Source organism: Poecilia latipinna, unplaced genomic scaffold (assembly GCF_001443285.1).
Source record: "Poecilia latipinna isolate Pla-1442-1.1 unplaced genomic scaffold, P_latipinna-1.0 Scaffold370, whole genome shotgun sequence".
Taxonomy (NCBI): domain Eukaryota; kingdom Metazoa; phylum Chordata; class Actinopteri; order Cyprinodontiformes; family Poeciliidae; genus Poecilia; species Poecilia latipinna.
The window spans coordinates 386,254-457,145 of record NW_015112986.1 but is presented as its reverse complement, the minus strand read 5'-3'; the positions used below and the strand labels follow the sequence as shown (position 1 = coordinate 457,145).

General features: G+C 37.1%; 4 protein-coding genes across 9 annotated transcripts; 3 read left to right on the top strand and 1 right to left on the bottom strand.

The window, feature by feature from the left end:
• Positions 1–18,348: 18,348 nt before the first annotated feature.
• Positions 18,349–23,485, top strand: bdh2 (3-hydroxybutyrate dehydrogenase, type 2). 2 transcript variants are annotated; one of them, XM_015036491.1, is made up of 10 exons: positions 18,349–18,441; positions 19,714–19,793; positions 20,416–20,494; positions 21,445–21,541; positions 21,821–21,929; positions 22,284–22,344; positions 22,466–22,579; positions 22,922–22,980; positions 23,117–23,209; positions 23,356–23,485. In XM_015036491.1, exons 2-10 carry the CDS (start codon positions 19,722–19,724, stop codon positions 23,407–23,409), a joined length of 738 nt encoding a protein of 245 aa, XP_014891977.1. In that variant the 5' UTR covers positions 18,349–18,441; positions 19,714–19,721; the 3' UTR covers positions 23,410–23,485. The 2 variants fall into 2 exon arrangements, with proteins under 2 accessions (XP_014891977.1, XP_014891978.1); XM_015036492.1 differs by lacking the exon at positions 18,349–18,441 and adding an exon at positions 18,508–18,530.
• Positions 23,486–24,696: 1,211 nt separating this feature from the next.
• LOC106949930 (mitochondrial sodium/hydrogen exchanger 9B2) lies at positions 24,697–35,804 on the top strand. 4 transcript variants are annotated; one of them, XM_015036488.1, is made up of 13 exons: positions 24,697–24,963; positions 27,122–27,411; positions 27,728–27,905; positions 28,238–28,408; positions 29,505–29,647; positions 30,022–30,149; positions 30,355–30,530; positions 30,983–31,089; positions 31,987–32,136; positions 32,346–32,454; positions 33,997–34,133; positions 34,314–34,536; positions 34,870–35,804. In XM_015036488.1, exons 2-13 carry the CDS (start codon positions 27,265–27,267, stop codon positions 34,929–34,931), a joined length of 1,731 nt encoding a protein of 576 aa, XP_014891974.1. In that variant the 5' UTR covers positions 24,697–24,963; positions 27,122–27,264; the 3' UTR covers positions 34,932–35,804. The 4 variants fall into 4 exon arrangements, with proteins under 4 accessions (XP_014891974.1, XP_014891975.1, XP_014891972.1 ...); XM_015036489.1 differs by having other exon boundaries at positions 27,704–27,905; positions 34,314–34,497; XM_015036486.1 differs by having other exon boundaries at positions 27,704–27,905.
• A 607-nt stretch (positions 35,805–36,411) lies between these two features.
• cisd2 (CDGSH iron sulfur domain 2) lies at positions 36,412–42,667 on the bottom strand. Its single transcript, XM_015036493.1, has 3 exons — positions 42,481–42,667; positions 37,830–38,044; positions 36,412–37,687 (listed from the first exon to the last, which is right to left on the bottom strand). The coding sequence occupies exons 1-3, from the start codon at positions 42,581–42,583 to the stop codon at positions 37,598–37,600; spliced, it is 408 nt and encodes a 135-aa protein (XP_014891979.1). The 5' UTR covers positions 42,584–42,667; the 3' UTR covers positions 36,412–37,597.
• Positions 42,668–44,743: 2,076 nt separating this feature from the next.
• suclg1 (succinate-CoA ligase GDP/ADP-forming subunit alph) lies at positions 44,744–69,583 on the top strand. Of its 2 annotated transcripts, XM_015036483.1 has the most exons (10): positions 44,744–44,852; positions 47,584–47,684; positions 52,798–52,914; positions 53,101–53,313; positions 53,691–53,748; positions 55,569–55,652; positions 59,215–59,366; positions 62,112–62,300; positions 62,789–62,807; positions 69,179–69,583. In XM_015036483.1, exons 1-10 carry the CDS (start codon positions 44,819–44,821, stop codon positions 69,184–69,186), a joined length of 975 nt encoding a protein of 324 aa, XP_014891969.1. In that variant the 5' UTR covers positions 44,744–44,818; the 3' UTR covers positions 69,187–69,583. The 2 variants fall into 2 exon arrangements, with proteins under 2 accessions (XP_014891969.1, XP_014891970.1); XM_015036484.1 differs by lacking the exon at positions 62,789–62,807.
• The last annotated feature ends 1,309 nt before the right edge of the window (positions 69,584–70,892 follow it).

Below are 70,892 nucleotides of genomic sequence, written 5' to 3'. Positions count from 1 at the left end.
ATTGTCTTTGTTCCAATTGTGATCATTGGCTTTATCACTCTAATGTCGAAGAACATCAGTTCTACCATTTCTGAAAGCAGCTGGCACATCATAATACTTTGTACTTTGTGCCATGGAGTTTATGAAACAGTCTTAATTTTCTTGCATTAGATCCATCCCATAATTTTACATTAATATTTTGCAAAAGGGCCCATGTCTCATTCCACTCAACAACTCCTAAGTTCATCTCTTTCAACACTGTATTTCCTTTTACTTAATTAAAAAAAAAGCATTATTTTATCCAATAAAAAATTGTGCTCACAAACAATAGCTGTGATCACCCATTTTTACCCATCTGATGTTTTTGCTTGTTTTTGGTGGGTGAGGAGATATTCATCATCTTTGCCTGTATTTAGTTCCACAATGCTCACCCTCACTTCCACAGATTACCATTCAAACAAAAAGTGCTAACTCCATTCTTTTTGTAATTTTATAAGTATTGACACACCAATTTGCCATCCGTTGTCTACACCTGCTGTTCTCCAGCAGCCATTGAGCGAGAGGCGGGGTACACCGTGGACAGGTCCATCACAGGGCAACGCACACAGGACAAACAACCATGCACTTTCACACTCACTCACCAGAGGGCAATTTGGAGAGACCATTAAATCTAACAGTCATGTTTTTGGACTGTGGGAGGAAGCTGGAGGACATGGAAAGAATTCACATGTGCACAGGGAGAACATGCAAGCTGCATGCAGAAAAGCTCCAGGATGCGATTCAAATCCTGGACCTTCTTGTAGCAAGGCAGCAATGGTACCAACCTAGGCACTGTGCAAACCTCACTGTCCCCCATTTCTCACAGTTCCCTTAAAAGCTTTTTTTTTTTTTTCTGACCACAGTCATAGAGAGTGACAGACTTCAAGGTGTCTGCTCACATTACAGATCCAACACCACCATCCATACACAATAGTGCCTTTCTGTTTTAGTTGACTCAAAAGGCTCTTTTTAGTTCAGAAGAGTGTTTTTAAAAATAAAAGCCAGTGTGGAAAGGCTGGTGATAATTCATACATGTTTCAAACATTAAATATTTTTAGGTTATCTGGCTCGAAAATATGATGTTAGATGCACTCTAAGGCATTTCAACATCCTTCTTTTTAAATGTGTTTGAATGTACAGTACAATGTGCCTCTATCTGTTGAAGGGTATTTTTTGTTGTTGTTGTTGTTGTTGTTGCACTTTTAAAGGATAATGTGTTGGTTTCAGCCTGAGTTTCATTTGGTTCTCATTTCTTACCATGATGCAATAAATCATGTGATCACATCTGAATAACATTTATGTTGCTTTTGCAAAACTGCAAAATAAATGGAAACTCAGATTGAAAGTAACCGTGGTATCCTTTTAAGCAAATGCTCAGAAATAAAACTAATAATAATAATAATAATATTGTAGAGTGAAGCTTTCCATTAGAATAGTATTAGTATTATGATTATGTGGAATGGTGAATTCATGTTTCTACATAATTTCGATCCTGTATCATACTACTTTTACTGAGCCTGAAATGTTCTGTATTGCTTTGCATCAGATAGCATTAATCTTATCTGATTTATGTAGGTTTATTGCAATGGTCCGCTGCATAGTTTCATGTATACATGTGTCTTGATATGTGTATGATACAACATACCTGTTGTAGGAGCAAAAAAGAAGAAAAAAAGAAAATGTAAAGTAATTTTTATTTGCTGTTGGTTGTCAAAAACGATGGGAGATATTGTAGTAATTCACAACATTTATAAATCTCAGAGCACTATTCAAATTTGGACTTCCACTGAAGAATCAATGAAAGCTAATAGTGTAATGTTGGGTTTAATAAAGAAGAAACCTAAGTTTGCTTTGTAATTTCCAACCTATGGCTCCTTTCAGTTTTTCTGTAAAAAAAAAAAACCAATAGAAACATGTCGTGCATTAATTTGCAGTCCCTTCTACTAGTAAACTGCTGTGACACAACTGTACAATAATGTTGGTTAGATGATCGATTCTGTAAGTACAAATGCATGTCATTGATTCTGCCTGAACAATAAAGTAGTCACAATTGAGATTATACAAATGTTGTGTATTATACAATTTGACCTCACATAAAGTGCCAATATTTCTTGTTTTTTCTGTATTGATGTACGAGATTACCGAATAAATTCAAACTGTAATTGTGTCAGCTTGGAAACAACAGCCTGTAACATGTCCTAGGACAAGCATCTGAAGTTGCTGTGTTCAAATAAACACAAATGGGTGAACAGGACACTCAGCGCTGTCAGCAATGTGACCCAATTGAAGAAAATAACACCATCTAACAATGTTTAAAGGCATATCCCATCAGCCGTAAAGTTTTTTCTTCCCAGTAGTGTTAGCAATAGTAGTTTAGATTCCCACATGTGAGCAAAATCAATATTTTTTGATATATACACATCAATGAATAGCACAATAACCACCCAAGAAAAAAATCATTGTTTAAACAGCGTCCCCCTCTCTTCTGTGCTACAGCTCCTGCACCACAGCATCCAGTAGATTGTTTATCTGCGATTAGCACAGTGCTGGCAAACCAAAAGCTTGAATGCACTATGTAGGGGAGGGTGTGAGCAGCCCGTACACGAGCCTGATTGACAGCACTAAAACCTTCCTCCTGCCTCTGATTGGTTGTTTTGACTGGGAGCGGTGCATTTCCTGTGGGACCACGGAAAAGACAGTGGAGCTTGATTTTTCCACATATTTTACATCTCATAATACACTGTCAAGGCATAGTGACACTTTTAACAAACATGTAACAAACACATTTTTACAAAACTTACAGGTTTTTAATAAGCACCTTCTAAGTAAATCAATAATGAGATGTACACTAAAAAGTTCCCATTGGGGGCATTTTACTCTTTATCGTTTAGATGGAGATTTAAGCCTTTAGACACAGATTTCTCAGTGGATGTCTTAATGTTTTATTTACTATAAAATAATTTCTTTTATCTTACTTTGGGGAATGAATTAATCATTTTCTAAATTCTTTCTCGGCCTAATATTTTGCATTGAGAACACTATTTCCTTCAAGTGACAACGGTGTATTTTATTTTTATTTTTTTTAAGAAGAAATGTTTGGATTTTTTTTACATCGCGATCAGGCATGGATTTGCATCACTAAATAAGGACATTGTTCCACAGAAATCAGCATCTGCTGCATGCATTTTAGGAGTACTGGTCTGTGTCAGTCATTTCTAGAATTGCCCTCAATTTCTCTGACCGCTGCAGCTGGGGAACAATAAACACTTTATGTGCGGTACTTTAAATTGTTTACGTCTTCCATTTTTTTCTTTGAAAAAAAAAAAAACACTTCAGCCATTGATGCTCTTTGGTTTTTGTGCTACTTGAACACTGAGAGCAGTTGTTGCTATCGTTGTAAGAGATGCTTAGAATTGTCCCTGAAGGCAGCAGAAGTTGTGTTTGCTGCTTCACATTTCCTGTGGAATATGACAAATAGCTTCTGTGTGGATCTGCAGTCCTTGTTCTCTTTACAACAATTTTTATCCATTTGCATGCACTGACACAGAAAATTCACTGGTTCTGAAGTGAAAGAACTGCTTTTTTTTCTTTTCTGAGAAATCGCACATCAATCTTATAAAAATATTTTTCTGAAGTTGTCACTTTTAAAATGTAGCCATCCAGAGAGACAAAATGCATGGGAGCAGTTCTTTCATCAATACATTTGAATCCTCTGGGTTGAATCTACAATCAAACTGATTCTTATTATTTGTAGTCAACACTGTGCATATACTGAATACAATTAAAAATGAAGTTGTGTGAGCTGAACTACTTGAAAATACAATCATACATATATATATATATATATATATATATATATATATATATATATATATATATATATATATATATATATATATATATATATATATATATATATATAATAACATATATTATTATTTTTAAGCCAAGTATACAGTTGTCTTATATTTAATCTGGATCATTTTACTTTCCTTCTGTAAAGACACTTTTTGTTTGTTCATATTCAAGAATTGTTGTGGGTCCACTGCTCCGTATCTACCAGACAATGAAGGATCTGACATTTTCCAGTAATTGACCAAATATTAATTTACTGGCAGTCCCTTGTGCCACTGGCTGCAACAGCAACCAACCAGATGATTAACTATCAAACATTTATACGGTATGTTTGGGAAATGAACCTACCGTAATGAAGTCACAACTTCAGGCTCAGAAATGACTCTGTGGAAAATACAAGAGGACTGTTTGGAAATAAAATGACTTCTGACAGTTATTGGTCAGAAGTTATTGGTCTCTTCTCACCTTTTAATTAGGTGAGAAGAGAGGATGAATACGAATGTATACCATGCTTTTCTTGAGAAATATATATAGATATAGATATAGAATATATTTTTAAAAACATATATACTAAAATGCACTATACTGTCAATAGTATCGGTAACACTTTATTTGAAGGGAGTTGAATAAGACTGACATGACACTTTCATAAAGTGTTATGTCATAAACATGACATAACACCTGTCATGAACATAAATAAGTCTTCATGAATATTTATGACTGTTGTCATAAAGCTTCATTCGGTTAATTATGATACTTTTAATACAAAGTTGACATTATTCAAAATGTCTTTGTTATGACAACTTGACATAAACCAGGGAATCATTACTGTTTAAACTTTACCTTTAATAACATAAAGTTACCTAATTTTTAAAGTGCAATCAGTAATACTTTTATAACAAATTTATATCAGTAATGATTTCTTGGTTAATGTCAAGTTGTCATAACAAAGACATTTTGAATAATGTCAACTTTGTAAGAAAAGTGTCATAATTTACCGAATGACACTTTATGACAACAGTTATAAATATTCATGAAGGCTTATTTATGTTCATGACAGGTGTTATGTCATGTTTATGACAGTGTCATGACAGTCTTATTCAACCCCCTTCAAATAAAGTGTTACCATAGTGTCTACTCACATATAAATTGTCATGTCGGTATTTTCTCAAGAAAATAGTGAAGTTTCCTTGTTACCAACTTCAGATTAGTTAAAACCACATTGTAACAAAGTAACAGATCCAAGCGTAATATCACACAGTGTGCTATGCAAAGCGTTGGATACAGTGATTTGTTAGACTACTGCGCTACAGAAGAGTGAAGATGTTTACTCTGGAGTGACAGATCATGTCTCTCTATGTGACAATCCATTTGTGGGGTTGGCAGTTGCCAGGAGCTTAGAGCCTGCGTGATTATGTAGGTTGTAACGTTTGGTTCAGAGGAGATTAAAGTGTTGGGCTGTTTAATTCAGGAAGACCCCTGAATTAAATTCATAATGCTTCAGCATTAGTGTTTTTAATACTTCTCCAATGCAGTTTAGAAAATCTGATTCTCCAGACTTTATAGGAAGACTTCCAACATGATCAGGAAAGGGTGGACTCACTGTGCATCAGTGCTCAATGCAGGGCTGTATCTATTAAGTGGGCATATTGTGCAATAGGCATTTGGAAATGACCCTGGAGTTTAGAAGTTTCTTAGAGTAAGTTACTTCCATCATCATAGTGCAAAAACAGCTTTCTATTTAATTTATGCAGAACTTAAAAAGCCTCTTGAATTTGGTGTTTTGTTAACAAAAAGACCTGTGAAATATCAGTCCAATCACAAAGAACAAGGAAGTCTACCAGTGTGCTCATTAATCAAATCCCTGCAGTGCTTAGCGTCAACCCAGCCTGTATGGAAACTTGGCTGAAGTAGAACTGAACAGATTGTGCCATCTAAACCAGATGACTCCAGATTGAACTGTGCTGCAATTTGTAATGGAAAATGCTCTTGAGCATAAAGACACAAGGTTATTAAAATAATTTGTGGATCTGTTCACCACAGGTACTTAACTCGCTCATGCTTCTCCTAAGAAGCATCGTGCGCATTTGATTTGGCGGAAGATTGTGAAATGAAGCATTTCCTGTAGCTGAGATGAGTCCTGAGCCACAGGACAAAAAGGGAACTGATATTGTTTCATTGGGGCATTACAGATTTAAAGCTAAATCTGCACAGCTGTCACCGTCCAATCCACCCACAGCATTCAACAGGCTCAAATCCATCTTTTAGAATGCTTAGTAAATATCATGCACTTTATTTAGCAACATAAAAAAATAAAATAAAAAAAAACGTCTGAAAGTTTGTTCAGACAGAAGTTATGAGAGGATTTCTGGTTTAATTTGTGCATTTTCTCTGTTTCTGACCATACAATTTGTAATTTGCTTTCCAAGTCACTTATCAACCAGAGACACAGCCACGTGTATCAGAGCATTAAATTCAGTCTGTGTTCTTATCTCTGGTTTACACTGGTGTATATTTAAACAAGCGGTAGACACACATTTATTTAAATAAATCTGTGTTAAAATAAACTCATAACATCAAATGACACATAAAAACACACACACTCTAAATGCTGCAATACATTGCTGTCATTTTTGCCATGTGATTAGTGTTAAGCAATGTTAAGCTGACTAATTTCCACAGTCAGTAGCTACATCTGATTTAGCATCAAATCGTACTTGTTAAAACAGCGATATGATGTGTGTAACATTTACTACCTTTATAACAGTGTATGTCTAAAAAGGAACACTTTGGTAATGCTGAAGACAACAAATAGAAAAGCAAAAAAGTAACACAAAATTTAAAAAAAAAAAAGGTAACAATTCTAAAATGATCATTTACAAAAGCAGTGCAGAATCCACTGAATATGTCCATGATCCACGAAAGAAGCGTCACTGCTTTACATTGAAATCATTTACTATGTTGTACCATTTAATGAAGACTTTTATAAGAAGAAGTACACATGTATTATTCATCAAAAAGATGAAGGAAAAAGCAGAAGAAACAGTAGGCGGTAAATGCTGTGCTCCTCTGTATGTGCCACACTAATGTTAAGCCAGTCGACCTTTACGCTGCAGCCTTCTTGTTCATTAAGCAATCAATGTACCTGTTACAGCAAATTAGATCCTTTCTGTATCAGTGAGCAGATTTATAATAAACCACCTCCCATCTTTTGGATTATCTCCATTTTGTCTTGTCCGGGGAGAGTTGTGCGCTCGCAAAAAGGAAGCAAACACGTAAACATCACATCCTACAAGTGACAGTGTAATGAGATATGAGCACCACAAACTAAATTTCAATTACTTTCAGTGTGTTGACGAGGCATTGCAGAAGAGGCACTCATATGAGACCTATCAAAGTAGAAACGGGACATTTTGCCTGACAACATTGTAAAGTCTCTTTACAGCATATTTCCCTAGAAGAAGCAAATCATGTGTATTAGTAAATAATTGTATTGTTCTGGTGACTAATTCAATCCTCTTTTCATTAAAATTGAGTTAAACCCCCATCAAAATGTAACATTAAGATTAATCTTTGGAGAGAAGTTGTGTTTATCCTGTATTTGTGCGCCAGTGCGCAGATTCACTACGTTATCTATTGTTTTCTGTTGTTCTATAATGCCACACCTCAACACGTAAGTATTTATAAAATAACTGATAGAGACTGAGAGCTGTTTGGTTGTTATTTCCTGATATTCAGGTGATGTTCCGACTGGGTAAGTTTAAATAAAATGGATTTTGTTAAGAATTGCTTCAATACTTATTCATAGCCAAACCAAACCTATTGTTGTCAAACAGGTTTATGGGAGCTTTTACCCATTTGTTCATCAATATAAATCAAAAAATGCAGTTTTGCAAACCTATTCACTATAAGCAAGTTTTCTTACTACCTTTTTTTTTTAAATCATTGTCTTTTTTTTCCTACGGGCAAAAAGAGCCATCAAGCTCTCTTTTTCCATCCCTTATTTTAGCTGTGCCATCATGACCTTTAACATTTAACTTGCGAACTGAGGCATGTCGAGTCTGATATATTGGTCGTAGGTGCGGATTCTCTCAGCATTTTACGTTCTGACCTCTGAGTGAACCTGCAGACCTGTCCACTGCTGGGCGGATTGGTACATGCCCTGACTGTTTTCTGCTCCTGATTGTTTAGAAATGACCTCATAACCCTTCTCATATTGATTTTGTTGTTAAAAATGTATTAGTTTTATTGCAAATGCCACCCCTTTTCTTTTGACACTCTGTGAACACAAACATGGCTGCTGCTGATGATGATCAGGTAATGTAGCACAGTTACAATGTAAAATGTCTCGTTTCATTGTCCAGCTAATCTTGCCGTTACCTTTTGAAAACCAGGCAGGATAGCACCATAGTTGTTGCTCTTGACCACACACTGTTAGATTCTTAATAGTTTAAGTACAAAATGAAGTACTTTCATATTTATGAACAATTACCATAGTTTTTTGAAAGATGAATTCATCAATAGAAGCAGTGATTGCACCATGTTTTGTTCACTTTGTCTCTGAAAAAGCAACTGGGACCAGTTTCCCTCCAAAGCAACAGTAGTTGCCAAGCGTCATAACTCATAGACTGTTTAAAATCTATACCCTTTGTACATTGAAATCCATTAGATTGAGTCATAGGGCTGTAAAGGGCTTCTGTGTAGGAGATCCAACTGTGCTGGCTTAGAAAAGAAAGAAAAATACATACATTTGCGATAGACTTTCTCTAAACAGAACTCACTGTTGTGCTAAAGCTGTGAAAAATGCCATTAAAGGAAATCTCCTCTGTATGTGAGAGGGATAATGACTATAAGCACCATCATTATGAATTACTGCAGAGTAAGAGCAGTGTGGTGCATGAAAAAGAAGTAGGAGTTCAGCTTTGCTAGTTTTACAAGTAAATAGCTTTTTTTGGCCCGACACATAAGAAATAATTGACCAGCAAAAATGCTTAGTTCTTGTCTGACAGCAAAAATCCCTTTAGCAGACACAACTAGGATCAAAACCCGACATAATACCTGGTTAGTTTAAATGGCACACATAATGATTTTTACTGCTAAACAAGTTTGTTATTTTTTTATTATGCTTGTTTATCTTTTCCTACCCCCCTACTTTCCAGATTCCCTTTTTTGTAGTTCCAACCACAGGAATTTTCCGAGCATTTTATGTGACAGGCCAACATAAAGCAGTGGACAATTGTGAAGTGAGGAAAAGTATGCACAGCTCTGAATAGATGTTACAATTATGGATAAGAAACAACAAGTAACTGTAATTATAATCCAGTGCATTTGAGTCAGTTCTTTCTCTTTTCCTGCAATTACCACTGAAAATCTTCTTATTTTTGCACTTCTAAAGTAAAACATTTTTACTCATTTTTCTTCACAAAGTAGTTTAAACCCAGTCAGATTAGAAGGAGAGCGTCACATTTCAAGCTTTACCACAAATTCTTTGCAAGTTTTAAGTTTGGACTTTCTAGAATACATGGAAACATTTTGATCTAAACCACATTACATGTTTGGTTGTTTGTTTAGGTCCATTGTCTTGCAGAAAGATTGACCGCGGACTTAGTCTAAAACCATTTTCTTCCAGGACCTCCCTGTACCTCTCTTGTCCATCGTACAACCAATACTGACCAGAATGCCTTCTTAAACACGTCCTGAAAGACTTTGGACATATTACAATCTCATGTCTTATATCAACAGTGGCTTTTTCATGACTAACAGTTGTCATGTTAACAGATTCTCCCTGCTAAGCAGTGCATCTTTTCAGCTTCTGCAAAGTTACCTCTTGGCTGCTTTTCTTGTTATTGCTCTCCATGGATAGCCAGAACTCCATCGGTTTGTTGTTTCAATTCAATTTAGCCTTACATTTTCCACTTCAGGTGATGGATTAAGCAGTGCTAAGATATTACAAGCTCAAGATGTTCTTTTATAACCTAATCCTTTTATGATCTAACCCTGCTTTACTTCTCTGCGATTTGTCTGCAGTGTTTCTTGGTCTTTGTGATGCTGTTTGTTTACTGACGTTCTCTAACAAACCTCTGATGTCTTTTCAGAAAAGTTGGATTCATATTGAGATTAGATTATACACAGGAGGACTCTGTCTACTACTTATGTGACATACAAGGGCCATAACTCATCCTGGACATTTAGGGGTATTTTATGAAGTATCTTGAAGGTGGTTCAGTGCATATGCAAGTCATACTTTTCACAATTTTATGTGTATGATGTTTTTTTTTTAAATATATCACCCAAAACCCTAATATAATACCTTGAAAATGCGAATGTGACAAATTGTGAAAAGTTTCAAGTGGCATGAATAGATCTGCAAGAAACTGCATATGAGCAGAAGATTCCATTATACAGAGAGCATTTTTTTTCTGTTTATCACTTTGATTGCTGTTCTGTCTTTTTAAATTGAAGCATGTTGAATCAGACTACTGAGTTTTAATTAACTCTGATTCTGAAAGTAAGTTTATCAACTCAGCTCAATTTACATCGTTGCCTGGCAGATGCACTTGACCTCACTGAACCTATCAGTCTTGCTTGTTCAGGCAAAGGAGAGACGCTCTCTTTTTTTGTCATCTTCATTATTAGCCCAGCTTGAGGTGCTTGACATAGCGGGTGGAGGTCAGACATGGGGGTGGACGGTGCAACGGAGGTTCAAAGAGGAGAAGATGAAATGGAAACAAAGATGATGAGATGTTGGTCGAGGTGTTGAACCGACCTAAGCAGAGTGTTCGTAAGACGCAAAGCAATGTCTGAAATCAGATTCATGAGGTAGTAATAAATTACATTGGTATGGAGATTCAGAAATCTGGCCAAATGTTATCTGCACGCAAGCTCCATGGAAGCATTTATTAAATAATTTGCTGTTCTCAGAACCTGCTGTCAGTCAGCAACACAAACATTCCGAGATTGGAAAATAATTATCTGCTTTCTTTGCCAGGCTCACAGACGGGATTGTGAGTCAAAGCAGGTTTCAAGTCGGCATGTCAGAGTCTTTCCAAAACTCATGGATTCAGTTGTTACTCTTCAGAAAGCTGTCATATCACTATGATAGGTTAGTGTCTTTACTCAATATTTTAATGGTGCATGTTAATTCAAATTGTTAAGGAAGCATGAGCCAGCATTTTGGAATATTTTTTCTAAAACAGTTCTGAAACTGAGCCTGTCGATTTTACTCCCTGATGAATAATCACATCTGATTACAGTCTTTAACCTTTTTCCCAGCCATAACCCGCTTCATTTGCCACCAGTTCTTTTTGTAATGTGACACTTAAAACCCTCCTTGATGCTGGCCGTGTGAGTGTAATTTGTTATGACTGAAGGGGACCCTATCACAGCAAATCACAATTAAGACCTCTTGAGCTCATGCTAATTAGGACGCTTCATCTCAGGGCCTTTTCAAGAATAGCTCTGACCTATTCATGCCCACAAGCCCAACAAGTTCTATTGTGTCATTGCCTCGCTGAAACGAAGCCAGGCACTTTTGGCACAAGGTGTACAAACCATTATCACATGCTATTGTGTGTTTTTTGTACCATATTCCCACAACACTGCTTTGAAATGGGATCTGGTCGGCCAAGATTATCCCTTGTGGCAGCAAACTGCATCCTCCGGCAAGGCTTTGTGAAGAAGATCTTTGCTTGAAAATTATATCAGCTTTACAAAATTTTCAACAAAAGCTTGTTTTATTTCTTACAATACATACAATATAGTATAGATGTGGCTATCTTTGCAGAACAATCAGATCAAGAGTAAGCAGGACTGACTTTTAGTATTTTTATTACATTATATCAAGTCATTTCCAATACTAGAGCTCTGAGAAAACAATTGTATTAAATATAATTAATGTCTTTCAAAACATATGTGCCTTGCTTTGGACTTGTCTTCCTGTTAATGCTGTAGGCAGAAGCAGCGCAATAGAATTACCTGGTGTGTTGCCTTAATTTGTAACATGACAAGTAATGTAGCGGATATCATCTTTCTCTGGGTCCAAATTCAATGAAAATGTCAGCGTCTGCACTACATCTAGTGTAATAGTTTCTTTAATGTCTTTTCCCCTACACAAACATCCTCACCTACTGACAGCTAAAAGATTTTAAATAACGCTTTGCTTGTCAAGCTCCGTTGCCAACCTCTTGAAAGCTTATTTCCAAGATCTCTTGGTTTTCTTTCTTGCTGGGAGCACTTAGATTGCACAAACTGAAGTAAATCAGCGTGTGCCCATTGTGAGTTCTCATCACACAGTTGAAAACAAGCCCCGGTCAGGGCACAATAAGAGAAAAGATTACAATTCCCTGTTTTATCTTAGCTACACTTTTTGTGCCTCAACAATACAGCTCTACAACGGGTTTGACTGCCTTCAGCTCCCTTTTAATAGCATCTTTTCTTGAATTTTCAGGGATTTTCAGGGAGTAGCTTCACTTAATCTGCAGACCAGACATTTTGTAAATAACCATATCAAGCTACAGAGTGATAGCGACAAAGGAACTTGACATATCTCTGAAGTTAGTTGCTGCTGGTGTTCCTTCTTTGAAGTTTCATTATTGTTTCAAGGACTTTGTTAAAACAGCTGTCAGGCTGAGAGAAAGTTAGTTGGGCAAAGCATTTACTACTGAGGGATGTAATTGGCCGCTTTTTATTTTCCATTTGTCAGTTTCATTCACTGCTTTACACAAACGCAATTAAAAGTTTTCCATTTAATCCTGCTTTTTCTATTGGTTATCATATATACAGAAGGCTAAAAAGTCTTCCTTAAGGGCTTCTTTAAGATTTCCCAAAGGAGTTTCTTTTTATTTTAATGAGATTATTTTTTATTACAAAGTTTTGCACAAAAAGTAAGGAAGTTTATGTTATGTGGATTTTTTTTTCTTTCATTCAGAAAGACTCTGTGCTGTGACTGCTGTTGGCAGTAACGTTTAATTCTCTTTACAAAGTGCAAAGCATTGGTGGGTTGAGATGAGTATGTGGGTTGCACTGATGGAAAACCTTCCAGTTCTTTGTACAGCTCCAAATGATCTCATCGTACAAAGGTACAATAAAACCTTGTAAAACTGCACATCAAAAAGATCTTAACAAATATGCATTACGAATTTTTGACCCTGGCACAAAAACACAAAAACTGTTTTTTATTATTTGTTCCTCAACAAAACCATGCAAGGCTGCTGTAGATGCGTTTGAAAATACGCTATTTATGAACCTCTGAAAGAAGAGCTGAAAAGGAGTTTTGTGATGAATATCTAAAAAAAAAAAAAAGTATGAAGGTTTTGGGATCTTCCAAAACCTTCATACTTTAAAGTCTTTAAAAGACTTTAAAGTTTTCATTGACACTTTTTTTTTTATCTGCATAGAAACTTTTATTCAACCTGCAAATAGACGTAATAATTTCTGATATATTAAAGACTCCCATGCAGTACATTCCAAGAGCTCAGAAGAAAGTTTAAGATGTTCACTTTACAAGACATTGAGATCTCTGAATAACTGTCCACTGTTGTTTCTTTCTGAGCAGAAAAAAAAACTGAATTAGAATGGCTGAACAAACCACACTTGCTGAATTCAAGGGAAACCCGATGCTGATTCCGGAGGAGCCGGTCCAAGTAGGTTTTTATTCTGAATGAAGATATAAAATGCTGATTTACAAACACATGTTGTAAGGCAGGTAGGCTGAAGAATGAGCTCAGGAGGAGCTGCCAGGGTGTAGTTGTGGGTTATGGTAACAGTTTGTTGGTTGCACCCCTCAGGGAAGTTTCCAGGTAGGTAAATGTATTTTGTGATTTGTTAGTCATAGAGAAACTTTCCCAAACAGATCCCTGACGAGAGCACAGGAAGAAGTCTCTCGGTAGCACAGAGAAATGTTACAGGTAAGTCACAGGGATACAAAAAATGCTCAGAAAGAATTAATATTTGACTGGGTATTAATACTGAAGGACCATCTGGTCGCTTTTTAAATCCAGGCTGGCTGACGAGACAACAGTGTGGCGACAGCAGAAGGCTTGAAACGTATCCTTTAGGGGGATCAGAAGCTAAAGATGAGAAAAAACAACACATTAAATCCCAGAATTACTACATCACTAAAGGGGTTCAAAGTGAATAGCTTAAATAAAAAAAAATAAAACGTTTGTATATCCACTGTAAATACAGGCAACAAAAACATTTTGTTTTCTTTATTAATATGAATTTTTGAGCTTGTGTTATTTGGGAAGATTTATGTCAAACACCACACACATGTGGACTTTTTAAAAAAAAAAAAAATCAGGATCCCAAACCCACTTCTCGGGAATGCAACTGGAATTTAGAGACAAACTAACACTAGATAGTTTTCGAAAGCTTTCAGTAAATTGTCCCAGTCAAGTGTGTCAAAAATTCAGAATAAGAATACAATTAAAAAGGTAGCACACAGGTGGACCAAGAACAAATGAAAAGTTACAAATATGGGCTAAGTATACATTATTATGGTTTATTTTTCAGCTTTTTTCCATTTTTTTTTCCTTTTGCTCTGTTAAAACACTTGACTTGTTAATTGTTATTAGAGTTTCTTTACATCTTTTTAAGTAGTTATTGCATTTTTATCAGCAGTTCAACAAATATACATATGTGGCCTGAATCACAATGAGCCTAAAATGGCCTTCAGTGATATGTGGCAACAAAACATCTCCAGCCTTTTGAATGACTGGAGAATTTCTTTTTTTTAATCAGATGCATACGTTATTTCTGTTGTATTGTGAATTAGGTTGGATTTAATGCCAGATTACTGTTTTATTTATAAACAGTATTTATATGTATTTATGTACATATAAATACTGTAATACATGTAATTTTATGTATTTATAAAATTACACTGAACAATTTTAAATCCTGAAGTAAATAATAATCACAATTGAGATTTTTTTTTGTTTTTCTGTTCAAATGTTCACAGAATAACAAGTCGCATGTCAAAGAGGAAGACATTTTTGAAATGCAGTGCTTTGTTGGTCTGTTAAACCAGACTTTGCCTTGTTGGTTTTAGTCTTGAGGTGTTAAATTCACCCAATGTATCCTATAAGTGGTCAATTGTACTGATGGACAATCATGGCTCCTTTGCTTTGCTCTCTTCTTTCAGCTGCTATAAATGAGAAAATGACTGGTGGGTTCAAGATATTTGAGATGGTAGTGTGACAGACCCTACAAAGAAAGATCCAACTACAAGGGTGATTATTTATGCAAGCTGGTGAGAGATTTATGTTTGGTCATTAAACAGCGAAACACATTCTCCCCCAGCAGAGCCTTAGTTCTTATGTAAGCATGAACCATTTGTTTGGTTTTAATAGAGAACCAAACACACAATCTGTCCACAGCGTTTCTGTTTTCCTTTTATGACTATTTCAACACTGCCTGACAAGAAATATTTTCAGATAGAACTGTGACAATAAGATTTAAATCTTCCTGAATTTAAATGTAAATTTACAGTTGCAAGTAAAACAGAACAATTTCTCCAGTCATATATCTTTGTACTTTGTGAAAGCGGATTAAAATTCACAGCTTCTGCAGATACAGGTGTTAAACTGTGAATGAAAATGTATGTTTAGGATATTTACATTGAATATAATGTAACTTTTTCCCAGATATATTAGCCCATTTGAGATAAAATCAGTACTCAGTACCGTTTTGGAATGTGGTACTGAGTGTGTGTGTGTGTGTGTGTGTGTGTGTGTGTGTGTGTGTGTGTGAGAGAGATTTCTTCCTAAACAGAGTATCTCTGCTGGCCTGCTGCAGATCACGCACCTGTCCACAATCAACCCATTTAAGTCTGGAGATCTAAGCAGCTGTTGGAGAACCAGTCTTCACCATACAATCAGCCTTTGTGGTAGATTCAACCCCCCTTTTCTTTCTTTTTGTGTGTTTATATCTTTCTTTGAAAAATGTTTTCATTTCACTTCCCATTTCTGCACTACTATTGTTACGATGCCACAAAAATGTCTGTAATACAACAAAAAGCGAGAGAGTTCAAGAGTTTGATTTTATTTATTTATTTTGCAAAGCCCTCTATTATTCACTTCATAAAAATACATTTTATTTCTGAGTTTACTTTGGTAAATTGTTGTAACGAATGCAATCTTTGCTATGAAATGAACTATTTCGATGCTGGTAATGCACTATATATTTGTTCAACACCCATTAACTGGACACATTGAAACAAACATAGTTAGCCATATAGACTACCTTGACAGATCACCTTGGATTTAATGCATATGCTGCCTCCAGGAGGGGAGTTCTTTCATTTTCTCCTTTGACTCAATCCAGTCAATAAACCATTAAAGAGCTGCAACAAGTCACATAAATGTAGTTTTTATTTTTGCCTCATTCTTGAAAGTGTTCCTTAATAATTTAGCTTTGCATTTGTGAATTAAACAACGACTGGTCTAAATTAACTTTACAAAGGCTAATAGTCAAATCTTCATGAACATCAAATTATTTTCCATCAATACCTACGCCACAGCTTAGGTAGAATCCCTTATATTTTCTTCTCTTTGGATTCTCAGAGTCCGTTATGCAGCAGCAGCAGCAGCTGTGTGCTGCTTATAAAGTATTCAGCGTTCATTTGAATTCAGCCCCTGAGATGCAATTTGTCTCACAAAGCTTGTGCAGAGAAGATATATTTATCTGTTTTCACAGAAATCCTTCATTATCTCCCATAACAAAATACATGCATTTTATGTTTTATATTTAGGATTCGGTATGAGGTTTGTCATGTGTAATTAAAGATCAAAAATTAAAAAAAATAAAAAAATGTAACACATCTCCCATTTACAAAAGTTTAACATTAATCATGAATTTTCTTTAAAATTGCTCAGCGTAATTTTAAAAACAAAGATGATTTTTGTCTCTTTAATCTAAACTGTAAACACATTCACCAAGAAAGATCCCTGTGGATTCCTCCACTCTTCCTGTAGAAATTTTGAGGCTCTATCAACTCTCCAGTCTGTGAAAAGTGCTTTAAATTTAACCAAAATTAAAAAAAAAAAAAAAATTGAAAATAATTTTATTAAAATAATATCTCCTTCCATTTTGCATCCAAATTCCTGGCATAGCTTAGCTGGAGGCTTTTCAAAGCTTTTGGAACATACTGTGATCTGGTGTTCTTTTATCACAACGATGTTTCTCAATTTGGATATAGTAGCCAAGAGATTTGTGTTGTGCAGGAGCTAAAAAAAAACCCATCTCGGTCCAAAATATCTCTGGGGCTTCTAACAGGAGAGCTGGAAGACAAAGTTGTAAGACTCTTGGAAGTTTAAAAACAATTTATTACAGTGAGAATCATGTTGATGAATTGTACTGACAAAATGTTTTGCATGTTTATATATTCTTGAGGGTCACAAGCGCCGAGACAAAGAGCTGAATTATCATGGGATAAAAGAAGAGCATGCCAAAAAAAGACATATTTTTTAATTACGCTTAACAATTTTAGAAAAGTACTAACTAGAATTAATGTATCGTTTTTAATCAAAGAATGATACAAGTTGATTGAGATGTTGATACAAGTACAGGTATATGTCCTTTTTATATATAATCATGTTGATTAAATATGGATAGATACATTAAATAACACAAAGTTGGTTATGTTTTAGCCTTTGCTATATGTTTCAGTGTCTAACAAATATTATGGCAAGTGGCTGATCATACAGTCAGGTTCTGGCGGAGGTTTCCTCTTGATGAGATATTTTTTTACTATTGCAACTACAAACTGCTTGTTATGAGACTAGCTTCCCTTGGTGCACATTTTTAGCCATTTCCTGATACTTTATACATTTATTGCTGACCTAAAGGTATTTTCTTTGCTTTTAGATTTTCAGGGCCTTTATTGTCAGGGCCTTTATCCTCATGCACAGCCTCATGCAGAACTTTGAGCAGATATCAAAGTTCAGTCTTGACAAGTGCCTTACCGAGGCCAATGATAAACTCTACAGCAAATGAATGTTATTATTGTATTTTAGTGCCTCTGAAAGCAAATTACACACATGTACAAAGAGGTCACTGATTGAGATTATGTTTAATTAGGCTAGAGAATATTGGAATACAGATGTTTTTTCTGTAATAATGATAATCACAAAAAAGAAAAAAAAACCCTGAAAAACATAAATGATCTCCTCCAGAAAGAAGAATAAATGATGTGGCTCTCAGTAACATAAAAAAGTAGCATTATTCCTTCATGTCATCCAATTTTTTAAACAATATTTTTTTTCTTAGCTTTTCAGCCTCCAAACTAAAAGAACAGCACTGACTCCTGCTGGTTACAGTTTGCAAACATTGTTAAAGAGTCAATTTAGCATACTAACAGCCTCGGTAGCTGTAAATAATTTGTAACAATTTTTACTGTGGAACACCTCCAGACCATGCAGTAGGTCTTTCACAAGAGGACTTCGGAGTTACTTTTTTTTTTTTCCACCTTTACAGAGCCACTTCCGGCTTTCCAACCAATCACTGCGCAAGAAGGGAGTCACGTGTGGCTTTGCTTAGTGCAGCTGCGTTTCAGTCGAAAAGACGACGGTGAGTTTGCACCTAAAGTTCACGTTTCTTCGAAGCATTTGCTTTCTTGTTTCTTCCAGTAAAAGTTATTACATATCTGCTGACTGCTGGTAAATTTCTGCTTCCGTTTTTTTTTTGTTTTTTTTTGTTTTGCGACGCTGTCTAAATGTCTAGACGAAATCTACATGCAACAGGTTTCATGCTGTTCAGATATGCTGTTAATGCTTTCCTCTCTGTTTAAGTATTAAAATGTTACATTTATGCATGTAAAATTGCGATACTAGCTCATTTTCCATATTTAAATGAGAATGTTTATTCGGTTAGCTACTTTCTTTGTAGCCTATAATCTAAATGAATCCAAAGCCAAACGTCTTCAGAAAGAGTAAAAGTCTGCTTTGTAAAGCTTTCTTAATGTTCTCTATCATGTCCATCAATGTGGTGACCACTAAGAGTGTTGGTATCATTTACAAGTGCACATCCAAATGTCATGAAAAACTTCAATATTTTTCTCACACATTTAGCAAGTGAATTCATATATTAATTTCACATAGTTGTTCAATACCTTTATTTCTCTTGGGACTTTAGTGATGATTGTTGCTTAAACACGAGGAAAACCTTACATTTGGTGTCTGAGAACCAACCACTTGACCATAACATTTCTGTTTTTAAAAACCATGTGATGTAATTTTTTTCCCCCAAAAATTAATTTTCAGTTTCTCATTACCTGTAAGCAACAATCTTTGCAACTAGTAGAAATAACTGACTAAAAAATATAGATTTATGTCTAATAAATCTATCTGATTTTTACTTTGGGACATTTTTGTGCAACATTTACAAAGTGACAGGCAAATGGATTCACACAAAGATAGAAACATGCAATGCATAAAAACAGAATAAAGAACATATCGAGTTTACTTTTCAGTGGTATACTAATTTAAAATTCACAATAAAAAGAAAACCTCACTGTCTGCCAAGAGCTTATGAAATTGGTGATCAAACCCTTTTAAATGGGCGCTAACCTGTGAGGAATTTAAATTACTCTTTATTTTGCTTTTTGTTCAAGTGTCTTAAGATTTTCAAACTTAAGTGTTTAAAAAGAAACAGAGTGTCAGTCATTACTTCTTGGTCAGCAGGTATTATCTTCACAGTTAACTGCAGGCTCAGGTATTATAGAAGACCTGACAGTGTAATGAATCCCACAGATGCTTGACTTTTTTGTGAAGAATAACAAATATCAAACTGAGCTCATATCTGATCAATGCTCCTCATTTGTTTGGTTTCTCTTCTTCACAGTGAAAACTATGGGCCGTCTGGATGGTAAAGTGATTGTATTGTCTGCTGCCGCACAGGGGATTGGACGTGCTGCAGCAATAGTAAAGTGCTTTTCTAAAAAAATAATAATGTCTCCTTTTTTTTTTCTTTTTCTGAAAATTTGTTCGAAAAGTGAAGCCTTTCCTTTGAAAAGACTAAAGCTCCTGAAAGCAAAATCACCTCTTTTCAGCCCATTTAATGTCGGTGGGCTGTAAATGACTGCTCTAACAGCATTCCCAGAGATGGGGTAAACATATGTTCAGACCAATCTTCTTGCAAAACCCAGATGTCATTCTCTCCCCAAAGTGGTAATAAAACACTTGAATCCTCAGCTCAGTGGTCCCTGAAGATGTGTCGAAGTCTTCTGGATATAATGGTTGTTTTCTGGATATAATGGAACATTGAAGCCATAAGTTTCAACTCATTTCAATCACCTCTACAGATTCAAATATCTAGTGTGCAGATTGCTAACAGTTTCAATGTGCACTATAAAAGGCATTTAGTAATGCAAATTTAAACGAGTTCAGGTTAGAAATCAGTTACGTCTTCTTTTCATTGCAGATTTAATTGTAGATAATATCTTTTTTCATATAGTTTTACTGATTTGGAAATCGGCATGCTCTAATAATGTCGCATTAGTGATGCAGGTTTTATTTATTTCTTTTTTTCTTTTTTTAATTACAGGCATTTGCAAAAGAGGGAGCTCGAGTCACCGCCACGGACATAAATGGAGAGAAGCTGAAGGAGCTGGACGCCTTTGAAGGCAAGAGGGTTTTCTGTTGGTTGTGATTGCCACCTGCTGGAAAACGGGGGTAAAGCAGACTGGAGGCATTGCAGTAACTCTTTTTTTCAATGTTTTTTTTAAAGTCATTTAAAAGGTTTACTAACTACCCCAAAAACTGGCAGCATAACAAGATATTTTGTTCTTGATCATTTTAGATATGCAAACAACACGACATGAACTGATTAATTGGTTACAGACTTGAACTCAGAATTGCTTATTACATAGGGGTTGTAAGTCACATAAGCTGAAGAGTGAAGGATTCCTCTGAATCCAAATCAGAGACGCTTGCATGTTGTTCTTCCAAAGATAATTTACTAAAAATTTAAACAAACCCATAAGGGTATCCCACAGAATTAAAGTCTGAACAACAAGCAGATAAGATAAAGGGATAAAGGTAAAATCAAATTATTATATAACGCAAAGTACAATTACACAACACACATTTTTTCCAAGTGGTTTTTCTAAAAGGCTGAAGTTGTATAACAACTGCTTTTTGTTGCCCCACCTTTATTTTTTCCTCCTGGCAGAAATATTATGTTTTCTCTTTAGGGGGTAGTTTTATTCCACCCGTATTTTTGATTTTGGTCTTCATGACCGCTTCTTTAACTCACAAACAGCTTTACAGTTCCAGGAAGATATTTTGGTTGGTAGAACTGTTGTTTTGACTTTGAAGTATTTTTCTCTGCTTAGATTGACAATACAGCAAGTTTCTCCTAAAATTTTACTATGTTAATGCATTTGCTAATTTCCTCTTTGACCTCTGAGTTTTTAGCAAATTTGAACTCGTCTCTTCATCATATATGGAGGAAATACAGTTAGTTTCCGTGGTATATAATAAATAGACATTTTCTTTGCACAAATCTAAATCTGGGCACTAATGTATGTATAAATCCATTTTAAAGATTTAACTAATATATTTTTCTGACCAGGAATCCGGACTAAAGTGGTGGATGTGACTAAGAAGGACCAAGTGGAAGCTCTGGCGAAGGAACATGATCACGTTGATGTGCTGTTCAACGTTGCAGGGTACTCTACCTTTCTTGTGATGTTAACCAGTGAATACAACCCGTTAGACATGAAGAACAAATTAGCATTTGAAAGCATGTGTACTCTTCTTTTGAGCTACACTTTTAACAGCATTCTACGATGTTTATTACCAAATATTCAATGTTACTTTTAAGAGGAAGCCCCTTTTTTAATCTAGTTTGTTCATTTGAGTTGGATGTTATGCTCACAGCTTCAGCTACGACACCAAAAGAACATTCTCTATTGCGGCCCGGGTCCATTGTGGCTTCTTGCTTACAGGTTCGTGCACCACGGCACCGTCCTGGACTGTGAAGAAGCAGACTGGGACTTCACCATGAATGTGAACGTGCGAAGCATGTATCTCATGTGCAAGGCTTTCCTGCCTCAGGTAATTCTTTGTCATGTTGCTGTACTCGTAAAGCAGCTCACTTCATTGCTGAGAGAACATAGTGTAGGATGTTGTGGAGAAATAAGCGACATATGCCTCTAAAGTTGTTCTCCACCTTTGTCTGTTGGGATTAGCTGTATTACTCTGAGCCTGTGACATGATGAACTGTGACTGTCCAGTTACTAATCCAGCCGCTAATCCAACCTCTGAACTAGCTACAAATCAGGATAGCATCTTGACAAATTTTTTCATTTTTTATTTTTTTATTTTTGGCTGAGACTGAATCAAATTTGCCAAAATGGAACTTCATCTGTTATAGATTAATAAAAACATTCCTTTATTTTATCACTCTAGATGTTGGAAAAAAAGTCTGGAAACATTATTAACATGGCTTCTGTTGCTTCAAGCATAAAAGGTAAAAAATAAATAAAAATAAAAATCAGTGCCACTGAAGTATGATAATTTTTTTTTATCTTCTTATCTCAGATATTTGCTTGACGTCTTTGTCTAAGCGTAAATGTGCTTCTTGGTTGTAGGTGTCGTGAACCGCTGCGTCTACAGTACCTCCAAAGCTGCTGTCATTGGCCTCACCAAATCCATAGCTGCTGATTTTATTGAGCAAGGCATTCGCTGCAATTGTGTTTGTCCTGGTCAGTGTTGGACAAAAATAATATTTTGTCTATTTTTATTTTCTGTCATTGATAATCTTTAATTGTCCTGCTATTGTAATTGAGAGGAAGTGGAGTTCCTTGAAATTTAGGAGCCTTATCATGTAAAATCTCATCCCATGCTCTTAGGAATATATTGTGTAACCCTGTTGTTTGCCACTTCAAAGGCACAAGTGAGTGCAATCTCAAGCTTATCTAATATTTATGGAACAGATCTGGCCTTGTCTACCTTATCAACATCCTCCAGTTAGTCACAGAGTAGATACTGCAAACTAACAACATTTCAGATGAATGTCTGGCCTGCTGTTTTATATATTTTCTCAGGAACTGTTGATACACCATCCTTGAGGGATAGGATCCAGGCCCAGCCTGACCCAGAACAAGTACTGTATACCCTGGACTTAACAATTTTGTGTTTATTTCACTGGTATTCTGCAAGTTATCTCAAGTTTCCCAAGTCAAAATTCTGATGACTGACTGTTAAGGTCAATAAACACGACAAATCTTATCGCTGCATAGGCTTACAAGGACTTTATGGCTCGACAGAAGACTGGAAGGTTGTGCACCGCTGAAGAGGTGGCGCACCTCTGTGTATACCTGGCCTCAGATGAGGTGAGTCAAGTCAGAACCGGCACACTGGCTAACAGGATGTGGCTGTAGTCTCTGTATTTGTATAGAAATATTCTTATGCCAATGAATTTTGGGTGTTTTGTGAAGTAATGTAGTTCACCTGTGATTTGTATCCGTGTCCTTCACAGTCAGCCTATGTCACTGGGACAGAGCACATCATTGATGGAGGATGGAGACTGTGAAGAACTGGTGACATTCCCAGTATTAGTAAACTGAGGAAAGTTTTGGATCAAAATAAAGCTTAGATAATGGTCTATTTTTGTCCTGAATGTTTTCCATCTTTGCTAAACTAGTCAGACCCCTTGAACTTTTTCCTTTTGGACACTTTAAAATCATAATCTCCCTCTGACTTATTTTATGTGGTAGTTCAACACAAAGTTGAAAGTTTTCAGACTTTTTTTTTTCTTTTTTACAAATAAAAGTCTCAAAATGTGCAACATAAATGTATATTCTGTTGCCCCCAGCCAATACTTGACTTGAAAAATGAAACCACCTTTTGCTAAAAACTTTTTGGAATTTGTATCAGCTTTGCACATCTGGAGTCTGCAATTTCTGACCCTTGCTTTTTACCAAACCAGCTTAAGCTCACTCTAATTTAATGGAGAACACCTCTAAAAGAAAATTGTCCCAGTTGGACTATGCATGAACTTTGACTAGATCATTTTAAAACATGCACATATTTTGATCTAAAGCATACTTTTTAGCTCTAGTTGTACAACTCCATCCATCATATGTCAATTATGGGTGTCAGTTAAATGTGTGTCTCAACTGACAAAGGAACCTTCAGAATTTGCTTTAAATGGGGTTTTATCTCTCGAATGTTTCAGAAAGGCTAGATTTGTGAATGGCACAACTAGTGATGGGTTCTTTTACCTGAGCTGTGGATCCCTGCAGCATTTCCAGAGTTACCATGGGCTTTTTAGCTGCTTTCATAACTAGATTTTCTATTCTAAACAGTTAAATTTAATAATAACTGCAAACATTATTTCCAGTTTTGGGTGATGATGTCAAAAATTAAAATTTCCTAAGTTTGGTATATTGTTTTGTAAACTGAACCTGCTTTTTAGCCTGCTTCTCCCCAACTTTGACTGACCTTTCTGCTGTGTTTCTTGGTCTTTGTGATGATCATGTCAACAGAAAAGATTTATACCTAGATTATTTGTGTACTGGTACCATCGGGTTTTATTTAGGTGTATCAACGTAAAGGAACATACATACATGGCTTACTATTAAGATCTTTATTTGTAATTTGTTTTTATTTAATATAATCGCACTTCATAAAATGGTCAGTTGCATACAATTTTGCTGAGTGATTAAATGTTTCAAAAAATGTAATATAGTGGTAGTAAAGTCATATTATCGTCATTTAAATAAACTTTAAAATTCCTAAAGACATACATTCTTTTGTTTTGATTCTCAATACAACATGCACATTATACAAAACATTATAAGTGAAAAGTGCATTAAAAAGTAAACAAAATAAAAATCCATATTTCCCTTTCGTTTTGTCAAAAAATTGCAGAAGCAAACAATACAAAATGTAAACACTGAAAAATGAATGTTTCCGCCTCCCACTCCCCCACCTCCAACTTGCGTTCACTCTATATATAAACAGCATTTGCCTGTCTATCACTAATCCGCCTCATTCCCAGTACCCAGCTGGTGTTTGTTCCTCAGCACTACCACAGTCGCCGTCAGTGACACTCTGCAAAGCATGGCTGTGTTTACGGTATGAGGTGAGCGGTTTTTCTCCTGGAATATGCTTCTTTACAGAGTTTTGACAGACACGTCAAAAGGGCGTCTCCGTGGCAACCGCGAGTCTAGAATGGGACACAGGGGTTTCAGAGTCTGGACGGACCGTGGGTCGATTATAGCCGCTGAGGAGGCGCACAATGTCGGACAAGAGCTTCGTTGTTTTTTGTGTTTAAACGTTAGATTAGTTTCGTTCTCTGAAATAATGTCTATTACTTTTTCCGGAATGCTTTTTTCAACACATGAAGCACGTTTTAGGACGTCACAGCGCTGTCACTGACACACGGTTTCTTTGCAAACTGTTCAATGAAGTAAGATACTTCAACTAGTTAATAAAAATAACCTTTTTGCTGTCACAGTTTAGATGAATATGTCCGATAATGCATGGTTGTTGTGAATGTTGTGTTGATATCTGAAAGCTTCAACAGTTTGCAGTGGCTGTTACTGTGTGACAGCCACTGTATTGTAGGCTAACGCTACAACACTACACAAACTAATGCAGTGTACAAAAACATCACTGACCCGTGTGTAGCAACAGACATGTCTTTAATGTTATAGCGTGCTAACTGTTTGGTTACTGGTTACAGTCGTTAGTTACCACTTTACCTGCTTGAGCTAACGCTAGCTAGGTGTGCCATATGGTCGAGCTGTAAGCATTGATTAGTGTGCTTTTTCACAATTGGATTATCAAACGTCTGTTGCCCTAAGCAGCTATCAAAACATTGGAGTAGTTGGTATACAGCCTGTATTTGTAGAGTCTGTGTCTTTATTTGAAATTGGAGTTATAGCAGACTGCAATGTCACAGCTACAATTAGCTACTTACAATTTATTAATGTCATTGGTCATTTTAATGCACTAATCAGCTGTGTAGTTTCTTAATTTTTGTTTGGGTTAAGCTACTATAAGAATTTTATTTTCAGTGTATCATATAGGCCTGTTAATTTATATATTGAGCACATGATTTTCGTCTTAATGTATTAGCACTAGCAGAGCAAAATGCACTTTAGCATACTATCCAGTGTTGAATGTTTCTTTTTCTCCAACAATTGTACAAGGCTGATTAATTAGGTATACATCTCCACTGCTGGATTTTACAGTGTACGTATTTTGAAATAAGTATTTTTTTAAAGAAGCATTTTTTTTTCCTTCATGTATAATTTGATGTACATCACAAGAGGCTTAATATCAGAGCTGATCAGCTAGTAAAGACTTTATTTCTTTTTTCTTTTTCTTATAGTGTTTCAAATGTAATACCGAAACATAAGATATATGGATTGACCAATACAAGGTAGTACATTAGTATGAAGAAAAAGGGAATCACTTTAGATCTTAAACAAATACAAATCTGGAAAGTGTGGCATGCATTTGTATTTAGACACTGAGGCAATACTCGTAGACTAACTTTTGCAGCTTGCCTATTCTTATTCGCAAAACCCAGTTTCATGTATCTTGCTGCCAGTCTGAACTGAGTCTTTATCTTATCTAGACAACTTTTCTCTGACTGCTGAGCAATGCAAATTTGCATATTTTTATCTGCTTCTTCCTTCTGTTGACTGAACTGAAGTTGATGATGGAGGCATGATTGTGCTGACTGGCGGGATTTGGAGCAATAAAGCTCTTTCTGCCAGGTAGTAATTTTTCATGAAAGTTGTCAGCATGAAACAACAACTTGGCATAAATAAATCGTTCAAGTTTTTTTTTTTTTTTTTTTTTGAAATCTGGCCATTCCTGTCTGTTTGGACCCTCGTCACAAACTGTTTTCGTTTGTTTTATTGTAATTGTATCAGATAGAGCCAAAAGGATTTTGCCTCAAGGATATAGAACATAAGTAGGTTACATAACTTTTTAAAGGAATATTTTGATTAAAAACATAAAGAAAGTGGGGGTAAAAAGAAAAAAATGACAAGAAATACTGATCAGCTGCATTATGCCTTATGGCATGTCACCAGCAGCAAGTACAGGTTATTTTTGAAAGAGCAAACTTTTATGTGATTAAATCCTGGCTTAGAGCTACAAAAACTGACCATGACTTTTTGTTCTGAATATAAAACGGTTTGCTTTTATAGCAATGGTTTGCTATTTACTTTAATGTTTATGTATTCATTTCTTTTTCTTTTTTTTTCCTGTCTCACTGTTATTAGAACATGAGATGTATGAACAGGAGCCCCAGACGAGAGGCTGGACACTAAGAAGTGAAGGAAATTCAAATGGCTGAACTCAACCGTGAGTTCAACCTGCTGTGATAAAGAAGCAAAAGAATCAGGAAAAACAGTGGAGTACAACAATGGAGGAAAACCCCGAGAAACCTGCAAAAACTGAACCGAGTCCAGCACCCAGTCCAGCACCCAGTCCAGCACCCAGTCCAGCACCCAGCCCAGCACCCAGCCCGCTGCTGGAGAGAATCACTCTTCCTACTGCAAATCATGTTGAGGTAAAAGCTAAAAGAAAAGGGAAAAACTGGAACCCACACAACAAACTGAGTATTTCTTTTTAGAAGAACATCTGTTTTCTGATCTACTGGCATGCTCTCTTTGATGAAGAACACAATACATGGTTGTAATAAGATGTGCTCTGTTGTAAATATTGCGATCAATCATTTTTACCCAAAGGTGACTGTTAAAAACATCACATCTCAGCATATTTACACCATAATCTAGTTTCTAAAGTCCATCTGCTATGTTATTGACTCTCTGTTTCTTTGTGTCTTGATTCTTCCCTTAAAGCATCTCAACGTGAACCAGTTCCAGGTGGTGGTGCGGCGTTGCTCGACTCCAAATGTAACAGAGGAGACGACCTATTTTATCCCTCGCCACCCTGTGGTGGATGCTGGCACCAACACAGACCCACCTGTGGTCTGTTGCCCGCTGCTTCGCAAGCTTTGCCCATGTCCGCCACGAGGCCTCCTTGCCTCTCTCATTACCAAAGGTAACCACAAGGATTCACTAAGTGCTTTTATTGTTTTGTTTTTTTTCCTTTTGGAATTTTTTTTAAGTTCATATATTAAATTAACTTACATTTTTGCACTTTTATACAGTAAACGGTACTGATTTGCAAATTATTTAGTTGCACACATATTTAGATGTGTATTCAAAATACAAAATTTAAAGCGTTGCAGGTTTTCAGTAGGTTAAAATATCTGGCAGTGTTTTTTTTTTTTTATTACACCTTTCTGTTTTTCAAAAAAAAAAAAAAAACTTTAGAGTCATACTGACAAAAGTGACAAAATGGATAATTTCTGTCTTCTCTTCCCTCTTCAGTTCTTTTGGCAGCTGTACTCTTTGGGGTGATTGTGTCCATCACCGAGAAGGAATGTCTTCCTGGAGGGAATCTGTTTGGCATCACCATACTCTTTCTCTGTGCGATTGTCGGTGGCAAAGCAGTCGCCCTCATCCAGCTGCCTACACTTCCACCATTTCCACCGCTCCTTGGTAAGACTAACGAATGATTGTCATTTAGGCATCAATTTCTAACTTCCAACTATACACATTACATTTTCTGCACTTCAAAATCTAAATGTGGATCATATAAAAATATATATTTTTTCTATAATATCCCTTCAGAATAACGTGTAGACGTAATACTGTGTTTGTGATGGAAAAAGCTCTGTAGTTTTAGCTGTTATTTCATTCGTGCGTGCTTGCATCCTTTAGTATAGCTGCACAAGAGCCTCAAGGAGCCTTCCTGTTTTGAACGATTGTCTTCGATCCATATTAAGAGCAGAGGCAACAATGGGTTGTGTATGAGAGGAGTTTGTTTCACTTTGTTCTTTTAAACAAGATTTTTCTGTAATTTTAAAACGGTGACAAAATTATTGCACATTTGACATTTTTACACCAAAATGTAAGAAAGTTAAAGAAAAGAGGTTTTAAGCTGACATTTTAACTAACCCAAAGTAGCTAGAAATTGCAGCTACCCTTTTTTTTTATAAAACACAAAACCTCATTTTTATGACAGTTGTCAATTTCATGACGAGTTTTTTTTTTTTTTATGTGAAATTGAAGTTCTCTCCAAGAAATTTGTTTTGCTTGTTTTTGTTAATAGCAAGCATGCAGAAATATGGTCCTGTTAGCTTGATAATGTATATCAGTTATGTTTAAGAATGGAAAGGACAACAGAGCTCTTTTATTCTGGGTTCATTTAAATAAATAATATTAACTTTGAATCAGTCATTGCTTTCGTCATATTACATATAACTGACAGCAGCCATAATTTCGACTGACTGGTCCAGGTACATCAATGAAGGCCAGTGGTTTCCCTCTTTGGTGTGCTGGACATATAAAACATGCAGGACAGTGGTCCCTGAGGCCCAGGGTTGGGAGCCAGTTTATTGCTTCTATGTTCAGTTTTTTCACTTTAGATCTGCTTAGACTTCAGGGTTTTTGTTTTTCCCCATTTAGTCACATTCACCTAAAATCTGTCCACATGATCTGTGTTGTGTGATAGACAACCCCAAAGAAAATAAATAGCATTTAGGGTTAAAATGGATCTTCTTTCCTCTTTCCCACCCGTTCTGCTTTGCTGCAGGTATGCTGCTGATGGGCTTCCTGCTGAGAAACATCCCAGTTGTAACAGATTCGGTGTACATTAACTTCAGGTGGTCTGCTTCACTGAGAAACATTGCTCTGGCTGTCATCCTGGCCAGAGCTGGCCTGGGGTTGGATCCCAAGGTATGACTTATTCTCATAAAAAAGTTTAGTGATTAAATGGATTACGAGTATTTAAAAAAAACTAAATAACTATTAATAATTTAACCTCAAATCTTTATACAGTGGCTTTAATTAAGAACACAGACTCTACGAAATAGAGGCAGATTCTATTTACATTGGACCAAATCTTCAAGTCATTGCAGTTATTCCAAGTTTAAAACTTTCCCTGAAATAACAAACAGCAAGTTTGGTTCACAATGATAGCTAATAAAAGCTTCATATTTCAATTGAAATGGCTAAAGTTATTTGGTGCTGAGAAACGTGGTGGTTCTTTTCAATGCTTTCTGCAAAATAGAAGTCTTGCATCTTTACAACGTGTACATTTCTACTGTCAGGCTCTGAGGAAGCTTAAAACCGTGTGTATACGTGTAGCAGCTGGGCCCTGCCTGATCGAAGCCAGCACCGCTGCTCTCATCTCTCACTTCCTCATGGGCTTGCCCTGGGAGTGGAGCTTTATTCTTGGGTAAATGCAACACTTTGCACTCTGTGTTCATATATTGAAATTAATGGTAATTTACAATTTCATCATTTAAATGGGAAATGATAAAATGTAAATGAAATGCCTATTCACCTTTATATGTTGTTTTCATTACCTTCCTGTGCAGAAAAGACAAACTGTTCATTTCTTTCATTTGTGCAACAGTAAAATAAACCCATGTTTCCTGCAGCTTTGTTCTGGGCGCCGTGTCCCCGGCCGTGGTGGTGCCCTCGATGCTTCGGCTGCAGAAGGATGGATACGGCGTGGAAAAGGGTATCCCCACCCTGCTGATGGCGGCTGGAAGCTTTGACGACATTCTCGCCATCACAGGGTTCACCACATGCTTGGGCATGGCCTTCGCAGAAGGTACCGTGTGTTTCCAGAGTATAATAATTCAGTCTTGTGCTTTTTGAAACAAAACGCCTGCATTGTCTCCAGGGGAGGCGCAGCTGGAAGGTCAACAATGAGAATCACACTGAGGGAGAAAAAAAACCAGATCAATATTGGCTTGCAGTTTATCAGCAGCACAGTAGAGGGTGTAAATGTGCAGATTATTCTGATTAGTAATTAGAAACTTTTAAATTTATGAGGTAAATTCCAATCGGATACCCCAGTATTGACTGTATTTTTATGTATTTCTATGTTATGAATTAAAAATAACTTTTTTTGAATTCTTTAAAACAGCAACAATTTATAATTCTCTATGAAGGGCTTCATGTTGTTTAAATTATTTATGCATCAATGAATTATATATACACATTTATTTAATGAATCTTAATAATTTACTGCTTAATTTGCTAGTAATCCTTTTTGTTCAGGATCCACTCTGTATAATCTCCTGCGAGGTGTCCTGGAGGTTGGAGGAGGGATGGTTGCTGGGACCCTCCTTGGCTTCCTTATTCAGTACTTTCCAAGTGCCGACCAGGTATGAAATCTTATGCTGCTTCGCCTTCCTTAAAGGGATAGTTCAGGATTTCTAAAGTTAGCGTCCGTTAAAAGGTTAACCTTCCTACAGTCGACATAGGACATGCGAAGCGTTACTAACGACCTATTAGAAAAATAAAAAATAATATCAAAGTAAAAATTATTATAGCTGTTTAAGTAAAGGTTGTTTTTAATATATTTTGCTATAGTGTATTTCTTCTTAGTTGGCCATGCTAGCCACAACTACTGTATAGGACTGTGGCAGATCCAGGCTTTGACATCAGATAATATGCAAGTTTTAGGTGTGCTCTGTTTAGGAGCCCGGCCTTGCCTTAAGGTCAGATAGTTAGTGGACAGACATGATGGACAAATTAAAATACATTTTAAAATGTACCTACAGTTCAACTTATTAGCTGTGTAGGTTCCCATCAAATATGGTGCTTCGATTTGATGTTGAGAAAATTATGTTTTCTTTTTAACAAATAAGGATTCATACTGAACAAAGACTCAATTAGATTTTTCCAAAACATTAAGTAATAGAACATCACTTAAAAATCTTGAACTATCCCTTTAATTTTTCACCTCATCCTTGCATAACATTCTGTGGAAGGCAAAGTGAGACGAGTCAACAGAAGCTCAGTAAACTAAACCCTCTGCACTTCATGATCGCCTTAGTGGCTCTAAATGTGTAGCGTCATAATGGTTACGCTCTAATATTCATATTGCATAATGCTTCTGAATTAAAAAAAAAAACCTGATCCATGTGATAACATTCAACTGATTAAGAACGAATAAATCTTACCTACTACTCTGACCTCTCTTGTGATAAATGAAGCTTTTCGTGTCGCTTGATTCGATTTCTTTACTCCGTTTCTTAATCAGTTACGTTCTTTTATAGGAACACCTGGTGATGAAGCGTTCCTTCTTGGTGCTGGGTCTGTCTGTCTTTGCTGTGTTCGGCAGCAACGTGGCAGGGTTTCCCGGCTCGGGGGGCCTCTGCACCCTGGTGTTATCTTTCCTGGCTGGACTTGGCTGGGGGGACGAAAAGGTAAAAGAACATGGAAGCCAAAGTCATGCACCAATCCTTCTTTTCCACTCTTAGTTTGATGCCATCCAGATTTTGAAGAGGAATTTTATGTATTTTACCACAGCAAGCGTGTGTAGTTTACATGTTAATTATCAATATAGTGTACAAGTTATTACACATTTCTTTTTGCTCTGTGCTAAACATACTATTTTCTGTCTTCTGTCAAAAAGGCCCGTGTGGAGGAAGTGATTAGTTGGGCATGGGACGTGTTTCAGCCTCTCCTGTTCGGACTGATAGGAGCTGAGATTCGAGTCAATGAGCTGGAGGGACTTGCAGTTGGTGAGATGGATGCACAAAGTCTTCAAAATAACAGTGTCATCATTGTGAAAAATTCAAATGTGACTGTATGTAAATATATTTGCATATCCAAACAAGACATGACAGATGTGAGCACTCTCACCTGTCCTGCATGTACTAAAATCATTTCATGTGTTTATCTTGCTGTCATTTAGCTCCAGCTAGTCTCTTTAGAACTTCCGCAAAATGTGTCTTGCAAACTAAATAGAAAATATTGAACTGTGTCTTAGAAAATATCTATATTATCTAAACTTTTTTTTCGCATGTTGTGAAATTGCAACCACGAAGTTCAGTGTGTTTTGTTGGAATTTTATTTGATGATGTACACAAAGTATTAGACAATGGCAAAGTGGAAGAAGGAATATATGTATCACTTTTAAGGAGCTTTTATTCTGATAGCCTTAAAAAATTAATTGCGTCAAATTAATGCCTTTGTTAAATTTAAATCTCTGTATCAAAGTAGCTGCTCCCTGAGCACCTGAGAGGTTTGTTAAAACGCATTAGTGAGCAAACAGTATTACAAAGAGAAAAGAATGACTCTGGCTTAGTTCATACCTCTATTTGTACCCAATTTTTCTGCTTTATGCCATTTTTTACCCAATTGTATCTCAGTTTGTGCATCTTGCTAGAACATGATTTAAAGGTTGTTTATAGAGAGAATGTAGAATGACTGCAAACCAAGTAGGACATTGTCCAACAAAACCAACAAGACAAACAAAGCTTTAGTTACAGAAACAACCAAGAAGCCTTTTCTGGAGGAGGTGCAGGAAATCATCAGAGGATCTGTTTAAAGGAGACCTCCACAAATCTCACCTTGCTTGTGAAATGGTAAAAGAAGGCAATGGTGAAATAATGTCAGAGGTTTTCCAGAAGCCATGTAGGACACAGGAGACAATCCAAGGGAGGTGTTCGGGTCAAATTAGAAATTCAAAATTTTAGCCTACCTACAAAATGCTGTGGGAGAGAGGAACAGTGCAGATCATAATGAAAAACACTACAATATATTTGTTGCAAAGACATTCCTTGGGGGACCAGGAAGCTGATCGGAGTTGATGGGAATGTGACTGGAGCAAAAAAAAAAGTCAATTCTTGAAGAAAACGTCCATGAAACTACAAAGCACCTGAGACCAGGGAGGAAGCGGGACAATCCTAAACATACATCCAGAGCTACAATGTAGTATTGTGTTAGAGCGGCCCAGTCAAAGTACAGACCTAAATCAAATTGCTCGGGTGGTTTCAACATACCCCAGAAGACTTGAAACTGATTGTCGACTCAAGTGGCTTTTTGGAGTTTTAGTTGTGAAAAAAAAAAATAAAATAAAAATGAGGAAAGGCATGAATCATTTCACTGACACCTTGAGTCCCGTTGAAATACACTAAAGTCTACAGTAACAATATGACAAAGTATGAAAAAGATTAAAGCAGGAAGGAAAACTTCGGCTTAATCAAACCTAAAGTATGGAGCTTCACCAGAAGTGTCAGTGCTGTGCTGTGCCTTTGTAACTCTTGTTTATGTCCTCACAGGTCTGGGTATATCCTCCATGCTTATTGCTGTGGTAATTAGAGTACTCTTCACTTTTGTGTGTGTGTTACACGCGGGCTTCAACTTAAAAGAAAAAGTGTTCATAGCTCTTGCTTGGATGCCCAAAGCAACAGTGCAGGTGAGTCAGTGCTGGGAAATGTCAGTAAACTTTTTTTTTTTTGTTGTTGTTGTGCGCTTCAGAAAAACTAATTAAATGTACATGCACTGACATGTTTACATTTCAGTCGTTACTTAATGACAGTAGAAGCTATCAGCGAGTAAAGGGACGAATCACAGCTTGTTTTTGGGTCTTCCTCAGGCAGCAATAGGCTCCACGGCTTTAGACATGGCCAGAGCAAAGGGCAACAAGGAGCAGATAAAGTACGGCATGGACGTGCTAACTGTGGCCGTGCTCGCCATCCTTCTTACGGCCCCGGTAGGGGCTTTGATTATCGGGATCTTGGGGCCTCGCCTGCTGGAGAGACCTAAGACCCCCACCTGTGGTGAGCGAGTCAAACCCAGTTTATCAGCATTTTTCTTAGGTGGGTAAAATCTGTTATTTGACAATTCAGCTCAACTCGACAACCCTGTGTGACCCAGTTTCCCATAGCTACCTTCCTGTGGTGAATACAAGTCCTCTCCTTTCCATATTTCACCGTTGCGATATCTTTGCAAGAATTTGCATATCATTAGATCCCATGTAGTTTTCAATGTTTAGTGTAGCACGAGTGTAATATTGAAGTCAGTAGCTTAAAAATGCTTCTTTGTTACGCTTGTCTTTACCTTTTCTTTTTTTTTTTGATGAAAAACGTAAGCATCATCCAGGCACTACTTATGAAATCTCCACCATCTCTCCCTCCTTTTTCATCCCCTAGGCACCGCGGCAGGAAGTGAAGATGACACCAAAACTCCTGTCACCTTCGAGAGTACACTCTGACATCTTGATCTAATAAAGAGACCTCCAACGTCAGTTGTTTCAGCTGCTTTTAGCCACCGAGTGGCTCTCTCGTTGCTCAACTCTTTATGCTGGAATCAGCCTGTATTTATAGCAGCAGGTGGTTTCCAGGCACTGAGCTCCAAACACATTTCCATTGCCCTGCTGTGTGCATTCATGCTCTATGAACTTTACACCAGAGCTGCTTTAGTGTCGAGCTTGAACTGAACATTTATTTAGATATCCTGTAATTAGCATGAGGCAATTAAACAGTTTACAAGTTTTGTAAATTGGTAATGTTTCTTGCCATATTCAAAGTATCCAGTGGTTCTGTTTCCTACTTCCAGTAAACGGTACTTAAACTGAAATGGTAGTGCTTAACATAAGGATGTGTGTTTTACAAAGTGGTGACATGGTGTGTGGTTGAATGTATTTTTAGAGGAAGCCATCCAGAATCCACATTTTTAAATCTTTTTTTATTTTAATGCTGTATGTTTGTGCTGGGTTTTTTTATGTTTGTCATTAGGATGTGTGTGGATAATTTTTGTGATTTAGTTTACAACTCAGAAGATATTGATGTCACACTTTATTTGGAGTTATACAGAATGCTGCTTAAACTCAGCTTCATGCACTGTGGTCTAAAATCCCACATCGACTTTGAAGTTTATCTGAACTTTAATGTGATTGTATATTTTTAGAGATTATGAACAAATTTTATGTCTGTTAAGTGTTTGTTTTTTACTACAGAAATATGCAGTGTGCTGTTTTTAATTTGTTTACATTTTCATTGAGTAACTGAAAAGATTACAAATTAAGACACTATTTATGAATTTACAGTATTAGATTTTTACCGAACAATAAATGATCACATTTTCACAAAATTGTCTATTTATGCATATAGCCAAACAATCTAGCCAAATCTTTTATTAATTTGACACCCTGTGCAGCTGCAGATTTGTTTTGATTTTTCAGATTTTTTTCACACCAATTATCTCTGAAGCCAAATTATAATCCATCCAAACTGAGAAGTTAAACTACTTTACGACTTAAGCTCAGCCATTGTGTCCCAAAAAGGCATGCACACAGGTGCCTCTTCTTTCAAAAATTAAAATCTATTCATATTAGAAAAAACTCCTGGAGCATTGTTTTCGTTTTAGTTTTTACATTTTTAAAACCTTCCCAATTATTGCTGAGAATTTTCAGCTAAGTTGAAATGTCCAACAGCTTCTTGTCAAAGCCCCACCCTAAGGGCTCAGGGTAATGCATACAGTAATTCTTCCCTGCCAGCTGTTTTTGGAGAGCCAGAACGGGTTGGGAATAAAACCAAAATAAATTATCCTGACTTCTAAATTGGAAATGCAACCAATGCATTGCTCCCCAATGCAATGGAGCAAGAGCCAGAATGTTGATGCAAACTAGTTGTACCAATGAGCCGAGTCTGTGTTGCCAATTATACAAAGTTCTGCAACTTGACAAGTTAACAAGATGATTCCTTTCTATTTATTCCATTACTATAATAACACATGATGCTTTAATTTTCATAAAATGTGGATCATGTAAATCTGAACTTTTGATAGATGGTGAACATCAAACCCATGAAGCACATACTCTGTGGTTTATGAAACTCAGAGCAGCCTAAGCTGATTCTGTTTACTGTTGCAGCACAGATGTTTAATGCAATTGTATAAAGAAATTAAATTAAAGACAAGGACATGATAAACTGAGTTAAAAGGGACATTCACTTAAATTTTCCTCTTAAGTTACATGAAGATTTTCAAAGTATTGAATAAGAAGCTGAGGTTCTGCCAACTGAAGCAACTGAATTACTCATGATCACTTCCATTAACATTTAGTATGAACAACTTAGTCTAGCAAACATTAACATACATGAAGTTATTTATAAATACCAAACAAAGAACTAACTGTGAAAGCAAATGTTAAGTGTGAAAATATTTTTTGCTTCATACTACAGGAAGTATTCTGCCAAGAAGCCAAACACAGTGAATTCAGCAAGTCAAACTTGTTGCAGTTCTGAAACCTCAACAGCACAGTGGTTTGAAATGTTTCAACACAACAGCAATAAATGTCTATGAACAAAACATAAAGAATCTACAGTAAGTATCCCATGCATTATGAATACATACACTCATTACATACATACATATTGATCTATCAGCAAATATCTTACACCTCCAAAGTGTTGTGGTAAAAACAATTTGGCACTCAAGCAGGCAAATGGTCTTAGAAACAACTAAATGAAGGCATACATGACAAAATGTTACATGCAAGTTGGACTAATAAATTGGGTATTTCATTTAAACAACCATTATACTGAGTGGAGCAAAAACCAGCCCTCAGGCTCCAGGTCACATTATAAGAAGGTATCATAAAGTTAGTTAACGCTTTGGGTTGTTCCATTAAAGTGGTCCCAGTGAAATTGAATGTAATCCCGACATATAGAGACAAACACTTTTAAAGTATACTGTATAAACAATTATGTATGTAAATTAGAAGACCAATGAGAGCTTAACTGAAGAAAAACAAAACTACCCCAACTAGAAAAATTCAAATTCTCACTCAAACAATGGACTGCATTTTATAAGGAAAACAAAATACCAGGAAAAGATGAAGTACAGACTAGTCCGACGTAAACTTCTTTCCGTGGTCAATTATAGTATCTTCTTTTTGAGGATGAGAGGTCCCACGTTGTCCCCGGTTAATTCGTTGTGCTTTAAGTGTGACTTGTCGCAAACAGGAAACTAAAAACAGGAAATAACTTTATGTTAGTGGATCAGACAGTCGCATCAACCACTTCAGAATGCGCGACAAAACACAGGATCACTTGTCACTGCAGGTTAGCTTTTGCAGGATTCTACGGTCAAAGCCGAGAAGTCAACTCACAGTTTTGGAGCGCCAGCATCGACAGTAACACACATTTGCGCTGTTCAAGTCCTCGATGTCTATCTCGTTGACCACTTTGGGGTTCTCTTTCTGGATCTTCAGGTTGATCAGGCTGTCTCTCTGCTTCTTTTTCTTAGGCAGGAACGGACGAATGGTCAGGTAGCCCAGCAGGGCCAAAATGCCAAGGAGAGGCAGCAACCGGAGCCACTCAGACACTGTGGACATACATAAGAAATTGAACTTCATCATTCAGGCTGGAGCACAACTAGAATGTATGCTAAAGCCACTTTTAAGGCACTGTGTACCTTGTGGCTCAGATCATCTTGCAAATATTAATGGCGACACGTATATTTGCAAGATTGGGTAAGCCAGCCTTACCCAATAAACAATTCAGTTGCCCCCTAGTAACAACTGGTTGTGCCACTTTTAGGGGCAACAACTACAATCGTTTGTGAGTTTTTACATTTCTGTGTAGGACTTTGGTTCAGTCTCTATGCAGAATTATTTTTAACTTAACCACATTTGAGTGTTTGAGTATGAACAGATTGTTTCAGATAAATAAGATAAAGTGGCCTAGTCAGACTCCACAAAACCTCCCTTCTGTATTTTTTTTTTTTTTTACCACTGACCCATTCAGAGGTCGCCATACTTGTGCGAATTAGATCACTGTCCTGCTAAGTGCCTGAGTCATGATGAACTCAGGCACTTAGCTGGACAATGGAGAGTCTTTTTCTGAAAAGCTCTGTTCAAAAACTTTCTAATATTTCTTCACAGGTTTTTGCCCCTTGAGTATCATCAAGACTTTTTTTTTGACGAATATGAGCTTTGGTGTTCTTTTTGATCGGCAGTGATTTAAAATGGCTTGTACTTTGACTGCACTTTATCTAGTCTAAGACCCCAAAGCATTTACGCTGCATTCAGTCACATACCCGTTCACACACACATTCACATGCTGATGAGCTACTATTCTAATACATCTGGAAAAAAAATAGAATATTGCGTAAATGTGCAATATTTCTTGCCAGCTACCTTCAAAAGTGAAACTATATATTACCTAGAATCATCACACATGGTGATATAAAAAATTAAATTACTTTGAAAAAGGTCAATATTGTTAAACTCATGGTGTCACACCCTAATTAGCTAATCAAAACACCTGCGAAGGTTTCCTGAGTCTTTGAACAGTCTCACTCACTCACTCAATTACAGGGAAGACTCTGTGTTGACTCGGCAGATGTCCAGAAAACATCATGAACATTCTTCACAACCAGGAGAGGCCACAAAAGGTCCCTGGTGAAGAAGCTGGTTGTTCAGAGTTTTGTATTCAAGCATGTTAACAGAAAGTTGAGTGTAAGGAAGAAGTGTGGTAGGAAATGGCACACCAGCAACAGGAAAATCCCCAGCTTTGAGAGGATTGTTAAGCAAAGAAGAGCCACCACACACAGACAGACACTAAACATGGGTTAGAGATCCTCCATTCCCCGTGTCCAGACACTACTGAACCGGAGACAATGTTTCTGACGTCTTCCATGGGTTAAGGAGAAAAAAAAAAACTGGAGTGCTGCACAACGGTTCCAGAGTAGACTTAGGCAATATGCTGAAAACGTATCATGATATAAGCATTTCAATAATTCAATAATTATAGATTAGTTGTTTGTTATAAATATCTGAAACACTGCCAAACTGGTGGCATGACCTATTTTGAGGAAGCTATGAGGCACAAAACTTGGGATGTGCAAGTATTTTCTATTGACTTTGATCTTTTGTATAATGTGATATTATGGATTTATTGCCCAGGCCTAGTCAAGAGTCCTGTTTTCAGATAAATTATGTAAATTCTGCATTTAATTTGGAAGTCAAGATCCTAGAGTATGAAGGAAAAATCTGGGCTTCCATTACACTTACAAAGTTCCACAAGCTGACTGCCTCCATACCACGATGCATTGTTGCATTAATTCATGCAAGCCGAGGCTTAAAATACTTTTCAGAAGTCTGAAATGTGTTTCTAAAACATCCGTTTTTATTCATCTAATAATAGGATATTCTAATTCACTAAATTTTGGGTTTTCTTTACCTCTAAGGCATAATCATTAAAACTGCAAAAAATAAAAAATAAAGGCTTGACATATCTATGTATATCTAATCTCTATAAAATAGCTGTTTCGCTTTCTGTGATAGCTGGCAAGAAATATTGCACTTTATGCAGTATCCTAATTTTTTGAGATGTAGCACATTCAGTCATTCACCCTTTCATGTACACAGTCACACACTGATGGCTTTATTGCAGGCACAGCTGCCCAGTGGCAGTCTGACAGCGATTTAGGCCCTGAAGCTCACCTCGTCTCTTTCTTTTTGCCGAATCCTGAACACTGACCTTGACTGAAGCAAATGAGGTCTGCAGTGTCTCAGACGTCATCCTGGGATCTATTGTAATGTCTTGAATGAGTCGTCAAGAAGCACTTGGAGGAGTTTTGGTAGACCAGCCACTTCTGGGAAGGTTCACCACAGTCTCATCAGAATAATGACTCTTACTGTGGCTCACTGAGTGGTTTTATAACCCTCTCCTAAGTGATACATATCGATGACTTTGTTTCTCATCTGTTCTGAAATGTATTTAGATCAGGGAGTAACGTGTCATTTTCAAAAAAGAAAAAAAGGCCATTACTTTTTTTTTTTTTACCTAACAGTTTGCTTAGCTAAACATTTTCCCCTTGATTAAATCAGCATTTAATATCTGATTTTTGTATTTACACAAGTAATGTTTATCTGATAGTAAAACTTCCTCGATCTGAAACATTTGAGTCCGTAGCTGTGCATAACTATTAGATACATCCCCTGGAAGTTCTGCAGATGTATCTGTAAAAAAGATACAGGTTCTATTACAGCATTGAGGTTTGGGGCAGAGAGGGGGGGATATGGTGTATTAGCATGCAAACAGAGGCTATTTCAAGATTTTTTTTAACCAATGCATCTATGAGATGCATTAAAGTATTAATGTTTCAGCTTCTATGGATCTTGGGTAATAAGTAAAAACAGCCAAGTACTTATGAAACAGGAAACAATGTGAATAAATTTTTTCTAAGACTTGAAATGTAATACCTGTAGGTTAAATAACCAGCTAAGCACATAAACTGGGGGGTCAGTTTGACCAAACCTACTTTTCCCTTTGCTACACCAGACAACAGCTGGTACTGACACAAAAATAATATTAGAACTGAATGCCTTTTTATATTTATTTTTTCTTGTTTTATTTTTGCTTGTGTTACCATTTCTACTTAATTAAATAGATGCTTGGAAGATTATCACTTGTAGATCTGACTAAAAGTTGCAGATAGTCCTGGCTCTAAAGATCCTTTTTTTTTCTTCAAATAACTAGTAACTCCATCAGCAAACCATTATGTTTGATGTCCTCCCTTTTGCATTTTTTCAACACCATGAATTGTCCATGCCAGGGTATTACTGTCTATAATAACTCATGATTTGCATGCCAATAATGTATTCAGCCTGTTGGATAGAGTCCAGAGTACTGACTGAAACGATTGTGTCCAAGATGCTGAAGGTCACAGATAGTTCTAACCATTTTTATGACATATGGAAACCATAATGTGATTTTTTTTTTACATTAAACTGTAGGTTTGCCTATCACATAAAGTTCCAGTTCACTTTCAGTATACAAAGTTTAAAGAACACACTACAGAAAATTGCAATTTCTATTGCAAATTTAATATTGCAGTCAAAAAGGACCAATTTGCTGCAATAGATGGGATAAAATATTTAATGATCCATAATATATTTTGTCAGTTGAATAGAATTGTGCTGACCTCTGTAAAGAATAAACTGTCTAAATAGATTAGACGCAGTGGTGGGGAGATTGTGATGATAATGAAGAAAGCACGTGGTGCGGTGATGACAAAAAATATGTCTCAATATTTGACAATGATATCGCACTGTTACGTCCTCATTTCAGCCCTACTTTTAACAAGAATCGAGGTAAAAAGTTATGCAAAGTAGCTTAAACAAGGACTTACTGAAATATGCATTGAAACATTTGAGCCTGCAACTGTGCATAACTAGTAGATACATGCCCTGGAAGATCTGCAAAAATAAAAGATGCTTCTACAGATTCTATTACAGCATTGAGGTTTGCAAATATAAATTTACAAGATCCTAAACTTACAGTCAAGTCTTTCCCTCATTTTATAATGCAAAACAACACACCCTGCGAGCCTGCTCTGTCATCATGTTCTTACACGATATCAAATCTATTCTTTATAATGAGCGCAAAAACAACTACTGCAAGACAAAAGTGAAATTTAAACCAAAAGACCCAAAACGGGGCAGCAAAGTCTCTACGTTGCAGATCATCTGTTCATTTTTTCATCGTTACCAACAGAAACTGACTTTAAGTTCCTCAGCCCTGAGATGAAGTTATGTAACTCGTGAGCTAAACTACATTATGCACTACTCTTCCTGCATTCCTCTAAGCGCTGTTTAAGGTCTCACATTATTGGACAAAGCATAAGCAATGTGCTGGTAAAGTTGTGATGCCCGTGCAGGCTACTGATCAGAGCTGAGTGCTAAGTGTTAACTGTCCCCGAACAGTTCACGAGTTCATCCTCACGTTACAACCACCGCGACTGCCGTAAATTACCTGTTAACCTCGCAAACCCTCCGATAGTCTCCGGCAGCGGCAGCTTCTTCAAGTAGGCCGGAAGCTGCACTTTTATTATCTTTGAAATTGTTTCTAAAACCATCTTGAGTTGCTCGGCAGGGCCGGGTTTTGAGTTTGACTTGGGCAGTTCCTGGGGATCGTTTGTGTCACTGCGCTGTTTTATGAGCGCAGCTCGACGCCGGTACGTAAACTTAAGCCACCACAAAAAGAGGACGAACAAAACGGGGCGTAAATGGGTTTAGAAATTTGCGTAGAGGTGACACGTGATCTTAGTTGACGGCCAATCAGCGTCAGAGGAGTTGGTGGCTTGTGATTGGGTAAGTTGAACTGAGCAAAAAGAGGAAGGGTAGGTTAAAAAGCATTTTTACATGAATGTAGAACAGATCTTCTAGTTATGCAGAAAACTATAGAATGTCAAAAATTGAAATGTGTTATAATATCCCAATAAATTAGGTTCATTTACATTGCGTATGAGGTTGTGTTTATGTTTTTAAACATGGATGATTATGACCTTGTGAAAAACCCAAAATTTGGTTTTTCACAAGGTTAGATATTACATAGGAACAATGATAAAAATCGATACAGAAATGTGTTATGATCATGTTATTTCTCACTGTGTCACAACTGACAAATATCTTAGTGCTTAATACAAAGTTGAAAAGCTAGTGTTGTAGAAAAAAAGATGCAGCAGGGCTAAAAATGACTTTTCCTTTCCGCTTAACTTTTCATTATACTGAGAGAGCTCTCTGGGAACTGCTGGCTTCTTCAGAAATAAAATTTGCCTTACTGTCCTCGTGAAGGATGACCGTGCACTGGAAACTGTCAAGTCATCAGTCAAGTCATTGTTTATGCAATATTATGTTTCGTATCACATCATTTATTTTATTTATTTTTAATCCTATTTATTAGTTTTATGTTATATTTAAATTTTCTATGAAATAGAATTTTGAAGTTTTATTACTTTCAGTGACATATAATCTAAACTGATGGTAATTATAATACATTTTAGTCAAACTCAGTTGACCAAATCATCCCAGGTAGTTTCTTGTGACAAGCAAAGCGGCACATGCAAATCTATGCCTAAATGTTGCAGGTGGTAATTTCTTTAATTCTGCTATGTTTGATTTTTATTTGTATGCAGAAATAAGTAGGCCTGCTAGATTGTCAGTTATTGTGTAGAGCTGTCAAATTGACATGAGTTGTTCCCAATTAAACACAGCTTAGGACTGCAGTAAAGAATGAAAACTGTTGTACAGGGCCTGAAGACTACCGATAGTAGCTTATGTGAATACTGAATATAGACAGAGAAGTGTTATAAAAATAGTTTCAAAACAATTTCATTGTAATGTATAAATTAAATGACAAGACTTCATATATGTTATTTAGAGATAATCTTTGACCCCCTAGGACAGCCAGTGAACTATGTAGGGCATGCAATAAGAAAATAACAAATTAATGCAAATGATGAGCTGATGCACAAGGTAAGGTAAGGTAAGGTAAGGTAGGGTAAGGTGAGGTAAGGTTGAGAGATCGATTGACCAGATCCATAATTTGTAGATCTGGATGATGTGCAAAGAAAGGCTCCAAAAATATAGAAAAAGACAGGACAAAAACAGAGCAAGCAAGGCAGGCATGGGCAGGGAGGGAGCATAGGAAAAAAGTGTCTGCCTTCATCGAGAGCAAGAGAGAACAAGAACAAGCAAGAGATTCTGAGAACAATTGAGACTGAAAAAAGATTTAGAAAATATATATTAAGATAAACATTATCACTATAGATACTTGTCAAAAATGAAACTTTTAGAATATATTATTTACTAATTAGAAGTGGCATTTCGTAACTGTATTGATTTTTTTTCTGTGTTTATAAGAGGGAGAGATAACCACCCGAATATCCGTTTGTAAGATATTGTTCACACAAAAATATGCCACGGTTTAGTTATCTGTTTCACTGTTATTTATGTGACTTTTACTAAAAGTCGTCTATGAGGTCGAGGCGCCCTCTAGAGCTGAAGCGGAATTCTCTCTCGCTAATAGTCTGCCACGGACTTCAATACCCAGAGTGCACCATGAGTGAAAGACGAACGTTTTTGCCTGTAGGAAAAATGAGAACATTAATGCTTGTGTTCATTTTTATATCCAATAAATACATTTTTTTAATGATAAAATGTTGATCATTCATAAATACTAATTTTGTATTTTAAGACAAATCTATTTTCAAGCTTGTTGGTACTCTTGAGTTTCACTGGATTTTTTTTAAGTCAGCTAAATTCTACGTACGAAGTCCTTAGCCTGTGGTGTCATTGCTGAATGACCGAAGATGTCTCATAGCAGGTTGTTTGCCAGGCTGCTTTGTAAGTATTTTATTTAAGTGCGGGTTTTTTCGCTTGAGAAGTTTAGGAGTTTAGTTATTGTACCGCAGAATGTGTGCGCAGGTGTTTTTCGGAGATGTACGGACAACTCTACACTGACACCTGGGTTAGCTTTCACTGAGCTCTCAAAGTCAGACTCATCAGTCGCTGAAGTAATCTGGGAAATCTCTCTTGACAGTCAGCCAACTTGCTTGGTGGTCAATTTATAGTAACGAAACTCGCATTCACTTCTATAACAATGTTATCATTATCTGACCTTGCATGTTCTGAACAGTCAGAGTTATAACTTCTTTGTTGCAGCCACTCTTGTAGAAATGGCTAATTTAGCCACACACTTAGCTGTTTGCAGCTGTATTATAGCAACACTTGATGTTAGCCTTAAGGTTTGCTCAACAGGTGCATATAGTTTGATAGCATTACCAACATACAACACTGTTTTTGTCAATGCCATAGTTATATTATCAAACTCGTATTGACTCTTTGAACTTTGCACAGTGACATTGTTCAGCTCTGCATGAGACTCTGAAAACGGAGCAAAGTTCAACCACCGATCTGCTGCAGCAGCTGCTGCTGTTTTCTGCTGCAGGCCATTAACGGTGCTACACACTCAGAAGTAAAGAAAAAGTAAAGAAAGCATGCCTTAAACTTTAGAGCACTTATCTAAAATTAGGACTTAATAGTGAAGTACAAGAAAAAATATGCATGATAAATTTTTCAAGCCTTTCTAAGCATAAATCGAAAGCGTTGTATTTTTATTCGGTCAATGTTGAGTCAATATTTACTGCAACCAATAAGTACAGGTGCACATTGTTTGGTCCTCATCTCTACAAGCACTTCACATCCATTGAGACAAACTTTCACACTTTCACACCTAGATGAATGAAATTGGATGGAGTCAGAATTTTTTTAAAAGTCGTAATATTTAGGTTTGGGCATTGAATGGGCTTAACTTTGGACGCTGACTTATTCTTGGCTTATTCTCTGGTTAATACTCCTGTTGCTCTTCGGTTTAGATGGATGATGACTATCTCTTGGTAAGTTTCTAGTTGTGCAATGCTTTTTACCTTTCAAGGTTACAGATTAAGCAGTGTTTATTGAGATGTTCAAAGCTTAGTTCGTTTTGTTTTAAACTTCTCCACTGTTATCTCTGATCTGGGTGCTACAAGGCGATTTCTTATACGTTGTATTTAGGGGTAATCAATCAATCAATCAAATTTTATTTGTACAGCACATTTCAGCAGCAAGGCATTTCAAAGTGCTTTACATCATTAAAAACAAAAACACAGGGGTAAGAGAGTCAACAGGACTAAATGCATGTCACACTTTTCAGGTTGAAAAGTTGAAAATAATAAATTGGAAAAACAAGCATAATTTTTATTCCACATCAGAGTCATGAACTACTTTGATCGTCTGTCACATAAAAAAAACCCAATGATTTGCATCAAAGTATAAGGTGGTAATGATATATCGCATGAAAATGTTCAAGGAGTTAGAATACTTTTTAACAGGACACATATCAAGTGCAAAGAAGAAAAAATATTGATTGTGGGGGAAATGACATGTTGACCATACAATGAAAATAATTTGAGACATTTGAAAACGTCTGCATCGATACAGAAAGATTGATATTTAACTTTATGCTTGCAGCAGCCTGGGTCCTTCATATTTCGGTGATTGATTGATATATTTTGTTTAGCGCCTAATCTCTAAGAAAAGCTGGTATTGCACACAGCTGCAATCACAAATACTTAAAATTTAAAACATTTTTAAAAGTCTATATTTTTTTCTGCTCTATTTAGTTCCACCCAGCTGTTGTAAACACTGGGACTGACCACTAGCTTCTGTTTTGGCTCATTGAGTTTATAGAGCAGTTTGCTCAGAGTGAAAACTTTTAGGCTGCAAAAAAATATATTTGTTTTTTCCAATATTGTTTAATAAAGTAGTTTATGAAATGTCAGGATGCGGAGGGGGGCAAAGGCCAGTCCTCATTCCCAGAGCTTGCAGTGACATTTCAGAAGCTCACGCCGACAAATGGGTTTGCTCAACAAGTAGCTAACATGATTAACTGATTTAACCTTATTTTGCTGATGTTATCAAGTCATGTGCTTCCTACATTCATTAAAGCATCATATTATATGCATTGAACTGTTAGATCGGTTGAACTGCAGGGTGATGAGGTTAGGTCGGATGTGAAAATATCTCATTGCTTCAGAATTAAATGGTCGGTGTTTAAGACTTGGAGCAGTTGTGAAACTGAGCTCCTGTTACATAAACACACACGTGTACGCATACTTTGTAAGATCGGTATCTGATGCTCTACAGATTTTTGACTTGTTGGCAGCGCCACTGCAGAAGCAACCCAGTAAATATGTTCAATTCTAAATACTGAAGAGGGTTTTGATTACATCTTCTGAAAACGGGAGCCATTAAGTCTGCAGAAAGCTGGTGGTGTAAAGCAAGAGTGATTTTTGTTGAAACACTGCAGAGTATTTAGCTCGGATTTGATTATTCTCCTTGAAATGAAGTAAAACTTTAATATTTTATTGTCAAACAAGACTTGGAGTGTCTGAATGTTGGATAAACTCTATTTTATCGAACCGAATGTTTTCCAACCACAGCTGTGAAAGGCTTTGTTGAATAATGTCAGCTTGTGTATTGATGTCTTTCACCTGATTGCTCCCTGTGTTGCTTTTCTTCTGTATTGATCCAACAGTGCAGCAGAGTGGAGTCAGACACTGTTATACAGGAAGCAGAAAGAACCTCTACATCAACAAGAACACGAAGGTCATCTGCCAAGGTTTCACAGGAAAGCAGGTTTGTAACCACGACTCGTCTGGATTCTTGTTTCGCATCACTTTAGTTACTTGCGACTCGGTAGTAAAGACTCAGCTTTTCAAGGGAGCACAGACCTTTAATTTTTGCATTTTATAATGAGTGGATGGAGATGATTATTTTTCCCTCACTCCCTTGTCTTTCCACTTGCCAGCTAGCTGTCTTTTCAGCAGCCCTGCCTTTAAAACAAAATATCTGTAACGTTACACACTATCAAAAGTTTAATTTAGTCACTTCCGGTTATGGTGTCTCAGTGAAAGGTGTATGTGCGTATGGCTCGCTGCTAAATCCTCTCAATTAATCCGTAAGTCAGACCAATATTGGCAATTTCGCCTGTTTTGCTTACGGGAAAACGCTTACTGGGGATCATGCCACCGAAAAATGCCAAACCGGTCCAACAACCGACTAAAACGGCTCCACAAGTGAATGCGGCTAATGTAGCTCATGTGGCTAATGTAACTCATGCGGCTATTGTAGCTCATGCGGCTATTGTAGCTCATGCTAACATGGCAGTGCCGGTTAACTTGGATGAGGCTCAAGAAGCGCCAACTAACCGTGATATTCTCTGAGCAATCAGCTTACTGAAGGAGGATATGAACAAACATTCTGCTGATATGCTGAAAGCAATTAAGGATATCAAAGGGGATAGACAATCGCTCACTGCAAGAACTGGGGAAACAGAAGCGCGAATTTCACAAGCAGAGGACGATGTCACTTCCCTTCAAGGCAGAGTTAAATCACTGGAGAAAACAGTGGAGGTGCTTTCTGACAGAGTTGCGGAGCAAGAGGACAGGAGCAGGCGCTCCAACCTGAGACTGGTCGGGCTGCCTGAAAAATCCGAGGGATCGGATCTGTGTGGCTTCTTGGAGAAGTGGCTCCGAGAGACATTAGGTGAGGACTTCACCTCGTCCCGCTGTGTGGAGAGCCCATAGGATTGGTTCCCTTACCTCCAATCCTGCGGCTCCAAGGGTTGTTTTAATGAAGTTTCAGAGCTATCGGGACCGGGAAGCAACTCTGAAAACTGTCAGGAAAATGAAGGAGGTACACTATAAGAACCACCGCGTCACCTTCTTCCCTGACCTTTCGGCCGAGACTCGCAAGATGCAAAGACGCTTTGATGGAGTGAAAATCCGGCTTCGTGCCCTTAAAATTCGGTATGGCATTCTGTATCCAGCCCACTTAATCATCACACATAACGACAAGCGCCGGATCTTCAAATCCGTGGAAGAAGCCGAAAAGTATATGGATGGAATAAGCTCGCAGGCTGAGGACAACGCCAAGACTTAGTTTGTACTCGCCGTTCTTTTTCTGGCATGGTTCCTAAAAGTAACTCAGTATTCTCAGAACGGTTTGTTTCTGTATGTGGAAGCATGAACACTGTTAATATTTCTTTATTACACCTTTGTAATGTTAGCAAATCTCACCTTAATTATTGATATTTTGGTCAGAGCGTTTTTTGTTTATGCCAGCCAACCTATACATGACCATTGTTATGCGTGCAGACTTTTACGTTACCCACTTGGTGGCTGCAACGTTTCATATAACCCAAGTTCAATATTCAGAAGGGGTTAACGCCACATTTCGTTTGGGGAAATATGTGGAGATTTGGGTTATAGGGCTCACTCTGGATACTGTATTTTTGTGGACTTTACACTACTTGAATGAGAGAATAGGAAGGGGCCAATGTATTTTATTTGTTTACATCTCCAATTACACAATTTATGTAAAAAAATATAGGGGACCTATATAGTGAAGGAGTTTTAATGTCCTTTGAACAACTGGTAAATAAGTACAGCCTGCCCCAAAAGCATTTTTTTAAGTATTTACAGATTAGAAGTTTTGTTTTTGCCTCACTGAAATCTACGACTAAACCTCCACTCTCTTCCATAGAGAATATAGCCGTTCACCATAATCAGAGTAGAGGCCTACTTTCCAAATTTTATAATATTTTACTTTTAGCTTCAAAAGAAAATAGTCTCTCATATTTACAAGCCTGGAAAACTGATCTGCAAACGGAAATCCCTGAGGATGAATGGAATAACTCATGTCTATTGGCACAAACGCAAATTATTAACACAAGGTTTAGACTATTACAATACAAATGGTTATTTAGAACGTATATCACTCCTGTAAAACTTCACCATTTTAATTCAAATATTCCTGATATCTTTGTTAAATGTAATATAGATAAGGGTACTCTTTTCCATTGTATGTGGCAATGTGTAGAACTTCAAACTTTCTGGAAGGAGGTTATTATGTTCATCTCTCGTTTGATCGAACAGGATTTTCCAATGGACAGTAAACTTTGCTTACTGCACATTTTTCCAGATGGATTTAAAGGTCCTACAAAGAGACAGAAGCTTGTGACTTTTTGCCTCTTGCAGGCTAAACATTTGATTGCTCTGAAGTGGAGGAACACAGAAAGACCAAAGATAAATGAATGGATTAAACTATTGAGCAACAACCTGGCAATGGAAAAGCTGACATATTTAACAAAAGGAAAGCTTGAAGACTTTAAAGATATTTGGTTTCCCTTCCTACATCTTGTCAAATACTGTGACATGTAAAGCTAATTTTTCTTTTCTTTTTGTGTAGATAGAGTGAGCCCTGGGGTTTGGTGTTCTTTTTTTTTTACTTCATGTTTTTTTTGTGTGCATGCGTGCGTGCGTAAAGCAGAAAATTCTAATAAAACTATCTTGGAAAAAAAAAAAGTTTAATTTAGTGTCAAACAGCATTGTTGCACCTAAAATCAGATAAAATCGAAGTTGAGTTTTTGTTTTATTTTTTAACATACTCTGTGAGATAGCTGTTAACGAGAGTCAAAATCATGTGGGCATTGAATCTGGGCTTTATCTCGTTTCCTTAATCATGAGCAGGTTTTTTTTTTTTTTTTTTTGCCTTGATATGAGGTCATGTTTTTTAGCCTGCCTGCCTTTTTTTTCTTCCCAACAGCAAGCCTTTAGCATTCTTTCAATTCATAAGTCGATGGTAATAAATCTGAACGACAGATTGTTTATTCCTGAAGTGAATCTGTAAGAGAGGAAAAGCTGAGGAGAATCTCATTAAACAAGGCGGGGATGATAAAAGTCTTGACAAAGTGTGCTCAATAAGCCAGAAACCTGGTTTCCATAGATTCATATCCGCCCTCTGTCCTTTAGCACATTTGTTTCTCCAGCTTCCCATCGAGGGTTGTTAAATATAGTTCCAGTGAACACTCCTGGTAATTAAAGGAAGACATGAAATGAAGCAAGTGCTATTGGGTGCACATGGCCATGTCCTTCTGCCTTGATAAGCAAGCAATTTTTCAAAAATTATTATCCCAACATTTTGGATGGTAATGAGTGCCAAAAACAGCAGAGTTAGCAGGGTGAAGGAGTCTATTACACATGGAGGTGAAAATGCTGATGCATGGCTTCCAATTCTACATAATAGGCTGGTTATCATTTTTGCATTAAGGTAATTTATTTCCGCTTGTAGTTTCTGCTCGTCCTGCTTTGCCTACATTGTTTTATCTTTGCTTCTATTTAACCGACTTCATCCTCTGAGGATTAGTGTGGCAGAAAATCAGCTTGGATCAACTGCATGCACCAGTTATTTATGCACATAATTTATGGGCCAAACATTTTTTCTATTATATATCTAATTGGATGCTTCTCTTTATAATTTTTTTTTAAATTGACTTTTAGTTCAAATTATCTTTCAAGGTGCTAGTTATTTGAGCAGGAAGTGGTAATGATTCCCCAAGTTTGCAGTAATAGTCTTCACCTCATGCATTCATCACATCTAACTTTTTTCAGGAGAAAATAGGAAATCAGCAAGTCATACAAAAAAGCAAGAAAGATAAACCAGGAAAAGCTTGATACTTGTCTCTGGTGTTTTTTCTAATAAAGTACAACGGATGATGAACTGAGTCAGTGTGACAGCTTCTCAGTCTGATACAAGGCAACCATTTTGATAAAAAGTATTTTCTTACGTTTGGTTTGACTGCACTTGAACATTCAAGTTCCTGACGAATCAGAAGGAAGATACCGAGAGGGCGTATTTGAGGTTATTGCTACCTTTGTATATTCAGTAGGTAAGAGTCAGAAAATTTCCCCCTGATGTGTTCTAATCAATAAATAGGTGATATTCTGAAAAACCTATATTCCCCTTTATTTATTACATGTAGTTTAACTAAGAGTACAAACTATTTTCAGTCTATAAATATATCAATCTGCAGCTTTGACACACTTTGAGTTTTGGTGAAAAACATGTCTTTAAAACATAAATAGGGATGATCATTTAACTCCATTTCAGCTGGATTCAAAACGACTACCTGTAGAAGTTATTTGTTATTTGTGTTATGTCCCTCACAAAGAAAATCTGTTAAACTCAGAATTGACAAACCTTAAAGTTAACTGGAAATCCACATCAGCCAGGATGACACGAGCGGGGTGTATTGAATTATATTGAAAGGCGACAAAACCTGAAGCTCAGCTGAGTCTGTGTGACAGATATGAATACAAATGGACTTTTTCTTCAAGACTTCTTGTTTGTTTTTTGTTTGAGTTTCTTTCCAGGCTGAGGGAGATGATTTCACATTGCTATTATTTGTTTATTTGTACGCAGTAAGTAAGGAGAAGTCCTTGAGCTGTACGTAAACTTTTAAAGTGTCAGGAATTAAAATTCCCCAAATGTTGCAATACAGCTGTGACACTTCCTCTCCGGCGTCTACGGTAGTGACAGCATCTGAAATATTCTCACAAAGTCTCTTTGGTGTGAAATATTTTACAGCCAGTGTCGATGGGGAATATCCTGGCTGCTTTTTTAAATTTGTTTTTCAAATGTTCTGCCAGGAGATTAAACTAATATCACACCATTATTTATTTGTGAAGGACATTTCGATTCCTTCTCACTAAATAAATTTTCTGCTAGCTTCATCTTCTCCTGGTGCTCAGCCTGTGCCCAGCTCCTCAGGTGATTAATCCTGGGTGGAAGCATATTTTCCCCTAAACATGCCTGCAATGATATCTCAATGGGGACTCTCTAGAAGTGGCTGCATCCCAGTTCATCACTCACACCTGCACACTAATTCCTGCTTCTTCCTGTCTGGTAGGGAACATTTCACAGTCAGCAGGCTCTCGACTATGGCTCGCAGCTTGTTGGAGGAGTTTCTCCTGGGAAAGGCGGGAAGACGCACCTCGGCTTGCCTGTCTTCAACTCGGTCAAGGAGGCAAGTCATTTAAAAAAACAACAAAAAAAACCCAACATATTTGAATCATATTTTTAATGAAAAAGCATTGTTAATATCGGAAGTAATCCTCCAGCCCATGATGACTTATTTATACAAGTCTATAACATTAGGTGGCGCTGTTTGATAACCTCAGAATTTCCCAACATCTTTCATTCATTGTTTCAGGCAAAGGAGGGTACAGGAGCCGAGGCAACTGTGATTTATGTACCTCCGCCGTTTGCGGCCGCCGCCATCATCGAGGCAATAGACGCAGAGATACCCCTGGTGGTGTGCATCACCGAGGGAATCCCCCAGCAGGACATGGTGAAAGTCAAACATAAGCTCTTGCGTCAGAGCGCCACCCGCCTCGTAGGCCCCAACTGCCCAGGAGTCATCAATGTAAGCGCACACACAGATGCTCGATGATGCCAATGCCTTTTTATGTGTGTGTGGTGTAGAATAGAGATACAAGTACAAAGTGCATCACATGGATTGGCAGGTGCTTTATATTCAGTGGACAGATGGGCTTTAATCTAAAGCTAAAATCTGGTGACTTATTCATTTAATTTATGGCAAAGATCTGACAAAGGAGATAGAATTTGCTTCGTGTAATTTTTAAGACAAAAAAAAAAATACTGCCAGAGAAATATTTTTAGTGAAGAAAAATGAAACTTGGACGTGAGAGCTTGACATCCATTTGGCAATTTGAATTTATTATATTGTAAAAAAATAAATAAATAAATAAAAAAAGGTAATTCCTTCTGCCTTTTTTACAGCCTGGAGAATGCAAGATTGGAATTATGCCTGGACACATTCACAAAAAAGGAAGAATTGGTGAGAACAATATACATGTATTTTGTTCCTTTTTTTAAATTGGTATGAAAATATTCTAAATGTTATGGTTTAAAAATAAAAATAATCTTTTTTTATTATTATTATTCTAACAGGGTACTGGGCTGAGTTAATAGCACCCCTGCTAAAAATGTGTGAAAAGCACTAAACTAAATATTTATTTACTCTACTTGCATAATATCACACTGAGAACAAAAAAATCCAACAATTTATGCAGTGTGGGAAATATTTCCACATTAAGAAATGCTTGTTTTAAACAAAATAAGCAGAGGTACAATAATCGGCACTCCTGCTGTCAATACATCTTACAACCCCCTCGTGCCAATAGGACAGCTCAGTCTTTATTGCATTTGAAAAGGTTGGAGCATTCCCTGAGAGACGGACCATTGTCGGTCCTCTATGCACAATCTTTCTAGATTATTCAGACCCTTGGGTCTTCTTTCATGCACTCTCCTTTCAAACTCTCCTCTAGGTTTTCTGTACAATTTAGATCTGGAGACAGAGAATGGAAGAATGTTGATTTTTTTTATGTCTGCTGAATCATTTCTGCGTTTATTTACGCATGTATTTTGAATCCTTTTGTGTTTAAAGACCCAATGATATCCCTAAAATTGGAGCACAGACTATGATTAAGTCTGGGGTCTTTATATACTTTTCAGAAATCCAGAAAACATGTAGTATAAAGCATGCTATAAATTTTAAGAGGTGAAAAAAGTATTTGGAAATTAAGAAAAGCATTGTGTTGGTTGTTTACTCTGTCAAAGTACGCCTGCATTTTTGAATTGCTTAAAAAATACTTTTTGTGTGAAATGATAGTTGGTACAGCTGTTCTTTGTAGGTCAGTAGCTCAAACATTTGGGAACTACTGTCATGGATTACTGGCAGCTTGCTCTGCACTCTGAGAAGGTTTCCATGGCGTTAAGAAGAGAAGCAGGGAGCCAGCGTCAGGTCTTCCACTAATCCTAATGATGGGCATGAGTTGCCTTTCCACATGTTCATCCTGGAATGTTTTTTTGGTGTCCAGTTGAAGTCCCACCAGAGTTTAGCAAAATCCAAATGTTTAAATATTTTTGGTGGGACAAAAAAGACTTTTGACAGAATCTGGTGGATACTGTTGAGACATAGTGATGGCAAGATGCCACGCTTTGCTTCAGTTTTCCAACACTGACGTTTGGAGATGTTTATTTTTCTTTTTACCTCCCGTACCATTCAGCTCACTTTGAATGGGTCGCAAGATAAATATGGGTCCTCAACAAGCCTAGTGGCTAAACGAAGCTCTTACAGCACTTTTTAATGCCCCCATTTCTCACAGATCCTTTTCCTTAGTAGAGAAAGTTTCTTTCCTGTGTGAAACCTTTTCTTCTTGTTAAAATGCAAGCCGAGTCGGGCAAGTCAGTGAAGTGGACAGTTTAAAAGGTCATGACCCAGACATGTCCTCCTCCTGCAACAACCTTTAAATGGCTGGCATGTGAAGGGAAAAAAAAAAAAGAAAAACACTCAATGCTAATATTTTTCTTTATACACCCTTGTGTAAAATCCCTGAAAGATCTCCTGCTGTTGACGGCTTGATAAGCACCATGTGCAGCTGCTACCCGGTGAACCTTTACTGCATGTTGATTTTATTAAAAATCACCGGCTTCTTTCCAAAAACCAAACAGCAGCTGTTGCCAAGCTCTGGTAATAAAAGCATTTGGTTTATTTTGACTCTCTTGCTTGAAGCAATTCAGTCAAAATTAGACTAAAATAGAAATAAAACATACACATTGCATTCTGAGAAATGCTTTTAAAACTCTGTCTTCTAGGCATCGTTTCCAGATCAGGTACTTTGACGTACGAAGCCGTGCATCAGACTACACAAGTGGGCCTGGGCCAGTCTCTCTGTGTGGGTAAGTTACTGCTGACATCATGCATTAAACGTAAATGGATTAAACTCTGATCGCCTAATTTTATTACCAGTTAGCATTCAGATCTTTAGCTTGGACTTAAGTTTCCTGTATGACATCAAGGTGTGCTGAAAGTGGAACTCTATAATCATTTTTATTGGAGCTCCCTGTATTTCTCAAGAGTTATGAAATAACTTCTAAAATATCTAAAATCTTTAAAAAAATTACTCAAGAAAAAAATGGATAGAGAACCAACACATTTGACTGGTTTTTGAAGTGGGGCTTTAATGATTTTCTTTGAAACTAGAAGGGATATGAGGAGCACAGGTTGCTTTATGTAAAATTTCATCACGTGGTCCTATCTTTGTGCCAAAGGCATTGATTTTTTTTGTTCATTAAAATGCTCTTGCCAATTCCAGTTAGCCCCAAATTGAACACTTAAAACCCTCTTAATGTTCAAGAAACACAGTTTTGATTTTAATGACTAAAATCAAAACTGAAATGTAATAATGAGTCTGAAATTCTTAATTCATATTAAAACCTGTGGATCCATTTTTTGTGACCCAAAAATACATAATTTCACAAATGTTTTTTTTTTTTTTTTTTACAAAATTGCAATTGCGTAAAGAACAAACCATGCATGATCACGGTTTTGTGTTTTTAATTATTAGAATAAAATACTTTAATTGACCTTAAGTAGCGCTTTTTATAGTCACATTAGTTCCTGTGTAATATGGTCTATCATCACTTAAACAGAAACAGACTAAATTCAGTTTGTAACAAAAAGTTCTCATTCCTTTAGTTTTTATTGTAAAGATTTTAGTTAAATCCTATGACAACAAAACATTTTCAATTCTGACAGAAACTGAACCATGACCAGGCTAATAAACATGTGCTCGGGTATCAAATCAGTTGACCTTTCTGTATACAGATATTTGAAAACATCAACTACCAGACTGCTTGCCCATGTTATCAGAGGGAATTTTCAGTGCTGCAGTCTGCAGTAGAACCCTGTTTCTTAGCCAACTTCACATCGGAAAGTGTAATCACAAATCAAGCAATCAGGGCACAAACAGTATTTACAGACTAGTTGATGATAACATACCTTTGAAAACCGGAGGCATGTGCTGCCAGTCACTCAGGATGTCGTAAATGTAATTATTTTGGTTTTTTTTGTCTGTGTGTTTTCTCTTTTTTTGATGTAGTTCACAATAATCCCTTTAGATTTTGTGAGTTTAGTTGTAAACAAACATGTAATATTTGCACAGTGCTCAGGAAGGCATGCCACATAATCTGCCATGCAACGTCATGCAGATGTTCATGCCCAAACTACGTCTGGGTGCAAAGTTTGATGCAGCTCTTTTCATCATAACAACAAAAATGAGTTTTTACTCATCAAACATCTTTTCCTCTGGAAAAATTGCATTATGGAGCATCTTGGACATATTTAGTAAAATCCATCTGGCCTTCATCATTATTTAAACAGTTTAATTATCGAGTATCCCTCCAGTCAGACTTTATGAAATCAGTGCAGCAACAGTATTAGATATTATAAAGTTCATTAAGACTGTGGGGCTATTGAGACTGTTTCAAATCTTTTGACTGTCCTTTGGGCTGCAAATTATAATCAGTGCAAAACTTAATATCACTCTCATCTTCTTTTCTGGTCATATAATTAATTTTGTAATTTATTTTAATAACAGCCTTTTAAAATTTTGGATATAAACACATTTTATCCCAGAGTATTTGCTCACAGACTCAGCAGACTAAGCTCCGCTTTAGCTAGAGGATGAAAGTTCAGAAGAATAAAACGAAAATGTAACTTTACTCATCCTTCCTTTTATCTAAATTTGTCACAGATTCAGAGATTTCTGGACATGTCATTAAAAACACGGTTTCCATTTAAATACCTTCGTTTTAAGAGAAGTTATAAAGCGATAAAGTTGTTAAGTTGGGTGAAAGTTTTCTAAATGCGTCAGGTGGCGTGGTTGTGCTTTCACAGAGGGGTTATAGCTACACTTTTTATACTTCACTGATACTGAAAATAGCTCACTTTTAGTCTTCTTCAGTCAGTAGCAACTTCACAACAAAGAGTTGTGCTGCTCCCCTTCAGAATCCTCATGTCTCAAAAACACTTAAAAAACATGGGCGAAGTTTAAGTAATTAATTGTTACAGGGAAGAAAAACAAAACATGTGATATTGTTTTAAATTTAATTTATTTTTCAAGTTATTTTCTGTTTTATGTTGTTTATTGCAGTTTTTTAATTAAACTATTAAGTATACAGTATACTTTGGTGAAATAAAATATACCGAGTTATCTTTAAGGAAAAAAAAATATATATATATATATATATATATATAGTTCCTTCATTAGTGAAGAGCTGATGTCACTTTTCCCAATTATTAAACTATTTGACTTCAGCCAATATTGTAAGATACCTAATATTTTTTAACGTGTCTTTGAATACATTTATGTTTATTATTTCTATAGATGATCATCTTCTGTTTAATTGTTTTTTTATTTTCCAGACTGGTGGAAAATTGCAGTATGTTTTTTTATTTTTTTATTGCTCATATATAGTTCCTGTTTGTTCACAAATGACCAAAACAACTAGAAATTGTCTTTTTTTTCTTTGTAGGTTTTTATTTTGTCAAAACAAAACAGGAAGAAAATAAATAAGCAATAAGGGAAATTTGAAAGGAAACTGGCCCTGAGCTGCTCGTATTGGCAGACAAACATGGAACAGACCGTCTCCTTTTTACACCTTGTTTTGTCACCATGGAAATCTTGATTTGTTAATAATGCATTATGGGAACAGGTCCACATTAAAATCTTTAATTATTCATTATTTTAGATTGGAAAAAATATTATTCAATTATAAATATCATAAAGCATCTTTAACCCTACATTGTTGTTTTGTGTAGGTTTTCTCACATTTCTTAGAAAAATTGGTTTACACATGCTTTGTAAGCTCTGCTACTGACATAAAAGCATCCTTAAGGTGCCGTTCTAAAAAAAAAAAAGGTTGTTAGTAACAGCTGAAGTGAAACGGAAAAAATAAACAAACGTCTCTCCAGATCTCAATTTCTAATTCTTAGTAAGGACAAGGTAGCTGCTCCAAACTATGTGGAGCTGCTCTAAGGTAGTGCAGTTCTCTTCTGACACTGCTGACTTAGAGATGCATTCACCATAGAAAGTTTTGAGAAACCAGCTGTGTGCTTCCTACTCAGGGCACCAAGTATGAAGCCAGGCTTCCATCTTTGAGGCTCGTGTTTCTCTTTAAGAGTTCATGAAGAATAAAATTAAAAGATTTTTTTTTTTTTTTTGCTGGAAATAATATTCCAAGTAATCCTCCCCCAATCTGAAACAAAGATAAATTGACTATTGTTAACAGCTAATGTTAAAAATCCACAATTTTTGCCCTTTCCTGTTTTATTTCAATGCCTTTTCTCAGGTCTTATTAAGGTGAAGCAGGCTTTTATGTGCTTATTTATGATTGCACTTACATAATTTATCTTTTGATATTCTTGGATGCATAAGTGTTTGTTTTCTTCTCCTGAAAGGTATTGGTGGTGATCCATTTAATGGCACAAACTTCATAGACTGTCTGGAAGTGTTCCTGCAAGATCCCAAAACAGAGGGCATTATCCTCATCGGAGAGATCGGAGGAAATGCTGAGGAGAATGCTGCCGAGTACCTGAAGCAGCACAATACTGTAAGCAAATAACATACTAACACTCTTTATTTACACATGCTCATGTGTGTGTTTTTAAACTTTGCTTATGATTTTTTGAAAATCAGCAAAAGATTTACTAAAAAAGTAAAAAATAAATAAAATAAAACATTCCCCAAATCTGCCAGTTTTTGTGAAGAAAGGCAACCATCACACACACAAAGAATATGTTGGAGTGTTACCTTTATTTTTGTTTTTTTATCACAGCCTCAGGCTTTCTCCCATATATTTCTCAGTTATTTATGTGATGAAGGTAGGAAGTGACAGATAAGATGAAGGTGTGACTCACAGGTCATGTTTTAGAAATCGACCGCGGTGATGAATTGTGAAGCTTTTCTGATGCTCACTTGTGAGGGAGGTGATGATTGGCTGATGTGACGACGCTGCTGACATTTACAACTTCTCCAGGTCTGAACTCTTGTCCCGTGGATTACTTTTTACTGTGTTAATTTTGCTCTGTTTGTTTCTGTATGTGTGTGCTCGGTGCTCTTGAGCTGAGAAATGGATTTGATGTGCCCTCTGCTGCTCTAATGCATGCAAATCTGCCGCTGGCGTCTCAGGAGAATAACTACTCTGACTGAACAAATAAAGTACAAACAATCCCCCCACCCAATCACACAGAGTGTTGACAGTGAGGGACAGTTCAAATGAAACACAAGCATGAAAAGCCCAGCAGAGTGTGGGAGTAAGCTGCAGATTCCCCTTTGAAAGTCACTTGTGTAGAAAATTGTTCATAAAATGGTGCTCTTAGACCTGTTTTTAAAAGTCGAGTTGTACAAAGATGTCAGGACACAATGTTTTCACTTTGAATTAAACCGAGTTTCTCTTCATTTGAGGCTATTTGAATTAGAGTTTCAGACAGAGTAGCTGCTGGAAACCAGGCCCATCACAGAAACTCTGTGTTGGCAAATAAATGATATACCTGCACTTTTTAAAATTGCAGCTCTAACTGATAGAGCTGCACCATAGAAAACTAGGATTCTAAAAATGGAAGTGGTGCTGGAAAGATGGTGCATAGGCTGGAACTGGATTAATAAATAAAACTAGGTTTATTTTTTTGTCTGTACCTGAAATAATAAAAAAAAAACTTTTACAGAGATAAATGCATCAAAGCTTATATATCGACATGTAAATGAGTGTTTAATAGGATGTCTTTTTTTTACATGACTGTATACTTTCATTATTGTACAGTGTTCCATCTTTGTAAGTAGATTTGAAAATTTGGCATTCAAGCTAACATATCTATTAATGTTCAATACACCGTTCAAGTTTGTACGGATTTGACTGATAATAAAATGAGCTTGTCTTCTGGTGCATGAGTTTTTAAAGCTGTGTTATATGTAAGCACATTCCAGCTACTCCTACCAGCCTGTCATGTTTATAGGAGCCTAAAATAGTCTGAGTTCGACTTTAGTTGGTGTTTACAGTGCAAAGCACTTCCCCTGTCATGTTGGCAAACAGAAACGGTGAAACTCCCCTATTGGTCCCTTAATGAATGTAATAAATCTGCGCTGCTAACAGTGAACGACAGAAGACGGCTGGAGCGAATAGCACAGCCCCCCCTCCCTTTTTGAATTGTTACTTGGTGCCAAGAGAGGCAGGAATTAATAGAGTAATTAAACCTGTTTTGCTTGAGGTAGATTTAAGGCTGGATTCACATGAGGGCGGTTTGTGTATTCAGAACGTGCTTTGATTCCTGAGTAGACTGTTTTCTGCTAATTTGTTGTTTTTGTTTCTGTTTTTTGTTTTTTGCTTATAATCTTTCGTTGGTTAGAAGAGACGCTTGTAACATATTCAGAGCTCTTTATAGTGATATTCCCTCCCTCTCTGCTTTTTCTGGGTAACTCTGCGAGACTTAACGCATCTAGTTAGTGATGCTTTTTCATCCAGGGCCCTCGACGTTCCCTTGGCTGATGTATGCTCTGCTAGTCTCAATTATCAAACGTCGTCTTGAGCGTATGTGTATTAAGAGGTGCCATCTCGTTCCTGCCAGTGTCATCTTTAAATCTGGTGCTGAAATGCTTGCAGGAGTGTGTGTCTTTGAAGGACCTCGCTGTGTTGCTGTGGCTGTTAAACATGCCACATTCGCTCTCTGGATGCTGTCTGCCAGATGAGCGTCAGCCTGTACACACGCACACAGCCGTCCCCAGCAATTATGTTGTTATCCCTAAGTATGAAATATTAGCTGCTTCGCACACGCACAGCCTCTGTCCCTCTTTCTGGTTGTGATGTTATGGCTGAAGATGAAATATTAGCTCTCTTCACCTTGGAAATGATCTTAACTGTTGAATGTAACATCCATCAATGAACAAGTAGCATAGCCAAGCGCTGAGCTAATCACTGGCTGCATGACTAATTACCAATTCAGAAATGAGATGATATGAAATGACAGGAGCCTGAGCCCCTATCTGGTCACACTGCCGCCCATGCAATTAAATGGCTTGATTGACCCTTTGTTTTAATAATGCTGGCTTAGACAGAGATGACTGGTTAGACTTGCGTGTTATCATGGAGCTCTCTAATGGGAGGCCACAAGGTGCATTGTGTCTAATGAATGAATGAAATGCAGGTGCAAAAAACTAATTCCTTCTATTTTTGTACAGACAATGGTGCTACTGGTGTTTCCCTCCAGTGTTTCTCTCTTTATTTTATTTTATTAATTTTTTTTGTTCATCTTTCTAATCTTAAGCTCATTTCATTTTGCTCCCTGCACCCTCCATCATCCAGGGAGATAACGCCAAGCCTGTGGTGTCGTTCATCGCCGGGCTGACGGCTCCTCCAGGCCGCAGGATGGGCCACGCTGGTGCCATCATCGCTGGTGGGAAGGGCGGAGCCAAAGAGAAGATCGCAGCTCTCCAGTCTGCTGGAGTTGTGGTCAGCATGTCCCCTGCTCAGCTGGGGAGCACAATGTTCAAGGTGAGACTTCACCTAACCACCACGGCAATAACGGTGGAAACATGATTAATTGTGTTGAATCAGTTATTGAAATTATCATCAACTAATTTAGTAATTAATAAATTGTTAGAACAACATGGTCAGAGCAGTAATTAAGCCTAAATGGTACGAATAATCATATTCATTTTGCATTTAAGATTAAAAAAATGCCAGTTTCGGCTTCTCCTGGTACTCATTCTGTGAAAAGAAAAGTCTCCTCTTGAGCATCTTTTGCAATCCGATTATTAATTTTTACTAATCGGTTAATTTAAAAAGCAATCAGCAAATTTAATAATACAGTACTTTTTAAAATAATCAATAGCAGATGAAGTCTTTGGTTAAACCTTTACGCCCAAATCTGTTTATCTGGAAGACCGCCCTGCTTGTACCTGCAAGAAAAGCTGCAGTCTTGTGTAAGGCCCTCATGCACTTGCATATGTAATTAAACAGCTGTTTTGTATTGTTACCAGGTGATGAACTCTGTGAGAGGTACGTAATGTCGACTGGTTATCAAGCTAATTCCCCATTGTTGACCCGATTCAGTGCAACATTCTTTGATGACCCCCAACATTTACATTAAAACACTTTGAAGAATGAAGAGCTCCTTGTCAAAGCTACTTCCTCTAACATGACTCACTGGCTCATGATTTCTTTTTCAAGAACACATCCGTATTTATCAAGCACAGTTTAAACTTCCCTCGAAGCATGTTGCAAATCCAGGCATAGACTGAAATTCAGAGCCTAGAACTGTTCCATCTGTTGTGTGCTTGTTGTGTGCTCCCCTTCGTTGTACATTTTTCTATCCCGGTTTGTGCATGGTCGATCTCGTATCGTCTGTGGAAAGTGCAGCTCAAGTCAGAGATGGATACATCTACAGTTTCTTTGATGTTGACTTGTCGCTGTTGTGGTTCTTTCGCTTTTGCATATTTGCTTTTCATTAATTTGATTTCCCCCCAGACTTTCTGCATTTTTGGTCTGTTTACTCCATGTTCTTTGTTGTCTTGATACTTGAATCATAGCATGTAACGTAAGTGTAAGCACGTTGTGTGACAGCTATTAGTGTCCTGGTAAAACGCAGTGATCATAGTACACACCACTACTATAAATTAAAGGGTGCTGGGGCGGTGTGTGATGTAGAGGTGGAGCGGATGCTTCTTATAGGGAGGCTATTAATCCTCAACGCAGCCATCCGAGGTTCGATTCCCAACCCTGGGACCTTTGCTGCCTGTCCTCCGCCCTTCTCTCTCTGCCCATTTCCTGTCTAATCTACTGCAGACAAAGGCCACTAGTGGCAGAAAAACCTTTAGAAAAAAATAATAAATGAACTATTGCATCAAAGCACAGATTTGGCCTCAGGGATTTTTTTGAAATTGAAACATCACCTACTGCTTATACAGTGGATAAAAAAGCTAAGACAGACAGTTGGAGACAAGCTTATTTTTATTTTGGGAAGTGTACATGTAATTTACTGGAAACCTGCATATTGTCATCATGCCAATGCTCTGACTTTTCATTATTACATAAAAGCAATTTTAAAATGCTCAGTCTCAGAGTGGCATTTTGCAAATGCTCAAAATGATAACATAATTTGAGATCTATTGAACTGGAATGCTTCCCTTGTTTTTGCTGCTCTGCATCTTTCGTCAGTCTGTTTTCCTGTATTTTTTATTTTTTTTGTTGTTGAGGTAGGTGTATCACGTTCAAATGGTGGAAAATACTTCCATAATAAATTTATAATAAAACCATTAATAATAAAAATTCAAATAGATGGGGACAGCATGTAACCAAACAGCCACATCCATGCTGGGTTAATTTCACTTTTTCAGACATTTACAATACAAAGAAACTAAATAAATTCACAGATCTCATTTCAGTTGAGCAAGCGAGCCAGTAACAGTGTCTTGCAGACACATTTCTGTTCTTTGAACAAACACTGCAGCAACTAATTATGATATGGAGAAATCCAGTGTAACCAGTAACTTCTAGAAGTAATCCAGGTAGGAATTAGTACATTGTATGTACGTTTTTCTTAAGATGCAGATGTTCTGTGAATGTTGCTGATGTACAGGTGGGAAACTATCATATCTGACCCAACAAAAATATAGAAGATGGTTTGGTCAGAGAAAACTAAAATTGAACTTTTGGGTCTACATGCTAAACACTGCCTGACAGAAAACTAACAGTGTACTCTCCAGAACCCTCTGCCCCTATGGTGACACTAGAAGCTGCCAGCATTATGCTGTAAGGAGGATTTTGTTGAGCAGGGTCAGGGAAGCCTGACAAAGTTGAAGGGAAGATGGATGGAGCTAAATACAGGCCTTCATGGAAGAAAGCCTGTTAGAGGCTGCAAAAAACTTGAGGCTGGGGCAAAGGTTCCCAAAACACACAGTCAGAGCTTCAATGGATTGGTTTGGATTAAGCCATGTTCATGGGTGAGAATGTCCAGATGGACATCCAATGGAGAATCTGTGACAGGACCCGAAAATCAATGTTCACAGTTGCTCTCCATTCAGTCTGAATGAGCTTGAGCCATTTTCTAAAGAATGATTGAGTTTTAACCAAGTTGATAGCCACACTATTACACACCTGCTGTTCCAGCTTTACATTCAAGTATGCTGGAGTGTTGGTCACTGTTAGTGTTAGCTTTAAATTAAGCACTTTTACAAATGTGAGAAGATTTTTTTATTTTTTTTAATAACTTAATCGGTTTTTCTAGGAGTGTTGAGGTTTAATTTTTAATGTGCTGTAAACAAAGAACTGCTGAAAAGAGGGGCAAAAATTAATAAGCATGTGTGGAACTGAACTGACGCTACCACCTCTTTATTTAAGTTTATCCCAAGGGAGGCACAGTTAACAAGATGTATAAAAAGTGAAAGCATGTATTACACCCATTTATCATCCTATACTTTCATTACCACTGCTGGCACTACTGCACACAGATATAGATTTACATGACATTTTTTGCCACAGTTTAATTCATAATCATTGCGTGTAATGATGAAAAACGCGCGGCGTGGATGCTCATTTTTCCCCACACGTTGTATTCATACATCTCTCTCTATCTCATTGACCGCTGTAATCGAAGTAATAACGCATAAAAAGAAGCAAGCGGACACAATGCTTCGAGTGTGGCCTGAAACTGTGGTGACCCCAATAACATCTGCTCAACTGACGGAGTAAACATCTGCATCCACTGACCCTGATGAACTTTGCTGGGAGTGATTAAAAAAAAAAAAAAATTATTATGCAAAACAAGAATAATGTGTCATCACATTTAATCAGCTGGAAAAATAATTAACGGCGCCTCCCTGTCTCTGTCTTGACCATCTTCTTAATTTGTCTTGAAAAGGTGTCGAGCACTAATAGGGCTCCCTGCATCTAATAAAACCATTGCTCTAAACAGTTTGTTGCCAGGTTTGCATAAATGCATCCTTAAATGCTGAAAAGGACTGTTTTGTCAGAAGAGGTCGTCAACATGAAGCTTTAGATGGGAGGATATGTAACTGTAAACAGAAGTCGGGTAAATTGTTGTGAACTGGCGGTGCTGAGTTTATTAAAGATGCATTTCAGCCTTGGACCACGGCGCTGTGGCCACTGGGACATGCAAAGCAAATGCTTGTTTTGAACATAAAAGTAGAAATTGGAAGATATGAAATGGATGATCAGAAGGGAGTTGGTTCATCTTATCTGTAAAAACCTTCATGGTCTAAGAAAGTTTTATCCAATTTAGATGCTGTATAAGCAGCTGTTTACCCTTCAAAACTAAGAGGGATCTTTGCAAGCTTTTTTTTTCTTCCCTCAAGGCTGAAGCAAAGTAGGCATAGTCAATGTGATGTTGTTTTCACCTGGACAATCATTTTTAATTAAGCTTGTTCTAACAGTTCAATTTTATAATGCCTTCACAGGCCACTTAAGTCTTAATGTGTTATGGTAATTGAGATTTTGTTATTCTAGTAAACACTTTGGGTCTTTTTTTTTTAACACAGCGCTCTTTTTTTTCAGTCATTAGAGTTATAATTGTCTCCAGTGTTGGTGCTTGGATTGGTTGTAGCTACATGGGATTGCAGTACAACATGGTCACATTATGAACATATTTCTATCTTGTTCTTTTCATTCCTCTGCTGAATTTTCAGCTTCACTGAATATGATCACTTCTCCCCCTCAATCTCTTTTCTTTTGGTCTGTATAGATCAAGGAGGCCCATTTTATAAAATATTCATCTTTTAATTTAAATATATGTAGCGTTTATATATTATATTTATAACTATATTAATAGTGATTTTTCTTTTATCTCGTTTCATTGATAACTAGCTTTAAATACATTAGAGAGGACATATTTGTGCAAGATTGATGACAATAAAATTTTAGCAAGTCTGCTAAAGAAAAAAAAAAGCATTTGATCGGTAATGTGTCTATAATTTACTCCAAAATCCGTTGCGTTCTCGAAATTCTGTTTGAAGCATGGAAGCACATAAAACTTTGTTTAAAATAATTATCTATTAAATTAACTTGATTTCTGTAATATGGGTTTTTGACTGCCAAATGGCCTCAGGTTGTGTGTATATTATAGTATGGTGTAGCGCAGCATAATATTGTATAGCATAGCATAGCATAAGATTGTTTAGCATAGTATTGCGTAATTTTGTGTAGTATAATATAGCATAGGATAATATAACATGGTATAGCGTACCATAGGGCAGCACAGCATAGTATGTGCTGTGCTGCCCTATGCTATACTATAGTATAGCAGCATAGGGCTATACTATAGTATAGCAGCATAGGGCTATACTATAGTATAGCAGCATAGGGCTATACTATGCTATGCTATAGTATAGCACAGCATAGTATTGTAAAGCATAATATAGTATAGCATAGCTTAATATAGCACAACATATTACAACAAAGTTCAACATAGCATAGCATATTATAACATCTTTGGTATAGGATAGTGTAGTATAGTTTAGGATGTAGCCTGGTTGTTTAAATGAGCCCAAATTATCAGGCCTCTCTGTGCTAAACACTTGATATGAGGCGTTTGGTTTTTGTCATCTTAAGTCTGTTTTGTTTGGATCCACCCAGCTGCAGAAAGCATCACACAGCATGATACTTTCACCACCATGCCCTAACATGGATGGTGTGTTGATGGTGAATTTCAGTGTTAGTTTTCCATATAATATATATTTGAATCTTGTCAAAAAGTTACAATTTGAAGAAAGCAGCTTTTTATAATTTAACCCTGTTTTAAACCTCTCTACAACCTTATGGCAGATGTCTCTGCTGTTGACTTCCTGCCTCTGTTTTCATACTAATAATCTCTTAACAAACCTCTGAGACATTCACAGAGCAGTTGGATTATTACTAATACATGTGAACTCTTATTTACTGCTAGGTGATTTCTGAATGCCTTTGGTTGCACTGGACTTTATTTAATAACATCAGAAAAAAGAAACTGAATACAAACATATATCACACGTAAGTTTTTTTATCGGTGCAAATAGTTTTTTTCTAAGCCATTTATTCTTCTCACAATTATGCACTACTTTGTGTTGCTTTTGCACAAAGCCCTTTATAATTCAAACCCAGTAGGTGCAGAAAACAGAAGCCTTTAGATTTTGTTGCTCTTATAAATTCAACAGTTGAAGCAGAGTTTACTGACGTTGTTTACTGTGCCTGTCGGCCTCATATATCTGGGGCCAAGTGCGTCAAAGCTGTTGTCATTGCTCGCTTGTAAATGTCTTGCTTTTCTTTCATGTCACATTTACGTTCGCTTTTCCCTACTTTCGGACCAGGGGTATTTTCACTTGTCGCCTTTGACTGACAACCTCTACTTTTCTCATTTTACTCCTCCCCTTGCTCTTGACTTGTCAAACGGCAGGCTCAAACAAAAGTGTTTTCTTCCCCTGTTCTTAGGGAAGAGCTCTGCAATCTTTCCCTGGAGCATCTATTTGTTTTGTGACCTTGGAGTTGGTGTCTCCTGCTTGTCAGAAGCACAATTTTTGGAATTCATTTTTGTCAGTTTTTACCTTCCACTACCTTTCTTTGTTTGCCTTAATTTACATATGTGCCTCTAAACCTTCTTCAGTTCTTTTATAGTTCTCCTTTTAAGGAAAAATACAGCAGATGGCAAAAAAGCACTCCAGTTCCTTAGAATTTTACCCAAATTTAATTTGCCCATCTCTGCAGTCAGATTTAGATTGCGAGGCTGCATCTTAACCACTTTGGATTTTTCATGTTTTTATATTCCTGCCTCAGGGTGGCAGTATAACTTCGTGCATTCACAAGCCACAGAGGAATGGGCCAACTTGTGCTCGAGTGCTTGTGTGTTCTCTAGACCTGATAAATGACATTTGCATTAAGTTACTCTCCCCCTCGGAATGGAAAATTCTCTGGGAACGACGTATTCTATCATCCTGCGATTTGTGTGATACTCTGCAAATTGAATATGTAAATAGCAACATCCTTTTTAATGGCTAACATAATGCCTTCTCATTTATAGTCACATGGTTGGACTGCACAGATAAACACAGCTAGCATAACCTCACATAAATCAGATTTTCACAGATGTACCACTCCCATCGATCACAGGAAGCAATCTGTTTTTTAATGTTGACAACCAACAAGTGAGCTGTTAAAGTGCTCGAGCTTTCCCACATGTATGTGCTGAGCGAGGTAGACTCTCAAGGAATGAAAAAAAAAAGAGACTCTAGAGCTACTCAACACTCTCCCCCCCAACAGCATATCTGATGCACAGGATCAAAACAAGTCTGTATGAATTCCACATGAATAAATCATTCATGTCTTTCTGTCTCACTTCGTTTGACGCTCCGTGTCTTCTTTCTCTTTGTTGTCTGTCTTTGCAGGAGTTTGAGAAGAGAAAACTGTTGTAAATTGCGCTCCAAGACACCCGACTTTTAACCCATCCACCTCGCAAACGAGACGATTCTGGAGCTGGACATGCCCTGCAGTATCTGTGAACCCCGACTATCTCATCGTTGATAACGCACATTGCGGTGTTTCTGTTGTAATTTCTGCCATAAACTTGTACCTTGCACATAATGAAAGAAATAAAACATTAGTGTCTTAGTGGTGTTCGAAACATCTCTGTTATAAGCCGTGCAGGAGTTTTTCAATCAATGTTTTCTTCCACACAGTGCTACCAGCTAAAAGGGAGATGCCACAGTTTCATTTTGTAACATTGTAAGATGTATTTCATCATCAATATTACTGGCTGTCCACTTGAAAAAGAAAAAAAAAAGTTCTCATTATTTTCCCCCTGTGTTGTGTGTGTATAATTTCAAACATCATGCACAACTACTCTGTCTGTTCGTGCTTCCCAGGATGAAAGATTCAGTAATAGCCTCGATGGACAGAACGACTTGGTTTAAGAGTTAATGGGATTATCTTTTTTTGTTGAAGTTGTCTGCAGTCAGGGGCTGCACAGTGTTGCAGCCCCTGACTGCAGACAACTTCAACAAAAAAGTTGTGCAGCCCCTGACTGCAGACAACTTCAACAAAAAAAGATGATCCCATTAACTCTTGGTAGAGCTGTTGCCTTGCAGCAAGAAGGTTCTGGGTTCGATTCCAGGCCCCGGTCTTTCTGCATGGAGTTTGCATGTTCTCTCTGTGCATGCATGGGTTTTCTCCGGGTACTCCAGTTTCCTCCCACAGTCCATAAACATGACTATCAGGTTAATTGGTCTATCCAAATTGCCCCTAGGTGTGAGTGTGTGTATGGATGGTTGGTTGTCTCTGTGTTGCCCTGCGACAGACTGGCGACCTGTCCAGGGTGACCCCGCCTCTCACTCGGAACAATAGCTGGAGATGGGCACCAGCAACCCTCCCGACCCCACCAAGGGACAAGGGTGTAAGGAAATGGATGGATGGATGGATGGATGGATGTCTGCAGTCAGTATCTTACCTCTGGTAGGTCCAGACTCGGTTCTGACCAGCTACAAGCTACGTATTGGAATCGAATGCCCCCTTTCCTGCATTAGCATATTTGTAATCTGAAATATCCAACCTTTAGTGTGTGTAGGGTTTAGCTAAATCACTTGTGGCACATTTAGCAACACCTCTGCCAATATGAGACCAAAACCTGGCTCTCTTATGGAGTTTTCAAAATGACAAAGACTTTTCAACTTTTCAAAATTTGTTGGTCATGAAAGCAAGCCATTCAAATAAGGCAGATGTGTGTTTCTTTCATTAGTCACAAAAGACCAAAAAGATTAAATGGATTTGATCCATTATTTTTTTTTTCTACAGTCAGGAAATTCTGAAAATCTGAACCATGGCAAACAAGGCTGGATGGAGGTCTACGCCTGTTAGCGCCACGCAGAGTAAGAAGAGTGGTAACGGCGATAGGAAAAACTCTCTAAAGGAGGACTCTCCAATTCTGTCCTGCATGTTTGAAGATTCATTCCTTTATCTGGCACACCTGAACCAAATAATCAGCTCATTACCGACTTCTCCAGACGTGACAACATGCTGAGGAGGAAATTCAGCTATTTGATTCAGGTGTTTTGCTGTGTATAACAGTTGCAGGACTGCAGCTCTTGAGGATAGGAGCTGGAGACT

What these genes read in the sequence shown, in the direction of transcription:
- bdh2 (XM_015036491.1), top strand. Translation starts at nt 19,722, where the DNA reads ATGGGCCGTCTGGATGGTAAAGTGATTGTATTGTCTGCTGCCGCACAG. An exon ending in GGAGCTGGACGCCTTTGAAG is followed by an intron (nt 20,495 to 21,444) that starts GCAAGAGGGTTT and finishes TTTTCTGACCAG; the next exon opens with GAATCCGGACTAAAGTGGTG. An exon ending in CCCAGCCTGACCCAGAACAA is followed by an intron (nt 22,981 to 23,116) that starts GTACTGTATACC and finishes ATCGCTGCATAG; the next exon opens with GCTTACAAGGACTTTATGGC.
- suclg1 (XM_015036484.1), top strand. Translation starts at nt 44,819, where the DNA reads ATGTCTCATAGCAGGTTGTTTGCCAGGCTGCTTT. An exon ending in GGGCCAGTCTCTCTGTGTGG is followed by an intron (nt 55,653 to 59,214) that starts GTAAGTTACTGC and finishes TTCTCCTGAAAG; the next exon opens with GTATTGGTGGTGATCCATTT. An exon ending in TGGGGAGCACAATGTTCAAG is followed by an intron (nt 62,301 to 69,178) that starts GTGAGACTTCAC and finishes CTGTCTTTGCAG; the next exon opens with GAGTTTGAGAAGAGAAAACT.
- LOC106949930 (XM_015036486.1), top strand. Translation starts at nt 27,265, where the DNA reads ATGGAGGAAAACCCCGAGAAACCTGCAAAAACTGAACCGAGTCCAGCA. An exon ending in ACCATTTCCACCGCTCCTTG is followed by an intron (nt 28,409 to 29,504) that starts GTAAGACTAACG and finishes GCTTTGCTGCAG; the next exon opens with GTATGCTGCTGATGGGCTTC. An exon ending in TTTATCAGCATTTTTCTTAG is followed by an intron (nt 34,537 to 34,869) that starts GTGGGTAAAATC and finishes TTCATCCCCTAG; the next exon opens with GCACCGCGGCAGGAAGTGAA.
- cisd2 (XM_015036493.1), bottom strand. Translation starts at nt 42,583, where the DNA reads ATGGTTTTAGAAACAATTTCAAAGATAATAAAAGTGCAGCTTCCGGCC. An exon ending in AGGGTTTGCGAGGTTAACAG is followed by an intron (nt 38,045 to 42,480) that starts GTAATTTACGGC and finishes GTATGTCCACAG; the next exon opens with TGTCTGAGTGGCTCCGGTTG. An exon ending in GATGCTGGCGCTCCAAAACT is followed by an intron (nt 37,688 to 37,829) that starts GTGAGTTGACTT and finishes TCCTGTTTTTAG; the next exon opens with TTTCCTGTTTGCGACAAGTC.